This window comes from Heterocephalus glaber, unplaced genomic scaffold (genome assembly GCF_053883595.1).
Source record: "Heterocephalus glaber isolate CG9 unplaced genomic scaffold, H.glaber_assembly_v1.0 deba00001523, whole genome shotgun sequence".
NCBI lineage: Eukaryota > Metazoa > Chordata > Mammalia > Rodentia > Bathyergidae > Heterocephalus > Heterocephalus glaber.
The window spans coordinates 28,996,054-29,068,142 of record NW_028258327.1 but is presented as its reverse complement, the minus strand read 5'-3'; the positions used below and the strand labels follow the sequence as shown (position 1 = coordinate 29,068,142).

At 37.5% G+C, this 72,089-nt stretch overlaps 1 long non-coding RNA gene across 1 annotated transcript; it reads right to left on the bottom strand.

Moving 5' to 3' along the window:
* Positions 1-17,968: 17,968 nt before the first annotated feature.
* On the bottom strand, positions 17,969-44,238 carry LOC147825020 (uncharacterized). Its single transcript, XR_015441462.1, has 5 exons — positions 44,135-44,238; positions 40,822-40,870; positions 37,661-37,693; positions 18,739-18,815; positions 17,969-18,140 (listed from the first exon to the last, which is right to left on the bottom strand). It is a non-coding gene; the product is annotated as an uncharacterized LOC147825020 (long non-coding RNA).
* Between the last annotated feature and the right edge of the window lie 27,851 nt (positions 44,239-72,089).

The window sequence follows — 72,089 nt, the reverse complement described above, 5'->3', positions numbered from 1 at the left end:
CATATTTGACCATGTGTGTGAATTTGTGAATGTAAATTTCTTCTAAATTTTTAAAATTTTGACAAATATAGCATAATTTCGCATTATTTAGTTTCTGTCAAAGAAGAAATTTTCAGCTTTGCTACTTGTTTGTTTTTCCATCCTATCCCAATACAGAGGCAGTTATTATATTACTCAAGTTTTACTGAAGCATTTTTAATACTTTGTTACAACTTGTATCAACCTGTATTTAGGGATATGAGATAATTCCTGGTACTGCTCTGGAAAAATTCACAATATGCAGGAGAACACAACCTTCTACTTTAACACACTTGCGTTTTAATCCATTATTTCCTGATTGTACATGCTAACAAACATTTTCTGTGAATTTACAGCCACATTGCTAGTGATCTTTATATTGTAGCAATATTGATATGCTTTTTATAACTTGGGTAAGTGTATATAATTTACAAATTATTTATTCAATTACTTCAATTGAAACAGAAATCTCCTAGTCCTACACTGAGCTTGCTGATCTCCTGAGCTTTCTGCTTCCTCCCTTTGAGCCCCTGTATATCTCCACTTGTGTCCTAGTAAGCTGAGGCTTTGAATGATCACTCTAACTACTCTACTCTCTTCTACTTATTCCCTTCTGTGCTGCCTCTTTTCCTTAAAGCCACTCTACCAAAATCTCACTTATGAGTCAAACTTATATTAGTTTTCTGTTGCTACTATAGCAAGTTATCTCAAGCACAGCGGCTTGATGTAACACATATTTTATTCTCTTAGAGCTCTGAAGATCTGAAGTCTAAAATCAGTTTCCTTAACTTGATATCACTTGTAAACTCTTTTTCCATATAATATGACACTCTCAGGTTCTAGAGATAAGGACCTGGGTATCTCAGGGAGGCATTACAGTATTCTGCCTACTACCGTAACCCTCTGGACCCCAAAGATTTATGTCTATCTTATGTACAAAGTAAATTCTTCTGTACTTCAACATCCACAAAAATCTCAGCTCACCACAAAGCCAAATACCCACTTTCTTTTCACCTTTATCATGGATGCTAAAGGCATTGCTTGTGTACTGAAGAGGGTCATTAGAGTGGGAGTTACTTGAGTGGGTCTCTGGCTGCCTAGGAAAGCTCCTGCATTTCATTGTCAGCTTCTCCTCTACTTTTTCACAATTATTTTATGCTCTTCCGTTTCCCTCAAACTGCTTACCCCACCATTGCTTCTCTAATCTCCATCTTCAAGCCATTATTCTAGTTTAGACTCATTTTGAGCATAAATACTACAAGTGCTTTTAATTGATCTCCCTGATTCCAATACTAATGGAATGCTTTCAAAGTGGTCGAGATGCTTTCAAAGTGGTCCAGACAATGATGATATGCTAAATTCAAGTACCAGTGATAACAATGAAGAGACAGATTTCAATAAAAGTAAAAAGATTTCAAAGGTATTTAGGGGGAAGAATTTATAATAAATTGCTTATGGCAAGGAGAGCATGAATTGCAAGAATCCAGGAAGGCTCTCCAGTTTCTGGCTTGGGAAACTAGATACGTACCTATGTTCTTTGCTATGTTTTGCTATGTTCTTTGTTGTTTGTTTGTTGGTTGGTCTTGCTATGTAGTTTAGGCTGGCCTTGAACTCACTATGTAGCCCAGGCTGGCCTCTAACTTGTGGCAATCCTCCTGGCTCAGCCTCCTGAGTGCCAGGATTACAGGCATGCACCACCACACCTTGCTCATAGTTATGTTCTTAATGAGGACCAAAAATAAGATACAGAAAGAGGTACATAGGAAAGAAGATGAATGAATACATAAGGAGTTTAGAAATTCCACGGTACTCACAAGTGAAGGTCAACAAGCAGTAGGTTATGTTGTTCTAGAACTCAGAATAGAGATCTGAGATAGAGATACAGAATTTCACTGCATCAGAGTATAGGTAGTTGAAGTCACTGGCCTAGATAAGGTCACTCGAGGACAGAGTATAAAGTGGAAAAAGACAATTGAAAAAAGAATTTACCCCATATTTAAGGATTGATTGGAGGAAAAGAAGACCAAGAGGTTGACTGGAAAGGCTCCAAAAATCAAGAGCAGGAAAAATAAAATGGAAAAGAAATATCATGGAAAAGATAAAAGGATTCAATTATGCAAACACCTTCAGTGAAGTGAGGACTGAGCACAGTGCAGAGTGGTTCAATGTGCACCATCCTTCCTAGTGTGCAGGAAATGGAAGCTGGATTGTAGGTCAGTAGGCTATGGCAAAGTGATTACCTGGCTTGGAGAAACCATTAACAAACCTGTAAGACAAATAAGAGAGATAACAAAGATAAAGGGGATGCATGGCAAAAGTCTGGTTATTTTCTAAAAATCATTATTGGATTCTTTGAAGACAAAAGAAATTAGAGCATGAACATGTGTATAACAAAGAGGAAGGGATTGGTAGAAAGGAAAATATAAAAATAACAGAAGAGAAAAGGAGATAATGATGGATGGCAAGAAGTAGAGAAATTAAGATTATGAATAAAGAGAAGATGATTATCTCTGAATAAAAACACGTACCTGTCTTTTCTAAAAGGAGAGAATAGGAAAAATGGGTAGGTATGGTTTTAATATCCATTTGAGTCTCAGAGACATATAGAATTCCTACCTGAAAACCTTGTTTTTTTCTGACTTTAAGGTAGGATCATCATTTGAGAAATCATTAGATCCTGAGAAAGGTGACAGAAAATGTGGCATAGTGACATTTGTGGCATAGAATGGCACAGTCATGCTTAGAATGACACAGTAGAGAATCACAGAGCACAACAAGGGACCATTTGATTCTGGAAGTGAAAAGTTATAATATTGAGTCATCAAAGCCACAGGTATGGCATTTTTCTAGACTTGTTCTACAGTGCAAAGTTGTTGATTTTTCTGGACAAATGAGATGATAAAAAGAAGAAAAGAACTAGGAGTAATAACGCTCCCCTAGGGACATGAGGGAACAGACTGTTTAAAAAACAAAACAAAACAAAAAAAAGCCCTTAAAGCCCCCCCCAAAAAATAACTCCCCCCTAATTAATCATTTAAATGGACAAACCAAGAAAATCTGGAAGATTGCCTTGAGACACCATATTTCTGAAGAAATTTTCTGTTTCTTCCCTCATTTTGATAATGTCCAATATTTCCTTTACCAGGCATTTCAATTTGTTAGAAATTAAAAGTTTAAGATTAAAGTATTTAGTTGAGAGAATATATTTTCTAGAATGGCTATTGAAAAAGTCACCAAGCAGAAAACACAAATACAGAGTCTCTTCTTGAATGGTAGATTTGTAAACTCATGTCACATAAACATATCTTAACTTCTCTCAGCATAAATGTCATTTATAATATGGGGTTAAAATATACCTTGTTCAGCTTGCATGACCAATACAGGTAAGCTTACAGAGATAGATAGGCAGATGACAGATACTCGACAAATAGCATCCATAGCTATTATTTGTTGTTTTCAGAAGGGAAAACATAAAGAGCAAAAACATACTGCACCAAAAATCTGTGGTTACCACCAAGAAAGGAAAGTGATATAAGTTAAGGATAGACTTCACTGAAGCCACAATCTTAGCCTAGGGCCAAACTTGTTTACTGTGTGCTGTTCAAGATGAAAGGAAAATACTCACTGCAGTATTGATGTGTACTGCAACTGTGAACATGACAACCTAAAAGGGCCATTTTTGCTGAGCCATGTAATGCACAACAACACTGATCACCAGGTGTATGCACGTTTCTCATAATAGCATAGCCAACTTCATTCAAAATGCATTCCTACTGAAACATTTTTTCACTGCAATGGTGACTTTTAAAATGATAAAAAATCAAACAAAAAACACTGAGCTTTCATGTCACTTTGCTGTTGGAACACTGCACTTTAATCACTGCTGCTTTTGAGAAAACAAGTGTGCCTCCCAAATTCACAATTTTTTTTTCCCTAAATGTCCTTGAAAGGCCCTGAAATCCATACCTCAAAATGAGTTTTCCATAGAAGAAAGCTGCTATTTTTTTTTTTTCAGAGAGCCAAAGCATAACCTCAAGACCACCCTCCCAAGTAAGAGATAGAAAATGTTACGGACTGTTGAGCACCCAGTCAATCTCCCCAGTGGATCAGTAAGAAGTCATTTAGCACAGGTGTTTAATTATGATGCGTTAGGGAAATGGGTAATGTTCAATGGTCCTCAAATGACAACCTCCACCTGTGCCGAGGTTGAACATTGGTTCATGGAGTGATCATATTGGGGGAAGTGATTTTGCTTCAGTCTTGCTCAAGGGCCTTTCTTGTCTTGGTTGGTGCAACCAAGTTCACTGCCAGGAAGCTATGGGTGTTCCCCTCATGAGCAGGTCATCATGCACATTTATAATCTGCATCTGGGCTATCTCTCCTGGAATTAGCCATTTTTGAAAGAAAATGAAAAGTCAGAAAGTTCTGTAGCAAAAGTCTCTCCAGGTACCTTCAAAGAACGCTGACTCATAATAAGCAAAGCAAACAAATGAACTGGACAACGAGCAGTATTGCTTCTTCCTCAGACCCACAGACAGTTCCTCAAGCCAGTTTGGGTACCATTCCATATTTAGGGCTGTCATGATGTCCCTTTATTGAGAGTTATCACAAGAACTTTGTTTTGTTTTGTTTTGTTTGGTACCAGGGATCAAACTTGGGTCCTTGCTCTTGCAAAGCAGGAGGCAGAACTACTGAGCTAAATCCCTGGCCCTTAGCACAAGGACCTTGGAAGCATTATCTCCATTAAATCCTAACAGGTATATACTACAGAAATTACTATTTCATATGTGAGAAATCTAGTAATTATTTTTACATTTGGACTTGGAGTTTAAGAATATGACAGAAACTTGCCTATTAAGTGAAAGACCCTGAGCTCTATCCCCAACACCATCGAGAAAGAAAGAAAATACTCTAGAGCTAAGGATGGGTGAACAGTAATACAGGCAAAGATTTCTCTGGGTTCACCAAACCTACCACTAACATACTACCTCAGCATCAGCATTAATTTATCTTTCAGACAATCCCAGTCTTTCCTTGCTTAATCTCCTTTCTCAAAGTATATAGTGCTCTCTGGGTACTCTATTAAGAGCAGGGAAACAAATCTAGTGAGTCTCGAGTAAAGCTTTGTAGATTTAGTGTGAAATTACAGTCATTTGGTTCTTTTTTGAGATAGAACGCAAGGCCTTCACACTGAGTTACATCCCCACCTATTTATTTATTTATTTATCTATTTGTTTATCTATTTATTTATTGACAGAGTGTTGCTAAATCACTGAGTTGCTTGAGCTGAACTTGAACTTTCAATCATCCATCCACAGCCTCCCAGAGTTCTGTGATTTCAGGCATGCACCACCATTCCCAGATTGGTCCTCTTTTTTAAGGACTGGCAGATGAGAGATGAAGTTTGTGAACTGGTAAAGCTGAACAAACAGCATTATGATGGGTCAGAAACAATAATGGTCTTGTTCAGAAACTTGGGTTCTCCCATAGACTGTGAACTGTCAAAGGACCAGTTATGATAATTAGCTGTATCATTTCTCTCAAAGTCACATGCATAACAGAAATTCTATAATATTTGTTGAACTGGCTGTAACTAACCTTAGTTTCCCACCTTCTTTGGTATAACCTGATATGAGCCACTCTGTCAATCTCAGTTTTTATAATATGGGAAATTACAGTAGATCAGTGATTTTCAAATTTCTTTCCCATCAAGCTTTGTTTTCAAAGGAAATATTAACCATGAGCATAAATAAACTAACTGTATAAAAGTAGAAAAATTTGGGCTAATTTCATGGATTGTCACCTTCCATTCTTCTCCAAAGAATAACATTAAAACTATCAGATTAGGCATGTTTCAGGTGTTTTGATTGAGTTGACTTAAATTTGTTTTTATTTTTAAATAATAATGTCAATGAACACTACTTAGAAGGAAGTCAAGTGGTTGGCATAGAAAATTTTTAAAGTTTTCCTGAGTCTCGAATGCTACATATCTACAATGGGGATCGGGGATAGTTCAACCAAGGATACAAGCAGATAAATGATGTAGTCTACTTATCCAATACCATCCACAGAGTAGGTATGTTTGTAATGCCCCTTTCAGGTGAAAAACCTTTGGACCACTCTGCAGGATAGCAGCACTGCACAAGCAGTTAGACCAGCAGAATGGCCCAACAGCAAACCTGAGGACGGCTTCTCAGGGGCCAGGCACTCTCAGATAGTAGCTTCCTTTTAGGGGAGCAGTGCCCTTGTACATGGTAGCTGTGAAAAAGATTTAATATAATTTAGTATTTTTGGAAGATTCATTTTTCCCAGCCATAGTGAAGTTTAATTTTTATTCTGTTATTTATATCAGTCAAGATTCTGAGGTTTCATCAAGATTTTTCAATCCTACAAAATCTGAACATTTACAGCCAAGTAATTTTCTTCTTTCCCAGATTTATTTTCAGATTGAACATTAAGATGGCTCCTTATTGTTTACTATTTCAGGAATGGTCATGAACTATTGGAATTACTACTTACAGGAATGCACATTGTTGATTTCACACCACTGCTAATCATCAGCAAGACACCTGAAAATATTTGAAAGTTTTGACCCGATTTAAGAATATCATAAGTACGTGTGTACAGCACTTAGGCAAAATTTATCCAATTGAATATTTAAGAGCTATGTACTTTGTTTTGTGTTAACTGTATCTTGATTGTTTTAAATATTACAAATATGCAAAATGGCTACAAACCAGAAATTGATATGTGGGATAAAATCTGTATAATTAATATGTGAGATATGATTGCTTTTTAGCAGGTCTTAATGGAAGCACCTAAGTATTTTCTTTATCTTTAGGAATTCAAAGAATGTAAGATTCAGTCCTGGGGTCAGTGACATGCTGAAACATTTGAATTCTACCATTTGATGAAGCATCAGTTCTTTTTCCCCCCTTAAATTCTTTTATGTGACTGACAGTTTCATCCATTTTTTTCTCTGAGGCTATGATTGAAATTCTTTTGTACTTGTAGAAGCAAGTTTAATGGTTCAAGAATTTTGTTTTACCTCTGCCTCTAAGATTAGTGAATGGCAAATTAGGACAAGGAATTCTAATTTATGTTTCAAAGGCCTCAATAGTAGTGAGAAGTATTTTTATTTACACCCCCCCCCGTGTCAAGATGATGAACCATAACACACTACTGTGCAATTATTAGAAAATTCCAGGAGAAGATTCAACATGGCTGAATAGAGGAGGGGCCACGTTGGAGCTACTCAGAGAAAATCAACTGAAAATGGAGCAGCTAAATGGAAACTTTAGCAACAACAAGGTTAGGGACTATCTGTGGCATTGAGGATGGGGAATGGAATAACATGACCTCTCCTGCCTTATGACCAGCAACCAGCGCAAGAGAGGGACCCAGACCATGGACATGGCTGTGACCAGCAGTGCAAGCAGCTGTGGTTGGCAGGAAAAGGAGTCAGAAACTAGGACTCCCTACCCCTGAGACAAGTAGTCCAAGCACAGTTGGGCCAGGAATTCAGCACTCCCTCCTACTTGCAACCAGAAGTGCAAGCAGCCTTGGGGTGAGAGAGGGACAAGGAAGGCAATAAGTGAGAGGAGCCAGCTGTGTGGAACAGAGGAAGCTGTGCAAGGTCAGGGAGGGGCCAACTGTACACGGGACTGGGAGTATCCTCAGGTTGTCTCTGTCTGAGGTGGCACAGCAACTTGCAGAGCACCTGGGAGACAAAAATAGGCCAAGGAGACATGAGTGGGCCACGAAGAAAGCTGCTGGCTAAAGACTGGCCCAGCCCCCACATCCTGAGGCCAAGATCAGCCCTGCACCCAGCATTAATCCTACTGTAGAAATGGCATGGTTACCCAGCAGAGATTTGGGCTCTAAGTTGGACATTATCACAGAACTGTGGGCACCAGAGGACTTTTTTCCCTCCTCTTTGTCTCTTTGTTTGTTAGTTTTTTGTTTTCCTTTTTCTGTCAATATTTTTTGGGGGGTGGAGTTGTATAGGTTTTTACTTTTATTGTTTGTTTTGTTTTACCTATCCTGTTTCTTCCTTCAACTGTCTTTCTTGAGTTTTTTATATTTTCATGTGAATGAACATTGTTGCTAGTCTTTCTGGTTAGCTTTGAAAGTCTTTTGCTTTCCCCTCATTCTTTCTCTCCTGTCCTCTTCTCCAGTTTCCCAAAGTTTGGGTGATCATTCTCTGTCCATCAGCCTTGCTTCTACTATATTTCTCTTCAGTTATAGCTCCATTATGTCTCCATCCCTGCTACCCCTCCCCACAAGCACACACACACACAGAGTAAAATCACTATACTAAGGGGAAACTCACTGCATAGGAGTTCTTGGTTTATGTTGTTGTTATATAACTATATTAAAGGTACCAAATTAGCAGTCACCACGTTTGTCTGTTTCTAGGCTGTGCTTGAGGATATTGTTATTGCTAATTATACTACTTTAGCTAGGATGCCATACCTTTTATAATCAGTTGTTCACTCTTTTATGAGTGAACAACACTGTGATTGTCTGGAGTCACAATCATCACCATAGTCCAATACAAAATGACTGGGAGCTGAGCCAAATACAGTGAAATCTCAAGTTACAGCTAGCCTGATATACACATAACTTGGGTTATAATCAAATTTTAGTTTTAACTTACAACCAAAGTCTTGAGTTATGACCCAAATGCTGGGTGCTCTTGCGTCCAATGATCTCAGATATAAATTTAACACTTAGATAATTCTGGAAGGAACATTACAACATCCTTTCCTATGCTAGGGTTAATTGAGAAATCTTGGGCCAATATCTCTCTAAAGATGTTGAGATCTGCCTGGAAGAAACTGTGGCCTGAAATTATGCAGTAGAGAAACTTTGAAGACAACTGACCAATTTGAGTTACAACCAGCCCTCAGGAGTGAACTGAATTAGTAAATCAAGGGTCTACTGTAGAGAGAAACTTCTCATCCCTAATAAATTGGGAAGATAGGATCTTGGGACAGACACAAAGATCAAGAGCCAGCTATACCTAGGAGACATCTCTGAGGAATAAACATTTCCTAGGAAAGCTTCAATACTAGTTAAAAAGCCACTTAATATAAGAAACTTACAAGCATCTCACAGAAAACAAATTAAAATACAAAACAAATGACAAGATGGAGAAGCAAAAGGCAACCCCAGATCTTCAGCTGACCCAGGACAAATCAAGGGTATAATGAGATAGAGGAAGTCAGAAGTCACACTCTGGAATTTTTAGAAATGATAGCAGCAGAAATAAATAAACAGATGAATGAGACTATATAGGAAAATAAAAGAAGAAATAATCTCTCATGTATAAAGCAGTGATGATCATAATGAAGGACCTGCTCGGCAAATCTAGAGTAGACAGAGCTAAAAACATTATAGCAGCTTAGAAAGTAATAGAAACCATGAATGTGCAACATAGCAAAGAAGTGGAATACATGAAACGCATTCAAACATATATCCAGGAAATTAAAAATTCCTTTAAAAGTTTGCAGAGCTGAATGAACAAAAGTGAAGGCAGAATATCAGACCTAGAAGACAGGATTTTGGTTAGCAATCAGGAAAAAAAGATTTCTTGGGCCGAGGATTTAGCTCAGTGGTTCCAGTGCCTGCCTCACAAGCGCAAGGTCACAAGTTCGATCTCTGGTACCAAAAAAAAAAAAAAAGATTTCTTAAAAATAGCAAGGTACCATGAAGAAACAACCCAAAAGCTACAAGATGATGCAAAGAAGAATAGCATAAGATTGATATAAGATTGATCAGAATCAATGAACAAGTAGGACTCAGCGCAAAGGATATTAAACGTGTTCAAAGAAGTATGGCAGAAAACTTTCCAAGCATGGAAAAAAAAACTGGACATACAGATAAATGAGGCATATAGAACTCCAAACAGCCATGACCAAAATAAATCTACACCAAGGAATATAATAATCAAGATCTCAGAAATTCAGCACAAGAACAAAATAATGAAAGCTGTTAGAGAAAAGAAACAAATCACCTATAAAGAAAAGCCCATCAAAATCAGCAGACTTCTCAACAGAAACCCTTAAGTCAAAGAGATCTTCAAGTGAAGGGTTTTGAGTCCTGAAAGAAAACAACCTCCAACCCAGATTGAAGTACACTACAAAAATATCTTTCAGAATCAACGGAGAAGATACTTCCAGGACAAAGGACAACTGAAGAAATTCATGACCACTAAACCAGCCTTACAAAGTGTTTTGAAAGATATTTTAGAAAGAGATAATGAATAGCACAACTCCAAGAACATCAATAAAAAGAAGCCATCAGGCAAGGCAAGCAATTAAACAGGGGGGAAAGACTGGGAACTAACAACAGAAAAATAATATGAAAAGGCTAAGTCAATTCATATTATTAATAACCATCAATGTAAATGGTCTGAATTCACCAATCAAAAGAAACAGACTGGCAGAATGGATCAAGAAACAAGAGACAACAATTTTCTGTGCACAGGAAACACATTAAACTCAAAAAGAAATTCATGGACTGAAAGACAAAGGATGGAAAATAATATTTTATGTAACAGGAACACAGAAAAAAGCAGGGATAGGTATTCTATTTTCATACAAACTGAAGTGCAAGCCAAGACTGATCAAAAGAGACAAAGAAGGTCACTACATACTAAAGGGAAGTTCCAAGAAGACATAACCACCATAAATAAATATCCATCAAATACTGGTGCACCTAATTTTATAAAACAAATATTAATGGACATAAAAATCAAATAAACACTAACAGAATTGTAATGGGGGACTTCAATAACCCAGTGGCACAAATACATAGATCAACTAGACAAAAAAATCACAAAGAAATATCAGAACTAAAACAAATCTCTGAACAAATGGACTTAGTGGATGTCTACAGAGTGTTTCACCCCACTACATCACAGTACACATTCTTCTCAGCTGTGCGTGGGGTGTTGTTCAAAATAGAGCACATATTAGTTCATAGAACATACTTAAGTAAATGCAAAGGAATTTAAATTATCCCACACATATTATCAATGTAATGAAATTGGAAATCAATGGCAAATGAAACCACAATACTTCATAAACACATGGAAATTAAATAATACCCTACTGAACAACCAATAGGTCACAGAGGAAATGATAAAGGCAATACAACATAGCAGAATTTATGGTACACAATGAAAGAAATCTTATGAGGGAAGTTTATAGCAGTGAATGCCCATATTAGGAAAACAGAAGCAGCTCAAATAAACAACCTAATGCTGAACCTCAAGTTTCTAGAAAAAGAAGATTAAGATAAATCCAAAGTTCATTCATGGGAGGTCATAAAGATCAGACCAGAAATGGAATGGAGACTAAAATGTAGATACAAAAAATTGACAAATAGAAGAGTTGGTTCTTTGACAGAATAAACAAAATTGACAAACCCTTAGCCAACCTTATTAAAAAAAGGAAAGACCTAGATCCATGCAATTAGGAATGAAAAGAGTGAAATCACAATGATCTTGTAGAAATCCAGAGGATCATCAATACCTACCTTGAGAATCTGTATTCTAATAAGATGGAAAACACAGAAGAAATGGACAGATTCCTAGATACATATGAATTACCAAAGTTGAACCGAGAAAGTATAAAAATTCTAAAAAACTCAATATCAATATATGAAATTGAAAATGTAATTAAAAACTTATCAACAAAGAAAATCTCGTGTCCTGATGATTTCACTGCTGAATTCTATAAGAAATTTAAAGAACTATTGCCAATTCTCTTCAAACTCTTCAGTGAAATAGAAAGGGAAGCAACACTCCCAAAATCATTCCTGGGAGCACATATTACCCTGATGCCCAAACCAGAGAAGGACCCAACCGAAAAAGAAAACTACAGGCCAATCTCCCTAATGAACATAGGTGCAAAAATCCTCAATAAGATACAGGTAAACAGAATGCAGAGGATGATCAAGACGATCATACACCCTGACCAAGCAGGATTCATCCCAGGGATGCAGGGATGGTTCAACATACGTAAATCAATAAATGTAATACACTTTATTAACAGAGTCAAGGACAAAAACCATATAGTCATCTCAATACATACAGAAAAAGCATTTGGTAAAGCCCAACATATATTCATAATAAAAACTCTATGGAAAATTGGAATAGATGGTCTTTTTCTCAATCTGATAAAAGCCTTCATTTACAAACCAACAGCCAACATCATACTAAATGAAAAACTGAAAATCTTTCACTCTAAAAACTGAAATCTTTCATGCTAAAATCAGGAACAAGACAAGGATTCCACTATCACCACTCCTGTTCAATATAGTTCTCAAACATTAGCCACAGCAATTAGACAGGAGAAAGAAATAAAAGGAATAAAAATATGAAATGAAGAAGTTAAATGATCATTATTGCAAATGACATGATACTCTACATAGAAGACCTCAAAAACTCCACCAAAAGATTTCTAGATTTAAAAAACAAATTCAGTGTGTAGCTGGATACAAAGTGAACATTCAAAAGTCAATAGCTTTCCTAACAAACTTACTGAGAGAGAAATTAGAGAAACCACTTCTTTCACAATAGCATAAAAAAATACTTAGGAATCAATCAAAAAGAGGAAGTAAAAAATCTTTACATTGAAAACTACATTACTCTGAAAAAAAGATCAAAGAGGATATCAGAAAATGGAAAAATATCCCTTACTCCTGGGTAGGAAGACCAAGATAGTAAAAATACCCATAGTCCCAAAATTGTTATACAGATTTAATGCAATCCAAATCAAAATATCAAAATATCAATAGTATACCTCACATTCCTAAAATTCATTTGGAACCAGAAGAGGCCTAGAATACCAAAACCAATTTTGGGTAACAAAGGTAAGGTAGGGGATATCAAAATCCCTGACCTTAAATTACACTACTACTACTGTGATAAAAACAGCATGTTACTGGCAACAAACAAACAAACAAAACAGATGCAATGATCAATGGAACAGAGTAGAAGACGCAGAAGCTACTCCAAACACACTCAGCCACCTTGGCTTCCACAAAGGGGTCACATACCTTCATTGGAAGAGAGATAGTCTCTTTAATAAATGGTGCTGGAAAAACTGGCTTTCCACATGCTGAAGACTAAAACTAGAGCCATGTCTCTTATCATGAACTAACTAAAATCAAAATGGATCAAATACTTAAATATTAAAACAGAAACAATAGGGCCGGGGATTTAGCTCATTGGTTCCAGCGTGCAAGCGCAAGGTCCGGAGTTTGATCCCTGGTAAAAAATAAAATAAGATAAAAAAATAAAAAAACAGAAACAATAAATCTGCTGGAAAAGAGAATAGGTGGAAGTCTTGAAGACATAGGGATAACCAAAGACTTTATGAACAAAACCCTGATTGCAGGAGAAATATCACAAAGAATCAACAACTGGGATCTCATCTCATTGAAAACCTTTTGCACAGCAAAAGAAATCACCAACAGAGTAAAGAGACAACCAACAGAGTGGGAAAATTTTTTTCCAGCTGTTTCTCTGACCAAGGACTACTGTCTAGAATATATAAAGAATTGAAAAAATTAAACCCTCAAAATTTGAAGACCTAATCCAAAAATGGACATCTGAAATACATACACATTTCTCAGATGAAAGAGTAGAAATGGCAAATAAATATATGAAATAATGTTCAATATTACTGGTTATTTGAGAGATGCAAATGAAAACAGCACTCAGATTCCACCTCACTCCAGAAAGAATGGCTGTTATCAAGAAATCAACCAATAACAACTGCTGGTGGAGTTGTGAGGAAAAAGGAACCCTTCTCCATTGTTGGTGGGAGTGTAGACTGGTGCAACTTGTGGAAATCAGTGTGGAGATACCTCAGAAAGCTAGGATTAGAGGTTACATTTGACCCAGCTATTTCCCTTCTCAGTATCTTCATGAAAGAATAAAAGCATCATACCACAGTCATATATGCATACTCATGTTCATAACAGCATAGTTTGTAACATCTAAATTTTGGAAACAACCCAAATGAAGAGTATGTGGATTTTTTGATACAATGGTGCACTACTCAGTCATAAAGAAGGACAAGCTTGAGACCTTTATAGATAAATGGATGCACCTAGCGACCATATTCTTAAGTTAAATAAATTACACATGTGTAAATATCACATTGTGATATTCTCTGGTGTGAGAAACTGAAAGTGTAAATAAGGAACAAAATGTATAATAGATATTGTGAAATAGGAAGAAAATATTCAAATGGGAAAGGGCACAAGGGAGAAGGGAGGGAGGAGAGGGGGAGAAAGGAAAGAAAAGAAGAAAGCAAGAAAAGAAAGATAAAATGGTAAAAAGTTAAAAGCTCTTGTAAATAAGAAGGAGAGGAGAGGTAGAAGAGAGAGGAGGGAAATGGGAAAAATAAGAATCAAGATATATCATGTACAAGTTCCATATGATTAATGTGATCATTATGTATATCTGAATTGTATCAATAAACTTACTGACAAAAACAGAAAATTCCAGGAGAAATTTTGCAATATGAAAAGCAGGAGAAAATGAGGAAAGGCCAGATATAAGGCTCCTAAAGTGCCCATTATAGCAGCTAGGAATGGTCTGGAGGGAGCAACATGTACCTCCGACCCTTACTTGTTCACATTAGTGTTCTTCAAATGTAATCTGCACACAAACTAAATGTATGTGAAGAACCACAATTTCCCTAATGTTTCTACAACATAATAAAGTCAATCCAAATACTAGTTCAATTATTAGCACAAAACAGTGATTTATTCCTTGTTTCACTGACATGTCATGAAGAATATTTTCAAATAGCAAAGGTAAAAGAAATGCACAGTAGATTCCCATATACTTCGAATCTACAAGTAACATTTGCTATATTTGCTTTGTCATATATCTATCCATTTATTTTGCTATTCATCCATCCATCTTTTCTTAGAAAGGAAGTAGGCTACAGGTTTGCGTACTTCTAAATTTTAGAGAGTTTTTTAAATTTTATCTAATCTTGATGCTACTCTGGCCACTTAACGATAACATATTAAGTAATTATTCTAAGGACGTACTTTTTTCAGTATTGATTCTGTTTACTTGAACAAAGGTATCTTATTAGATCATTTCACTGGCAATAAATAATCTGGAGAGTATCTCGAGCGGAGTTGAAGAGGAATATATTTCTATCTCATGTTCCATTCAGCACAGGGCAGAAAATATAACCTAATTACATTGAGGTGAATTCATTTGCTTCCATGATCATAATTTTTCTTAGTCATTTCCAGTTTAAACTCAGGGCTATTCAAGGTTCACCCATCACCCCTCTCCTCTAGGGCTGACACCAAGGGACTGAGGGAGGCATTGTTGAAAAGGGGTGTATTCATCAACTTCTCAGTCTTGATTGGTATCTCTCCTGTGATGGAGTCACCTGGATATACTGGAGCCTGTTTGGTCCTCACACTTACCCCTTCTGTGGCAGCACTGGTTCAGAGGCAATGGGGAGATAATGTACTCCCCGGGGTGCTGATCCACTCTATAGTCTTCTGTGTGGCACCTCTTGGGAGGACATGAATTTTACTTGTCCCTGGATATCTCTCTTAGCTGGTTTTTCTTACACTTGGCAATGGGCAGAACTTTTGGACATTCTCCCATCTCTCTCTGTGGCTGCAGGAAACTTGAAGTTTTTATTTGATCCTCTCTGCACTGGCATCTCTACTTTCTGGTGCTCAGCCCATTGGGGCCCAGAGGAGTTCTCTACTTTTTTTTTTTTTTTTTTTTTGCATGCATAGAGAGAGGGAAATGCCTTTTAATCTCAGATCCTCAAACTTAAAGTAAGTTCTATCCTGTCCCCTCATACATACAGCACTTTTACACTTCATCTAATACCCCTGCTTTCTTTCCAAAATATTTAGCCTATTTCTTTCAACCCAGGGGGTTTGATATTCACTTCCAGGCAAAACAGGATAGCTAAGTATTCTTCCAATTTTATTGTTTAATCAAGAATCTAGTCCTTGAGAGATCAGAAGCTGAGTGTTACTTTCTGCTTCTCTTTGCATTTCAGCTGTGACCTTTATTTCCCTGGGGTGTGGAGGCTAAAGATAGTTAAAAGAGAAGAAAGGGTGTTTGAATTTTTAGATTTCAAATAACTAAAAAAAAAAACAAAAAAAACTAATACTCCTTAGTTAGTTTCTTTGCATCTTCACTGTGTAGATCAATCTATTGTCAAGAACAGTGACTCTCAACTGGAGGCAATTTTGCCCCTTTCAGTAACATTCTGGAAACAGTTTTATTTCCCACAATTATAAGGAGTGGGTGATATTGGCATCTAGTAGGTAGAGACATAGGATGCTGCTAAATTACTTACCATTCACAAGACAGACCCACAACACAGAGCATTGCCTCCTGAAGTAGCAAGGCTTCTGGGACCCCAGTGATTCTAGGAAAGGATTATCTTGCAGAAGCTAAGGGGAAGATAAGGAGGCTTCCTCCATCCTATTTCAATCAGAGGAATTTTGTTTTGCACATAAGTCTGCATACAAAATTTAATTGGAGGTGGGCAAAATGAGTTATTATTCTGCTACATTTTTCAAAATCATTAGAATAGATGAGCCTTAGTATAATGTTTTCATAATTTTTCATGTCATAAGTATTTAAATGTGGGGAGACTAAGATCATGTTTTGGACACTAATGATATTTTTAAGGACTTCATTCATTCATTTTCATTCATTATATAGCATTGCTTCCTAAAAGAAATAATTCTCTCCCAATTAAAAGGCAGGAAGATTTATAATTTCAGAAAAAAGTATAAAAATTGGAAATGAGATATTTTAGACTTACGTAAAGCTTATAACATCTGTACTTTTCTGATTTTGTCGAAACCAGTAAAATTTGGTTACAGGTCAACCTCTACTGACAAAATGGCAGAGAGTCGTGCTATAGAACTCTTCAGTTTAGGAATTCAATAAAATTACTTCCATTCTTTCTGAATTTTCCTCAAAATATTATATCCTTAGTCCAATAACCCTTGCAAAGATTCCTGCTCAAAGTAACAGCAGGCCTACACTGAATAAGACTTGTCCAACAAACCATAGCAATTAGAGTCCTGAATCTAACACCTTGTCTAATTAAGCCTAGGTTTTACAGATTCTATTAGAGTAGGATGCACATGCAATATGTGAAATCAAAGCAATATTTTCATTCATAATGGATGGTTATTTATGCTTAGTTTTCATTCCCTTCATCCCATTCCACATTCCCTGAAATCAGCACTATTGCCAGCTACTAGTTGGAAGTAGACACAGTAACCTAAGGCATAAGGTTGGTGGTAAAGAGTCAGTGACAGAACAGAAAAAATGAACATAGTTGACCTTGTGTCTTAATTTGTGACCAAACAATTAGAGTGAGACCTTTTCATTTCTATCTTCATTAGCCATGAAGTGATAGACCTAGATATTGTTCAGCATTGTTCATTTATAATAAAGAATACAAAAAATTCCTACCAGGTACAATACCTGACAAGGGATCACAACCACGCAAGCAGAGGGGTGTTTCATGTACACATAAGATGAGAGAGAGGGTGAACATCTTTAGCTTGAATTCTTTTTTTAGTTGTACTGATTGGTAAAATGTGGCTCTCTAGAGAAATCTCATTTGTACCTAGTTTGACTATTTTATTTCTCTATTAATTCTCAGATTCATTCTCATCCCCAACTTCTATATACTCCATAAGAAAATAATTTGATCAATGAATAGCCTTTAAAAGACTCAAATTAAATCATAAAACAAAACAATTTACCCTGCATGGATTTTGATGATGACATCATATTTTACCCTACTTAAATAATATGTCATCATTAACTAGTACCAGTGAATCATCTTCTAGCACATAACAATGTAGACTTCAAAGTTATCACAAAATATATATATTATTTTAATTCATAGTCCTATTCATAGGATTATACAGAATTTTTGTTAAATCCTATATAACAAGCAGATCTTATTGGCCAATGGAATTCACAGGATGAATCACACATTTGGACAGGCAGTCTTCCATTTCCGCTAGGGTTGTTGATGCTATTATTATTGCTTCACTTAATCTTTGTGTGGCTTTGCCTAGAAATAATAATAGAAAAAAGTTAACTAAAATGGAAGTAAAGCAAAAAAAAAAAAAAGGAAAAAACAGAGCTAAATTATACTGAAGTTACATTCTAGGTCAAACATTATAATAGTTTGTTCTCCCATTGCTGGAACAAAATATCCAACAAGCACAACTTAAAGGAGGAGAAGTTTACATAGTTCACCGTTTATAGTAGGTCCAGTCTAGAGTTGGCTGGCTCCAAGAATGAAACAGCATAGTGGAAGATCCTGGGGAGGACAGCTGTTCATCACCGGCCAGCCAGGAAGCAGAGTGAGAGGGGAGGAGCTGAGCACAAGAATATGACCATCCAGGTTATGCCCCCAGTGATCCACCTACAATCAAGCTATATCTCCTAATAGTACATTCAGCTACTAGACTCATCACTGGATAAATCCACTGATGAGTACAGTACCCCCATGGTTCCATCAATTTCCAAACACATGAGACTTTTGGGGGGACATTTTAGATCTAATCCATAACATTTATCCCTTGTCTCCCAAAGGCTCATGCCCATATTGTTGTGTAAAATGCTTTTAGTCCATCTCTAAGAGTCATCAAAGGTTTTTTTCATACCAGCAATGCTGAAAAGCCCAAGTCCAAAGTCTCCTCTGAGATTTAAGGCAAACACCTAGCTTAAGTCCTGTGAGCCCCTGTAAAAATCAAAAAGAAAGTTAAATACTTCCAACATACAGTTTCACAGAGTAAATGTTAATGTTTCAAAGGGAAAGAATAGAGGAATATAAAAGAATCAGACCAAAGCAAAGCCAAAATGTAGCAGGACAAATATTAAATCTTGTAGCTCAATGTCCAGCACTCATGGCATGTGGTGGTGGAATATGAGCTCCAATGGACTTAGACAGTTCTTGCTCTTATGGCCTTGACAATTGCTGCCCACATGGCCTCTCTCTTGGGCTGGCTATGCTTGCTGCCTATGGTTTTCCTTAGCAGATGTTCATATTCCTGGCATTTCCATTGTCCTGTGACCTCTACATCATCTTTGGTTCTACACATTGGAGTTTCACACATTACAACTTCACACATTTTCCTCTCAGGGTTTCCTTGACTAGCATTCTGGGTCTCTCTTTGAAATCTTGGTTAAAAACCTTCATGATGCTATAAATCTGATATTCTGCATGTCTATGAAAGCAGCACCATCAGGACAATACCAAGATCTTCCATTGGCTCAAGCACTTGTTGGGCCCCTTTACACCATGGCTGCAGTGGCCTCTGAGTGTGATGGCTAAGCATGGTTAAATGAATCCTAAAAAATGAATTTCCTAGGTGACCGTTTGTGAGTAGATGTCCTAGGGACTTTATTTTCAAAAGAAAACCTTATAGTTTTGCATCCTTAAACCAGAGAAAGATGGGGTCTTATTGATACTAGAGATGCCTTCAAGGTTTCTTTCCTACCATCTTGATAAAAAATTCTTGGTTTCTTTAAATGTTCATCTTTTCAGCAACTACTCTCTCCATAGCAGCAAACTTTGCAGGTACATCCTTTCTGGTGAGACAGTGCACTTTTTACATGGGCTGTTTGGTCCTAGCTCTCATTGGAGATATAGATAAAAGGAGCCAGAAGTACCCATGTCACAACTGAAACATTAAACTGCCTTGAAATTTTCCCTGCTAGATTAATTAGTCTGTCACCCTCAATATCATTCTCCAGCAAAGTCTCAGGACATGGGCAAAATGAAGACAAATTTTCTGCAAGGGTATAACACACATATACTCTAGTCCAACTACTACTGTAGTCCTTGTTCCCAACTGAAACTTCCTGAGCCTGACCTTTACTGTTCACATTTCTATCAGCATTTTGGTTTCTGAGCTCCAACCAGAATCTCCCATCAATCTCTGCTTACAGCAGTCTAAAGCTTCTTAGCCCACTTCTCCAACCTTTTCCAAACTCTCTCTGCAAACAAATTCCAAAGGCTTCTAAACCACATAGTGAGTTTAAACACAGCAATGACCCCACTTCTCTGGTACCAATTTCTAGATCAGTAAGCTTTCCCTTCTCTGGTACAAAATATGTGACACTGAGAACTGTTTATATGGTTCTGAGTTTCCAGTTGGTTCATTCTAGAGTTGGCTGGCTCCAAAACAGAAAGGGCATGATGGAAGGATCTAATGGAGGACAGATGCTTTCATCCCATAGCAGGCAGGAAAAATAACAAAAATGGAGGAGTTGAGGACAAGAATAAATCCTTCCAGGTTGTACCTCCAGTGGATGATGTCCAAGCAGACTATACTTCCTAACAGCACGTTCAGCTATGGAGCTCATTATTGGATGAGTTCATCAGTGAGTGTAGCACTCCCATGGTCCAATTACTTTCCAAATGTATGAGAATTTTGGTGGGCATTTTAGATCTAACTAATAACAGGTATTATAATGAATCTTTATTTATTCTCAACTAAGTTCTCAGAGGAATTCCTTGAGGTAGAAAATTAATCTATATGAAGAACTCAAGCCTTACAGATTAAAGAACACACTCTTTGACTCTTGGCAAGTCCACTGACCCCAGTAAGTCTTCTCTTAAAGTCTCTTACCAGTTTATTATGCTAAAGAGAAGGTGCATTGGATAGTTTTACATAGTGTTATAAAACAGTTATTACATACCAAGTTCTTCCCTATGGAGCCATGGAATAGGAATTTGGAACATGAAGAAACTTTTTAAAAACTCCTTCACTTCATAAATATTTACTTTAAACCTAATTTGTGTCAGATAGAGGAGAAACAGCTACCTAAAAATATTCACATGAACTAAAAGATAAATATTAGTCAATTCTGATGTACTATTTTTATACAATCTTCTTGGTCAATTTCCCAGAATGTTTCCTGCAACTAGATTTGATAACATCACATTATTGAGATCTTATAATTCTCAAGGATCTATCTGTGTACCCTTAGAATCCTCTTTTCTGATATCTTTGCCTTTTTATAATAGTTTACATATAATCAGCAAATTGTTATTTTTTAAAGTTGAAATATTTGTCTTTCTGTAAAACTGTAGTCTTTTTTGTATCTTTTGTAAGTTTTATACTTTTCATCCTAGTTTGTAGCCACAAAAGTTTTGTTTGGCTTTAGAAAGAAATTTAGAAAACATTAATCCAATCTACTATTTTATTGATAAGAACACTAAACCACAAAGAGAGAGCTTGAATTTCACATGATTAGTTACCAACAGAATTAATGCCAAAACTCAATTCTCCTAACTCCTGGGCCAGTGCTATTTCCAGTTCTGTGCCCTTATTCATTTGGAATTGAGTCAATTTCTCAAATAGGGAAGGCTTCAATTTATAGCTCTAATTATAGGTGTAAGAGTCAACAAAATTTTCTGCTTATTCTTAGACCCACTCTCTAATTAAACAAGTGATAAAAGATGTGGCTGATGTAATAAGCATCAAGAAAGGAGAAATAATGAAATAAACATTATGAGGTTACAAGTTGGCTTGAGATCAATTCACTGGTATTCATTATAGGAATTCATACAAACTTGGAATTTATCCAAATGAGCTCCAGTTCTACATTGTAATTTGATGGAGGGGTATCTTCACAGGTTTTATGCATTAAAAAAATAAACATAAAATTCAATCAAGAATGGTTAAGTTTCTATATGTATAAGACATTATCATAGGCAATACATAAAATAAAAATATTTTAAAAATATAGACCCTGATTTTATTTTATTTACTTATTTATAAGATACTTTCATGATAAAGAGCACCTCAGGAACTTCATGAATACCAAACCAGTACTCCAAAAAATCTTAGACAATATCCTAGAAAAAGACAATAAGGATCACAACCCCAGGAAGCCCAGCAGAATGAATCTATTGGGCGTAACAAATTAAGTGTAAGGGGGGAGAATCCAACAAAAAGAAAAAGTCATCACAAGGCTTTTAAAACTTTTAACTTCATCCCTCTAATGAGTGTATAATTCAATCTTGTTATTGTACTGATTAGTATTTTTCTGATTATAGTGTTGCACACCTTTCCTTGTGCTGTACTGGCTATTTATCATCTTCTTATGCCTACTTTTTAATTGGGTTGTCTATTTTGTTGTTGTTGTTGTTTAATTCTTTTATTGGTACATTTTAGGTATACAACACAATTACATTTCTATTATAAAAATGCAAAAAATCAGAAATATTTTAAAGATAGAGCAATTGAAATAGACTTTTTATTTTTTTAAAAAATTCTTTTATTGGTACATTTTAGGCATACAACACAATTACATTTCTCATTGGCAAATGTACCTTTACATAATGCATCTTGGTTCTTATTTTTTCCCCATTCCTAGCCCTCCCTTCACACCCTCCACCCTTCCCTATTTACAAAGACTTTATTTCCATTTTTTCCATTTCTCATCATTTTTCCTTTCCCTTCTATCCTTTCCCATGCCCCTCCCACTACCCCTACCCCTTTGGACCTTTTCTTCCTATTTTACATTATCAATTATGCACTCTAATCATTGGTACACTTTAGGTATACAATATAATGACATTCATCATTGGAAATTTACAGCTTTACATAATCTCTCTTGGTTCTTATTTTTCACCCTTGCCCAGCCCTCCCTTCAACCCCTCCAGTCCTCCCTATTTACAAAGATTTTGTTCCTATTTTTCCATTTTCTCATATTAATCCCATTCCCTTCTATCCTTTTCCCTAGCCCTCCCACTTCCTTCCCCTTTGCCCCTTTTCTTCCTATTTCGCATTACCTATTATACATTTTAGTCCTTATTTACACTTTCAGTTTCTCACACCAGAGAAACTATTCAGTATTTATACATGTGTGTCCTATTTATTTCACTTAAGAGTATCACCTCGATGTGCATCCAGTTAGCTATAAATGTCTCTAATTTCTCATTTTTATGGCTGAGTAGTACTCTGTTCTATTAAAAAACCACATTTTCTTTATCCAGTCTCCAGTTAATGACCATTTGGGCTGTTTCCAAGTTTTAGCTATCACAAACTGTGCTGCTACAAACATGGGTGCACATATATCACTGTGGTATGATTCTTTTAATTCTTTGGGGAAGATTCCCAGCAGCCACTTACTTATTTATTCATTTGTTCACTATTCCAATTATTTATTGAACATCTATTACAAGTAAGCATTGTATTAGACAGACCATGAGTAAAGAGAAGTAAACAAAAGAAGCATAATCTGGGCCTGGCGGTGACACTTATAATCCTAGCATACTGGGAGGCTGGAGCAGGTGGATTGCAAATTTGAGCTTGGACTGGGCTCAAGTGACTTAGTGAAGCCCTTTCTCAAAATCAAAGAAAATCTAGGGGAGTAACTCAGTGTGAAGACCTTGGGTTAAAACCCCTAGCCATTTTATATATATATATAATAGTTACATACTGTTGCATTATAAATCACCCCAAAACTTAGTGGCTTAAAATACCAAAATTGTATTACTCCACAATTTTTGTCAATTAGGAATCTAGGCATGACTGATTGGGGTGCCTCTCACTCAAAAATGCCTCATAAGTTGAAATTATATCAGCATTTGGAGCTTCCATTTTATCTGAAAGAACATTCCACTGCAGAAAGCATGGGAGTAGGGAGAGGTCTGTTTCTCGCCTACCCACATGCTCCTCAGCATTCCTCAGTCCTTCAACCTGTGCCAGTCTCTACAGGGCTGCCTTATGACATGACAACTGACTATCCCCAGAGAGAGCAGTTTAAAAGAGAGCACCAAAAACATAATGCACTGTCTCTCATAACCTAATCTGAGAAGTGACGCCCTACCATCTTATCACATCTGTGCTGCTCTGTTCTGTAGAAGTGAGTGATCTATACTAGTCCATAATCAAGACGAGGGAATCACAAATGGAGGGAAATCTCTCTCCGGCCATCTTACATACTGCCTATCACAACTTACCCTGCCCACAGAAAGCTTCAAGTATTTTTTTGTTAATTTTTTACTATGCTGTCCCATGGTTTTAAAAATGTAACTGTTCAAATACAGATTCTCAACATGTATTTGCAGAATAAGTGATAGATAAAAAAGGTGGACTAGGATAGACTGAGAAGGCCCTAGAATGCCTGAGTGTGTTATACTTGACTTGGACAAGATAAAACTATTCACAGTTAGAACATTAAACAGTTTAAAATCTGGAAATAACTTTTTAATATTGTCCTTTCGAACCAATTCCTGTGTCCTCACAAGTGCTGTGAGGAAAGCTTCCATCCTTGTTTCTGATTTAGGCTGACCAAGTGTTCCAGTTTTCCTAGGACTAAATGGCTTCTAGGACATGACACTTTCAATGTTAAAAGAAGGAAGGTTCTGAGCAACTGAAAGTGAGTTGGTCATTCTATTCTGATCCCATAACTCAGTTCTCCCTTCAGGAGGAAGAATGCCAGGCTGAGTAGTTTGCATTTCCAGTAGGTGCCGCCAAACCAAATAAGCATTATCTCACTGTCCTGGGCCACCTGTGCATAACCACAGGGGAGAGACTCACATCCACTTCCATGTCCACTCAGCAAACAGGCTGTTAGTCTCCTAGTGTCTGTTTATGTACCCATGACTAGGAGGGTAACTTCAAAGAGGAGTAGTAATTAGGCGTAGTCAAGTTCTTTTATTTGGCAAGATGGTATACACTGCTTCATTGTGTATACTTCTCAAGTGGATAGAAGTCAGAGAAAAATGAAACAGTTAAGGTACCCCATATAGTCAATCATGATTACAGCTAATTTTTCAACAGATTATTTAGTAAGTGTTCTTAAAAAGTGCCAACTATGAGCCACAGAAGTATTAGAAAAACAGAGACAAGTCAGTCTTCATCCTTGGAAAGCTCATAAGGGAATGACTTATCCTTCTTTCTCCCCTATGAGCATTGCAAGGAGAGGAGGAAAGGTATATATACCAATATTTAAACATACTACCATAACTTGTGGCATAATCATTTATTTATAATACTATGAGAATAAGAGAATAAAAAGGTAGACATTTTTCTTAAGATTCTATTGGTGTGGTTCCATGTTTCCACAGAAGGACAATAAAAGAAGATTTTTTTCTTTGTTCTGTGTTTTGGCTTCTATTTTTGCTTTTGGGGAGAGCAATGTTTGAATTGAATCTTTAAAAATGAACACAAGTTTGTGAGACAAACCTGCTAGAAATTGCATCCCAAAGTGAACAGCATGTTCAAAAACATATAATGGGAGAAAGACAACAGAAATAGCAGACAAGAATCTAGAACATCTCCATCAGGAAAATGTGGAAGAATGGCAGAGAACAAAGTTAATCTGGGGCACAGACATGCTGTAATAGCACATCACAGCCAAAACTTGAGAAATTCAAGTCACAGATCAGAACACAGGATGGAGGTGGGAAGGAGAGCTGTCAGCTCTGAACAGGGTGAAGAGGAGTAGAAACACTGAGGTGAAGTAGCTTCTGTGGTGTAAAATGGATAGACTAACTGGACATAATGAGGAATCAGAACCACAAGACTGACTCCCCTGCTAGTTAACCAGTGATGAAGCAATAGCATCAAGGGTAACGCCAAGGTTTCAGTCCTGGGAATCCAGAATAAGAGAAATATCCTCAAAAGTACCAGGAGAGTAAGAAAATTTTTTTTTAAATATTGGTTAAGTTGAAGAAACTTTTAGTGTTAGGGTCTGGTAGGACATGGCACCTCACTAGTGATGTGAAACAAATATGTAGAGCATTAGATCTGGATTATTAAGATGATACCAGAGCAATGGCCACAGGTGTGCCCCAAGATGATGGATGTCAAATGATGCCCAAATAAGTGAAGAAAGAGATCAAAAAATAACAGATGGACTAAATACTAGAAAAGCTAAATTTTTGAAAAAAGAAAGAGTCTTTTGAAAGAATCAGTGAAGGAAGCAGTTCATCAGTGTAACTTACAAGAGGAATGGGAAACTTTACAGGGTTTAAAGATGGTCAGTTGGGTTTCAGTGATCTAAGATGCCAGAGATAATAGTGGCCATGTGAGTGTGGCAATTCTTGGACAACAGCCTTAGCAGAGAAACAAATAAAGGCCAACAGGTGTGATGGGTGAGGCTTGATGTAGTTTTAGGACAGACCAAACTTAAAAACAAACATATAGTTAGATCTAGACTGTGCCATTAAGACACATGTCTTCAGAGCTAGGGCTTTCATGAACCCATAGCTGAATATGCTGTTAGGATGTGGGGTGTGGTCTAAAGAGGCAGTTCCCTGGGGGTCTGACCTGAGAAGATGTATTTCTTTCCCTGGCTCCTTCCTTCTCTGTTTTCACTGACCACCATAATGGGAACATCTTTCTTCTCCCAGACACTTCCACCATGCCCTTTCTTTTGGAGTCAACCAACTATGGAGTGAATCCTTTAAACACTGTGAGAAAAAAAAATCTCTCTTTTAAGTCATAGGTGTTTGGTATTGGGTTCAGTGAGGAGGAAAGTGACTAAGACATCACATGTACTTTTTTTTATTATGTATTTCTTTTTTACTGTTGTTAAATTCTTTTATTGGTACATTTTAGGTATACAACACAATTACATTTCTCACTGGGAGTTGTACCTTTACATAATGCAACTTGGTTCTTATTTTTTCCCCATTCCTAGACCTGCCTTCACCCCCTCCACCCTTCCCTATTTACAAGGACTTCATTTCCATTTTTTTCCATTTCTCATCATTTTTCCTTTCCTTTCCCATACCCCTCCCACTACCCCTACCCCTTTGGAACTTTTCTTCCTCTTTTGCATTATCGATTATTCATTCTAATCATTGGTACATTTTAGGTATACAATATAATGGCATTCATCATTGGAAATTTGCAGCTTTACATAATCTCTCTTGGTTCTTATTTTTCACCCTTGCCCAGCCCTCCCTTCAACCCTTCCATTCCTCCCTATTTACAAAGATTTTGTTCCTGATTTTCCATTTTCTCATATTAATCCCATTCCCTTCTATCCTTTCCCCTAGCCCTCCCACTTCCTTCCCCTTTGCCCTTTTTCTTCCTATTTCACATTACTTATTATACATTTTAGTCCTTATTTACACTTTCAGTTTCTCACACCAGAGAAACTATTCAGTATTTATACATGTGTGTCCTATTTATTTCACTTAAGAGTATCGCTTCAATGTGCATCCAGTTAGCTATAAATGTCTCTAATTTCTCATTTTTTATGGCTGAGTAGTACTCCATTTTATAAAAAAAAGCCCCACATTTTCTTTTTCCATTCTCCAGTTGATGGGCATTTGGGCTGTTTCCAAGTTTTAGCTATCACAAACTGTGCTGCTATGAACATGGGTGCACATATATCACTGTGGTATGATTCTTTTAATTCTTTGGGGAAGATCCCCAGAAGTGGAATAGCAGGGTCAAATGGGACTTCCAGTCCTAGTTCTTTGAGGTATCTCCATACTGATTTCCACAGTGGTTGCACCAGTCTACACTCCCACCAGCAGTGGAGCAGGATTCCTCTTTCCCCACAGCCCCGCCAGCATTTGTTATTGGTGGATTTCATGATAGCAGCCATTCTTTCTGGAGTGAGGTGGAATCTCAGCATTGTTTTCATTTGCATCTCTCAAATGACCAGTGATGTTGAACATTTTTTCATGTATTTATTTGCTATTTCTACTTCTTTGTCTGAGAAATGTCTGTTCATGTCAGTTGCCCATTTTCAGATTGGATCTTTAAATTTGGGAGGTCTGATCTTTTCAAGTTCTTTATAGATTTGAGATCGTCAACCTTTATCTGAGGAAAACCAGGTGAAGATTTTTTCCCACATTGTGGGTTGTCTCTTCACACTGCTGGTGGTTTCTCTTGCTGTACAGAAGCTTTTTAATAAGAAGAGATCCCACTTGTTGATTGTTTGTGCTAGTTCATGGGCAACTGAGGTTTTGTTCATAAAATCTTCTCCTACACCGATGTCTTCAAGAATTCTACCTAACCTCTGTTCCAACTGGTTCAGAGTTTCTATTTTAATATTTAGATCTTTAATCCATTTTGATTTTAGTTTAGTGCATGGTGAGAGATATAGGGCTAGTTTTAATCTTTGGCAAGTTGAAGCCCAATTTATCCAGCACCATTTATTAAAGAGGCTATCTTTCCTCCAGTGAGGATGTTTGGCTCCTTTGTCAAAGATGAGGTGGCAGAGTGTGTCTGGCGTTTTTCTGCATCTTGTAATCTGTTCCACTAGTCCTCAGGTCTGTTTCTTTGCCAGTACCATGCTGTTTTTATCACAGTAGCTTTGTAGTATAGGTGCAGGTTGGGGATTGTGATACCCCTTGCCATGTCTCTGTTACCTAGAATTGCTTTTGCTATTCTGGGTCTCTTCTTGTTCCAAATGAATTTTTGGATTGTTTTCTCAAGGTCCATGAGGTATGCTGCTGGGATCTCAATTGGAATTGCATTGAATCTATATAGCAGTTTTGGAAGTATGGCCATTTTCACTATATTAATCATTTCTACCCAGGAGCAGGGGAATGTCTGTCCATTTTCTGATATCATCTTCAATCTCTCTTTTCAGGGTGCTATAGTTGTCAGAGAAGAGGTCTTTGATTTCTTTTGTTAGGTTGATTCCTAGGTATTTCAGTGTTTTAGATGCTATTGTGAAAGGGATTATTTGCCCTATTTCTCTTTCAGTGAGTCTGTCATTTGTGTAGAGGAAAGCTATTGATTTTTGTGTGTTGACCTTGTAACCAGCTACTTGACTGAATTTAGTTATTAAGTCTAGAAGACTTTTGGTGGAGTTCTTGGGGTCTTCTATATAGAGTATCATGTCATCTGCAAATAATGACAATTTGACTTCTTCATTTCCTATCTTTATTCCTTTTATTTCTTTCTCTTGGCTAATTGCAATGGCTAATGTTTCCAGAACTATATTGAACAAGAGTGGTGATAGTGGACATCCTTGTCTTGTTCCTGATTTTAGTGTGAAGGATTTCAAGTTTTGAACATTTAGTATGATATTGGCTATTGGTTTTTCATAGATGGCTTTTATCAGTTTGAGGTAGAGACCATCTATTCCAACTTTTTGTAGGGTTTTTATCATAAATGCATGTCGGATTTTGTCAAATGCTTTTTCTTCCTCTATGGAGATAATCATATGGTTTTTGTCCTTGGCTCTATTGATATAGTGTATTACTTTGATTGATTTGCATATGTTGAACCATCCCTGCATCCCTGGGATGAATCCCACTTGATCAGGGTGTATAATCTTCTTGATGATCTTCTGCATTCTATTTGCCAGTATCTTATTAAGGATTTTTACATCTATGTTCATTAGTGAGATTGGCCTATAGTTCTCCTTTTCAGTGGGGTCTTTCTCTGTTTTGGGGATCAAGGTGATGCTTGCCTTCAGGACAGAATTTGGGAGTATTGCTTCCCTTTAAATTTCATTGAATAGTTTAACAGTAGTGGCAGTAGTTCCTCTCTAACTGTCTTGTAGAATTCAGCAATGAAGCCATCAGGACCCGGGCTTTTCTTAGTTGTTAAGTTTTTAATTACATTTTCAATTTCATTGGTTGATACTGGGTTGTTCAGAATTTTTAGGTCTTCTTCGTTCAACTTTGGTAATTCACATGTATCTAGGAATCTGTCCATTTCTTCTGTGTTGTCCCTCTTATTGGCATATAGGTTCTGGAAGTAGGTAATGATGACCCTCTGAATTTCTGCTGGATCTGTTGTAATTTCACCCTTTTCATTCCTAATTTCATGGATTTGGGCCTTTTCTTTCCTTTTTCTGATAAGGGTGGCTAAGGGTTTGTCAATTTTGTGATTCTTTCAAAGAACCAACTCTTGGCTTCATTGATATTTTGTTCTTCATTCTCTTAGTCTCTATTGCATTGATTTCTCCTCTGATCTTTATAATTTCCTCCCTTGTATGAGCTTTGGGCTTGTCCTGCTCTTCTTTTTCCAGAAGTTTGAGGTTCAGCATCAGGTTGTTTAATTGGGCTCATTCTGTTTTCCTAATATGTGTATTCACTACTATGAATTTCCCTCGTAAGACTGTTTTCATTGTGTCCCATAGATTCTGATATGTTGTATTCTCATTGTCATTTAATTGAAGGAACTGTCTGATTTCTTCTTTAATTTCTTCTGTGACCCATTGGTTATTCAGAAGTGTGTTGTTCAATTTCCATGTGTTTATGAAATTTTTCCAGTTTCTTTTGCTATGGATCTCCAATTTCATCACACTATGTCTGATAATATACAGGGGATAACTTCAATTCCTTTGCACTTACTTAAACATGTTCTATGTGTGAGTATGTGGTCTATTTTGGAGAATGGCCCATGTGCAGCTGAGAAGAATGTGTATTCTGATTTTGTGGGGTGGAAGACCCTGTAAACATCTGTTAAGTTCATTTGTTCAAGAGTTCCATTGAGTTCTAGTATTTCATTACTTATTTTTAGTCTAGTTGATCTATCTCTTTGTGAGAGTGGGGTGTTGAGGTCCCCCACTACAATTGTATTAGTGCATATATGACTTTTCATGTCTGTTAGTATTTGTTTTATATAGTTGGGTGCACTAGTGTTTGGTGCAGATATATTTATGATTGTCATCTCTTCCTCTTGGATTCTTCCCTTGACAAGGATGTAGTGTCCTATTCCTCTCTCTTAATCAGTGTTGAAGTCTACTTGATCTGCAAAGAGGACAGCTACTCCTGCTTTTTTTCGGGTTCCTGTTGCATCGAGTGTTGTTTTCCACCCTTTAACTTTCAGTCTATGAGTTTTCTTTTGAATTAAGTGTGTTTCTTGTATGCAGCATCTTGTTGGATTTTGCTTCTTGACCCATTCTGCCAGTCTATTTCTTTTGATTGGTGAATTGAGACCATTAACGTTGATGGTTATAACTGAAATGTATTGACTTGTCATTGCCATGATTTTTGTTGTTGGGTTCTCCCCTTTTCCATTTAATTTCTTGTCATGCCAGATGGGTTCATTCTGCTTTGCTTCCTGGGGTTGTGATCCTCAATGTCTGTTCCTAGGCTATTGTGTAAAATTCTTTGGAGTGCTAGTTTGGTATTCACGAAGTTCCTAAGGTGCTCTTTGTCATGAAAGTATCTTATTTCTCCATCCATTTTGAAAGATAGTTTTGCAGAGTACATCAATCTGGGTTGGAGGCTGTTTTCTTTGAGGGCTTGGAATATGTCACGCCAAGCTCTTCTTGCCTTGATGGTTTGTGTTGAGAAGTCTGCTTTGATTCTGATGGGCTTTCCTTTCTATGTGATTTGTTTCTTTTCTCTAACTGCTTGTAGAACTTTGTTCTTCTGTTGAGTTTCTGGAATCTTAACAATTATACGCCTATGTGTAGATTTTTTTTGATCAAGGCTATTTGGAGTCCTATATGCCTCCTTTATCTGTATGTCAAGTTCTTTTCCCCTGCTTGGGAAGTTTTCTGCCATTATTTCTGTGAAGAGATTTTTTATGTCATCTGCACTCTCTCCTGTTTCTTCATTGAGCCCAATCAGTCTTATGTTATTCTTCTTTACATCATCTAGCAGCTGCTGGATTGATTTCTCATGTTCCCTTATAATTTTGAAGCAATTTTTCTTTTCCTGGTCACTAATTGCAATCTTATCTTCTATATCTGAAATTCTGTCCTCACATTGGCTCATTCTGCTGTGTAGACTTTCAATGGAGTTTTTCATCTCCTGGAAATCTATTTTCATCTGTTTTATGGATTCCATTTGTTTCCTATGTTGGGATTCCATCATATTCCTCAGCTCCTCTCTAGATTTATTAATCATGTCTTGCACTAGGAACACAATTTCTCCTGTTATCTGAGAAATTATTTCTGATTTCATTTTTTTCTAGATCCCCTTTTGTTGCCAGTTCAGTGGGTCCAGGTGGTTGAGTATCAGAGTGTTCCATCTCATTTCCCTTTGGTTTTGCTGTAGGTGATCTTTAAGTCTGGTTTTGAGACTTATTTACATGTTTTCTCATTTCAACTGGGGGGTGGGGGGTGCTGTTGGTCCCTGCGCGGCTCATCTCCTCTGAGCTGGGAGAGGTGGTACAGGGCCTGGGAGCTGTGGTAGGGATGGTGGCCCGGAAGCCCCTTACTCTGGGCCAGGAGCAGGTGGACAGAAGGCATCCCAAAAGCCCTTTCCTCTGGGCTGGGAGCAGTGGGAGTGATGGTGGCTAGGAAGGCCCTTTCTCTGGACCAGGAGCAGTGGAATGGTGGCTCAGAAGACCCTACTTCTGGTCCAGGAGTGGCAGGAGGGATCGTAGCCTTGAAGCCCCTTCCTCTGGACCAGGAGCAGTGGGACAGCGGCTCATAAGCCCCTACCTCTGGGCAGGGAGCAGCGGGATGGATGCCAGCCCGGAAGCCCCTTCCTCTGGGCTGGCAGCAGCGGGGCACATGTACATTTTTTAACTTATCAAATTCTACAAAGGAATCTCCTTCAGATTATTAAGCTATTCATCCCAAATATCATGTATGAACAGTCTCAAATATTAGGCCTAAATTTCTTATTCACTCAATCAGTCATCCTTCCCTCAAGTCATTCATCTATCCATCCATTCAAACAAGCACAATAGCAAGTATTACAAATGCAAAACAAGAGTGATTTGTGGTTTATAACTTCAGGAAACTTTATGACTATTGGTGTCAGAAATGTAGAAAAAGATGCCCAAAATAGTGTACTTTCTACAGCAAAATTACAGACAGCAAAGAAAGTTTAAAGGACAAGTGAAATTTCCTCCATGACCTAGGGCTTCTTATCACTGCCAACAAAACCTGAAATTTTTTGATTCTTCCACACTACAGAGAGCATCAGAATAGCTTTCGCCAAGATAAGGTTATTAGCCCACTGTATGTATGCCAAATAGCAATTGACAAACTCAGACAAATAAAGGATAAAGAACTTTAATAAGAAGAAGTTTCTATAGCAACAAATACCTCAACAAACTGAAGAACCAAACAAATAATCTTTTGTTATTTTTATTTTTAAAATTTCTCCTTGCTTTTAACTGCAATCAATGACTATGTGGAAATTTTTGAAGAAGATAGTTTAACAGTTGTGCATTACTGTAGGTAAGACTCATGTGATCTTTCTACTTGGAGGTCCTTCAAAGAAGCCATTGTCAAATAGGCAAAGCCAAATACAGCTCAAGCATGAAAGCCATATGACTTATCAGTATGGCCACAGCACAAGCTGAGGATAGATGCTGTGATAACTCTTTCTACAAAGCAGGAACAAAGCAAGATTGCTACTGTCATCCTGACTCATCAAATGCAGCCAAGGCTGTTCTCCTTTCAGATAAACTGTTGAACTGTGTGGTTGAAGCTGGTTGATTTCTACACAGAAGGGCTTTTCCCCACACACAGCTCTCAAGCAGAAGAATCTGTGAAGCTACAATAATGTGCCATGTTTAAGGCTCACCTCCACATGGGCGAGTCCTGGAGGAGCAAGTGGAAGACAGATCACTCCAATAAGGGCCATTTGTCAGGGAAGAAACTGGCAAATTCCACTGCTTTGATGCAAATCTATGAGGCATAGTGTTCATAAGGCTGTGACACAGAAAAGTATAAAAGTAAATTATCAACTATCATATAGAAAGTGTATATTTTCAGCATTTCCCACTCATTTCCAGTTATCACCTTCATGGCTAGCCCTGACGGAAAGCCAAAACATACAAGTGCTCCTTTGCCCAAGAGAATTTATAAGGACCTAACTCCTGCAAAGCAGTAGCTACTGTTGTTTGGAGATAGTGAGGCTATCTATGTTCCTTTTATTCCTTCTCTTCTCTACCTTTGTAAAGGGTAGGTCTAGGAAAAGTCAGACAAAAATAAATAATTGTATCTTCCTCCCTAAGAAGGGGCCTACTTTCCCTCCCTCAGCTGAAGCAGGTGTGCAGAAGAAGCACGCCAAGGAATCAATTATCCATGCTCCTATACTCATCAAACATGGAGTAGGACTAGGTGCACATATGTAGCCAAACTTCTTGTGGAGGAGCTCCAGGTGAAGAGCTCTAAGTGAATATCTATGTCCAAGAAGAGAAGTGGTATTTCAGACACCCCGAAGAGGCCATGATCCGCACTATGCTCTGGAACCCACAATTGTTATACATAAAAGAGCTTTCCAGAGTTTATGTCCTCAAACTCCGTTATTATAGAGGTCAAGGATCTGAGATCCAGAGATATGACATATTTAATGTGACATAGAAATTATTCAAATATCTGAAAGACAGTATTTATCTTTTCTCATTCTGAAGAACAGAATATTAACATTGATATTACAAACATAAAATCAAGTGGAGGATTTATGGGCAATGACTTACCTCATAATCTTTTTTTTTTAATTCTTTTATTGGTACATTTTAGGTATACAATACATTTACATTTAGTTTTGGGTGCTTGTACCTGTACATGATGTATCTCGGTTCTTATTTTTCTCCATTACCTGTGTGCCCTTCAGCCCTAAACCTTCCCTATTTACATACTTCGTTTCCATTTTTTTCTTTTCTAATAATTTTTCCTTTCCCTTATTTCCTTTCCCCTTCCCCTCCCACCACCCCTACCACTTTGGACCTTTTTCTATTTCAAAGTATCAATTATTAGTTATTAATCCTTTTAGTCCTTATTTACTTTCTCAGTTTCTCACACTAGAGAAACTATTCAGTATTTACACACATGTGTCTTATTTATTTCACTTAAGAGTATGGCCTCAATATGCATCCATTTAGCTATAAATGACTCTAGTTTCTCATTCTTTATGTCTGAGTAGTACTCCATTTTATTAAAAAAAACCACATTTTCTTTATCCAGTTTCCAGTTGATGGGCACTTGGGCTGTTTCCAAGCTTTAGCTATAACAATAAACATGGGTACACACATATCTCTGTGGTATGATTCTTTTAATTCTTTTGGGAAAATATACAGCAGGGAAATAGCTGGGTCAAATGGGACCTCCAGTCCTAGTTCTTTGAGGCATCTCCACACTGATTTCCATAGTGGTTGCACCAGTCTGCACTCCCACCAACAATGGAGCAGGGTTCCTCTTTCCCCACAGCCCTGCCAGCATTTGCTATGGGTTGATTTCTTGAAAGCAGCCATTCTTTGTGGGGTGAGGTGGAATCTCAGTGTTGTTTTCATCTGCATCTCTCAAATGACTAGTGATGTTGAACATTTTTTCATATGTTTATTTGCTGCTTTTACTTCTTTGTCTGAGAAATGTCTGTTCATTTCAGATGCCCATTTTTGAATTGGGTCTTTGAATTTGGGGAGTCTGATTATTTTCAGTTCTTTATATATTCTAGATAGTAGCCCTTTTTCCCACATTGTAGGTTGTCTGTTAGCTCTGTTGGTGGTTTCTCTTGCAGTGCAGAAGCTTTTCAATAAGATGAAATCCCAGTTGTTGATTCTTTCTGCTAGTTCCCATGCTACTGAGGTTTTGTTCATAAAGACTTTTCCTATGCCAATATCTTCAAGAGTTCTATCTAACTTATCTTCTAGCAAGTTTAGTGTTTCTGTCTTAATATTTAGATCTTTAATCCACTTAGGTCTTAGTTTAGTGCATGGTGATAGATATGGATCTAGTTTTAATACCTCATAATCTTAATAAGAACAATATAAACTTTCTGGATTCATTAATGTATGAACCATGAGTTCTAACAATCTTCATGCCTTTACACCAAGGAGAGGTGACACCTAGCTCCAGACTTCCCCGCGACCCTCCTGCTGCCCACAGCTACATTGCATAAAGTGGAGCAAGAAGCTAGATATCCATGGCTTGTTGCAGGGTCTGCCTGCAAAACAGGCTTCAGGGAATGAGTCACCTTGGTAGTTAAGCCTTCAGAATGGCATTCTGGTCTGGGATCAGGTTGATAATCAAAGCTGTCACTGTAGGAACTGATGACTGGGTATGTCAACTCCTAGAAGGCAGGTAGGATGGTACCAGTGGCAGAGTGGGCTACTCCAGTGCCACACAGCCTTTGTAATTCCAGCTCTCTGCTTGCTAACCTGAAGTCTTTTACTCATGTCTTTTCTGCCAATAGGTAGATGATAACAACAATCTCAAAGAGATGTTGTAGAGATTATATGAAATAATACCAAGAACAGTACTTTGAACACAGCTTAGGCCTGTAAACTGTACTATTCATACCATCTTAAAAGGGAAAAATGTGGCCTTATATGTATCTTATGGTAAAATTTGCTGAACCAACCTCACCCAGATAACACTACCTTGGGCAATGCTGAGTAATCATTGCATTCTCAAATAATTAATGCTGCATAAAATATTTTGGCAAGTTGGGAATAAACTACATAGTACTTTGCTTTAACATAGAAGTCTTCAGGTAATCATCTTCCTATAACTTCCTCTCAATTTTATAAAATATCAATTCTAATCCCTTGCCAAGGCATACAAATTGCTCCATTTGCATCCACAGTCACAATCCCAGATATCTCTTTCCTCTCACCCATGAGTATAAGGTAAATGTGGCAAAGACTAGATTGCCATTTTCTGCTTTTCTACAACTTGACAGGAGCAGCCTACATCCTACTTGCATTTTGAGGTCAACTGCCAGTTACCTGTGATGCAAATTAGTAATTTTGATATTGTTAAAAATGGGACTTGCAGATTTTTGGCAGTCGTCATGCTTTAACTTTTTTTAATAAAGGGCAAAGAAAATAGGGGTGAGGGGGAGAGGGAGAGAAGGGAGATGGTGAGAGAGAGAGAGAGAATGGCCCTAAAAGCAGTGACGAGCAGGTGACTATGAAATAAGCTTAACACACCTGTCGTGGCACAAAGAGAGCACTGTATGTGCTCTGTTCTGCACTAAGCTTGAGATAAAAGGGACTGTCAAGTAAGTCGGTATGTTGGGACAGTGCCTATCACCTGTCACAGGTCACATTCAGGTCAGAAAATGCTTGCAAAAAACAATGTCCTGTCTCTAGACACTGATCCCACTCCTTCTGTTTTTACCAAAATATTCTCTTTTATATCCCATAACAAATTAGTTTTTTGAAAGAAAGAAATCAGTAAGAAATATGAATTCTCAAGAGACTGACCTAAATTTGCATTTATTAACTGCTTACACAAAGACATGCTTCAAGCAGTCCACCAACTTGAACACCAATTTCTATCACAGTTCAAATATTTGAAAGATTGTTATTGTAAGACATACATAGTTGTATTATTCACAAAAGAAATAAACAAATACTACAACATTCAACTCTTACATAAAAATTCAAGCTATTCAAAACTAGCTTAGCTTTATTCTCTATAAACCAACATCTATGACTTGTTACTGCTTTTTGTTCCATTCCAATTGTTTCAAAAGCACATGAAGTCATCTTTTACATTTTAATATGCCAAAAATTTTATATATTTAAATATGAAGGAAATTTTTTAAAGTTTGAATATTAACTTATTGTTCCTACATGAATTACAGTAACAATTAAAATATGATTAACCATATCAAAAAGATTCATCCTTGGAGAAATTATACTTTTTCCCTGCTGTTCTCTCTTTTCTGGGTCTATTCTATATTCAGAGGATCCTGCATTCATCCTTCGGCTACAATTGTCTTACCAACTGAGAACTTCTTGGCATCTGCCTCTTCATCTGCAAAAAAAAAAAAAAAAAAAAGTGCTTTACAAGAACTAGTAGAAAACTCAGAGCGATTTCAAAAAACTGTGATTGATTTAGAAGTGTACAGACATTAGAAGCAGCAAATGATTTGTGCCCATTAGGGATATATGGCTCGCCTAGAGATGGCAATCTTATAATTAGTAAAGCCCTGGTCCCTTTGTATTAACCACCACCCTATAAACACATGTTCTCTCTCTCTCTCTCATCAAGAAACTTTCAATTCAATCAACATTGTTTAGGGGTGAATATGATGAGAGAGCCTAGCCCCATTCTTAATGATCAATTACTTTGGTGTTAGAAAAGGAAAAGCAGAAAACAGAACAGAATCTATATTCATAAACTGAGACTCACAAGTAAGTCTGTGTCTCCTTTCTATCATTTTTCATCCCCTTTACTAACTTCAACATTTTTGTTTAAATATATATCTAAAACAAAGATTAACACTTTAAGCATTTAAAATGCGCATTTCAGAGGTTTTTGGGTCTATTTACAGTGCTGAGCAACCATCCATTTCCAGAACGTTTTCATCTTACAAAACTGAAGCTCTGTATGCATTAAGCAATAACTCTATTTGTTAATTTTAATTTTCTTAATGGCCAACATGTGTCAGCCAGTTGACTTTCTTAGCATTTGCTATCTACTTATCTGATAAGGAGGGAAGTTGAAATTATGTGTCCACCCCCAGGGAGTTGACATGCTAAGACAGAAAAGTGTACAAAAACACCACCAGACAAAGCCTCTCACTGAATGCACACCTGACACTTAAGGCAGGTGATACTTTTTAAGTGAGTTTCAAAGTAGACTAGCTGATATTTTAGTTTCGTATTTATTGCTGGCAATACAAATTGCTGTACATAGTTGTAATTCAGGAGATTATGCTATTTTTAAAAAATGATCAATCCTTACAAAGAAAAGGAATGGTGCTGTGATTTTGATTATACCCTCAGGGTTCATTGATCTTTATTTTATGAATTTTCAGGGGGTAATTTTAGGCTGAGTTAGGCATTACCAGTTTCTGAAAATCCCAAGATGTTCTACCTGCTCTCACTTGGATACTGAATGTCCCCAAATGGCCATGTGTTAGGCTCAGTCTATGAGGTGGCATTATGGGGAAGTGTTGAAGACCAGGAAGCAGGATCTAATAGGGTGCACAGGTCATTAGAGATGTGCCCTTAATGAGGATTATGGGACACTGATTTCTTCCTCTTTTTCTTTGTGTCTCACCTCAAAAGATGAGTGGTTTTGTCCCTGATATCTTCCTGCCAGGAAGTGCCACCACCTAAAACAGTAGGCCCAATTTATCAGGGACTGGAACCATCACACTGGAAGCAGTAATTAACCTTTTCTTTTACTAAATTAAATATCTCAGGTATTTCCTTATGGTAATGTGAAGCTGATTAATGCACATTTTCCCTGAACTATTGTTGGTTACTGTGAACAGGGACAGGACTGACAGAGAATCAATCCCTGTATTCTTGGGCCTACCAGTGAGCCACAAGCCTTTCTGGTTTCCAAATCTGTCATGTCAGGATGAGATAAATAGCATTCTGAAACTTCCAACTCGAGCCTAAGAAGGAGTTACAATACAATTTGCCCTTATTAATAAAAATAGCATTTTTTGAAAATTATTTGCATCACTCACAAATGCCTCTTTTTTACATTTCTCTCTCAGGAACTCACCACTGCAAAATTTTAGTCCAATTTCTTTTTTATGAACAAGACCCTAGTATTGTTGTTGTTTTGAAATTGTTCTTGCTTCATGGCACCAAACAGAAAGAGACATGCGGTTGTATTCCAAGTTGACTATTCATTTTCTCTTTCCTAGTGATTATTAATTTCAGTTGGACAGTTATTCATATAAGCAATTTGCCAAAATAATGACCAAGAAAAACATATTGATGTGCTAGGCTGTTAAAATGGTAATATGTGGAAGGAGATACAGTTCTATTGCAAAACATATTCCTCAAATTTTATATTTGGTCTCTAGTGATATGAACATAAAATCATGCCAGGAGTCCAAGTGTTTTTATTGAAACTTGGCTTGGGAAAACAAGGATTGAATCTCTTAAAAGCTCATTTGGAGTACAAATATTTGGGCTCTAGCAATAATACATCTATAAAGCTATCTAGAATTTAGGAAGATAACACCAATGGAAAAGCATATTTCTTCAGTTCAATTTCCTCACAGAAAATGACATACATGCTGCTTTAAATGGCTGCTGCTGCTTTATAAAATCCTTCAAGAAATGATCTCTTTAAAAGACTTTGTTCAGTACACTGTGTTTCTGCTGATGCTTTGCACCTGTTATTGAATTCATTTGGAAACGGAATATGGAGAGAACAATGCAAACCTAGTGCCTTACAAATTTGTCTGCCTGGCCTCACATAAAGCTGTCCAACTGACCTCGTTAGATCCGTCACTTGTTGGTTTATTTCTGGGCTTTTCTCTATAACATAAAGTAATATTAGAACTCTCCAGGTTTGAGTCTCCAGACACCATATTACTAAAACACGTGTCATTAAAACAAGGTTATCTGGACCTTGTGGCATGAAGTAACACAGCAGAGGCGTTACCCTGAGCCCACAGGACCAAAGGCACATCATCTGATTGGGACAGAATTCTTATACAGCATTACTTCTCATTTTATTCTAACTTTTGCCTACTGACATTGATTCGGGCTCTGAACTAAGTCTTTTGCTACTGTGGACAAAACATTTAGTATAGAATCTTAACATATAGAAATAGCATAAAAAAATATGCAGCCCAACTAAGACCTAAAGTACTTTCAGATATGTGCTGATTATCTACCTGTTAAATTTTCCTATAAATAATTTACAGAATTTTGTCATTTATTTGGTACATCTCAGTGAAAGGACAATTCTTTTAAAATATAATAATGATGAGAAAATCTTTTATACATAAAGATATGAACTATATGTCAAAAGTGTTGTTTTTTTATTCTTTTTAAACTATTTCTTACATCTGTGCAACATTAGCTTCTCCTGAACAAGAAAATCTGTAAAAAGAAATTTCTCTGTCTCATTCTGTCAATTTGAGTCACACATTAATTGAAAGCTTAAGAATTATTGTAATCACTTACTGTTTCCCTTTAAAGATTTTCAGATTTTGAGATGGCGCCAGATACCTTTCTGTGTACAAAAATAGAGCAATTTAGAGAAGTGATAGATATTTGACAAGATTTGCAAGTAAAATGGATTTCTAAATGTACATGTTTCAGGAATATCTCTTATGGGATACACTTAGAGACATCACACTTAAACGAAAGCTTGAAGCAATATCATGTTCATAAAAATTAACTGCTCTCTTTCCTCATGTACATGAATTCATGTTTTAAAATGCCTCTTCTATAGTTGATGATACTAGAATTGGCTCAAACTTTACAATAAGTTTTTGTAATGGTATCAAAAGGCTAAATTATTATTTCTTAACATAAATTTCTCCACTCCAAAGGTGACTGTAGTTAAAAGATAGCACTCTCAATAAAACCAAGCTATGAGCTGGTATAATCTTTATGTTACAAAGAATTTTGGAATTTATCATAATATTTTATATTCCTAGCAATAGCCTGAATTTGTAAGGTTTTTCTTAGGTTCCATGCACATTTTCATTGTATTATTTAGAAGTCATTTCTGTTCCTCATTCATAAACTTCTAGATTTATAGCTACAGTAAGTCCACAACTTACAAACAAGTTCCTTCCTGGGAGAACGTTTGTAAGTCAGATTCATTTGTAAGTCCAACAAAGTGAGTCTTATACATTTTTGACACAAATATATAATGTAAAGCACAAAACATACACACACACAAACACACACACACATAAAGAATGAACGAAGTCTACCATCTTTTCTCCTTGGTCTAATCTCCCAATTATTTTCGCTTTTGTTTCCATAGTTATTTCTTTGCACTTCCTAGCAGTCCCCTCCACATCACCACTCCCTTTTCTCTTGCTTCCAGACATCCTGGGCTCTGACTGAGATATACACTATCACACTGTACAGAAAGCACATAGCAGCACAACTGTGGCAATGTCTAGCTGAAACATGAGCTCCTTTCCACAGTTTATTCACATCTACAATGGTTCGTCATGCAAGATCCTAGTGTTCGTAAGTTGGGGACTTCCTGTACACTTCATTTTAGTATTTGCCATATTCCACACATCATACAAAGGACTCAACACTCATCAGCTCTAACCCTAACTAACCTGAAGTCACTTTTCATTCATACTGTGCATTTAAGGAAACTTAGGCTTGAGGTCTATGGATAACATTCCCAAGCCCTTGCTGCTACCTGTGGCAGAACCAGAATTTGAACGTTCTCTCACCCAAAGAATATAGTGTTTACCCCACTCTCCCCCATGGCTTCCCAGCAGAGACCTAACCTAGAAGAACCAACACATAGATACCTTTAATTGCTAACAAGGATCTCTGTACTAAGGAGGCCCATAAACCAGCAGGTGATCCTCAGGGACAACATGACTTATGACATACACACTGCCTCTGGCAATCATTGGCCAGTGGCTGACTTTTTTTTTGAGGACTTTTCGTTTTTAGTGACACCTAAATTTGTCAGCAACATTCTATCAAATGACCACTACATTAAAGGCTTTGTATATAATAAGACTAGATAAAATATGGTATAAATATGTTTCATATCCAAATATTTCATTCGTTATTTATCTGAAATTTAAATCTAACCGGACATCCTAAGATTTTTCTTTTCTATTTTCTTTCTTTTTGCCAAACCCAGAAGCTCTGCCAATAAAAGGAATATACAGTTGTTTCACTTCATTTTGTTCTTAATTGTCCCTCTCCTTCTTGGTGAGCCAAGCAGAAAGCCATTAATTCAATATGTAAGTACAATAATGCTGCAGATATTAGGGCTATCTGTAAAGAGTTCAAAAGTAGTATCAACAAAATACAGTACGGTCTGCCCAGAAATCTTTCCAGGGTAGATGAGCTTCTACAGTTGATGTGTTTTTCTGCTGTGGTGATTCATTTTTTCATTTATTCAGTCATTTTAGTCAGAGACCCAGCAGGAAGGAGATGACACACTCAGAGAGGATAATTAAGGAAAACATAATGAGGGACTACCTACAAAGATCCAGCAAAGTTAAGGGAAACTAGCAAGGAATGGGAGTTCGCCGAGGCTACCAACCTTGGAAAATTGTTATTAACCCTAATCTTCCAGGCTATGATGGGTGGGAACAATTACTGGAAGCTAAGAACAGTTTAGCTGTAGCAAAAATCAAGTTAGAAGCTGGCAAGATACATAACCAAGAGCAGACTATGTCCCAGCAGAACCGGACAAGGGGAATTAACACCTTAACTTGTCTGATCTTGCCCTTAGCCAATGACTCCTATTGATCAAATCTTACCAGAAAAATGTGAGGGGGAAGACCATCCTGACGTGAAGTCACAGAGGTCCCCTTCACTTTCCACATTCACAGAGTCACAGGGAGGATGAGGACTGGATCTGCAGGGCCAGAGCAGAGCATCCAGCACATTTTCTTGCCTGGTGTTACTTCTTATAGATGTGTGCACCGCATTTACTAAATCTTACAATAGTTCATCATTTATGTCTATGAACATCTTTCCCTGACACTAAGAAAGCTTCATGCAATGTTAACCATTTCACATCTCTCCTTAAGGCAAAAGAAGCAGAGCACAGTCTACCAAACCCTAATTGCTAGCATCCAAGGGGAGAAAGAGATGGAATAGGAGCCTTCCTGTGATCAGGGGATAGAGTGCTTGGTGGGCAGTGCAATGCAAGGACAGAAAGGCAAGGGAACAAGATATGAAGCATGGAGAGGCAAGCTCCCCTCCTTATAGCAGAGCATAAACAATAGTTAGGCACCACATGGCCGCTTCTCCAGGAGGTGCATTTGAGAAGGACAGTGGGATCACAAGGAGAGTAGCACAAATCCGTTCTCTTATTTTTCTCAGTTTATGACTACGTTTAACACAGACTGCTCTTCTCTTCACAGACTTGTTCTACAGAACATTTTTCCCACTGAGTTTTCCCCAGTGCTTGTGCTCCATAAAGCAGAAGAAACACAAAAGAAATGAGTATGAACGCTGAAAATACAAAACTTTTTATGCCACCTGAGCCTCCTTAACTGTTAAACACAAGCAAAGATCCATCTATTATATGTAAGAGAAATTACAGATGTGCTTCTCAAATTCCCCTCTAGAAAGCATCATTTATCTTATACTATAGAACTTTGGGGACACAGGGAATTAGTATTTGTTAATTAACACTTGTCTAGACTCTCCTCACTAAATTGTGTCAAATAAGCTTCTCTACATGCAGGCTGACCAAAGCTTTTGCCTGAACATAATCAGATCGCTGAATAGTAAGCAAAGCTTTCTAAAGGAATCAAACAAGGCTCACCCAGCTGGGACCAGCCAGGTGAGACAAGCAGCTTGAAGCTCCGCGGCTGTCCCAGGCCCTGCCCACGCCACCGTGAGGTCTGCTTAGCCGAGGGCGCCTCCAACGCCCAGTCCCCCCCCCCCCCCCCGTCGCTTCTTCCCCCGCGCGCCTCTGGCCTTCGGGCTTTTCTGCTACCTGGTCCCACACTACAGAGGCACAGGGGATTATAAAGACCCTTGTCCTGAGCGCCACAAGATGGAGCAGAAGTTAGTAAGAGAAAGAGGGCTACTCAGGCTCCTCGATGAAAACTGAAGCCCAGCGGAAAAGTAAAGAGAACCTCTACAATAAAGACACATCAGACCACTGTACTTGGTCTGCTGCTGGCTTGCTGAGACTCATTGACTTGTATATGCACAGGGATTCCTACGTTGCCTACTGTGACAGCAGAGACATACCCTGAAGGAGGTCCATAATTTCTATTTTTTACTATTTGCAAAAAAAGAAAAAAAAATTTTTTCTCTTATTTTTAATTCTTAATTTTTACTTTTTTCTACTCTTCAGATTTTTACTTTTCTTTCTTTTATCTTTTCTTTCTCTCTCTCTCTCTCTCATTCTCTCACTGTCCCACATTACCCCTCATCTCCCCATTTGTTCCTTTCTACACTGAATTTGGATTTCTCCCTTACTGTTCTTTTCTTCTCTTCTTCCTTCTCTTGATTATCATTAGGTTTAAAGGAAAGTAAATTTGGTATCTAGCCTCCCTGTTGCTGTTAGGTGATTCTATTCACATCTTTGTTCTTTCATTCTGCCATTTTCTCTTGCCTTTAACAACTTCTTAGAGTTTGTGTGATCTTTCTGTGTCTTCGGGCCTCATCACTAATCTTACCTGTTCTTTCTACCTGTCCCTCCCTCCCCAACTCCTTTTAACTCCCTACCCTGAAGGGGAAAGATGCTATATTGAAGAATTTATTCATTATAAAATTATGTTGGGTTGGTCCTTGGTTTTAATTTAACTCACATAGTTAAAAGTGATAGATTATTTATTTATTTATTTATTTATTGTACCAGGGATAGAACTCAGGTCCTTGCGTTTGCACAGCAGGCGGCGAAACCACTGAGCTAAATCCCTGGCCCAAAAGTGATAGATTAATAACTACCACAAATTGTCATTTTCTAAATTGTGCTTGATGCTATGGTATTGCTGACTATGTCATTTGGGCTAACATGTTGTGATTGATCTAATTAGTTTTCCTTCCTGGTATAAGAAAAATATAATAGCTTCAGAGTCATTAGAGTCTCAAAACCCAAACACAAGCTATATCTAGAAGACACCTCTGAAAAGCAATCATTCCACAAGGGTTTTAAACACAAGCAACAAAGATACCTACATTAAGCAATCTTGAAATATCAACTCAGGAATTAAATCAAGGACAGTACAAAAACAAAAATGAGAAGACACTTAAGCAAGGCACAAATGCAGGCTTCCACACCACAAAAAGGAAATTCTGGGGGAAATGAGGTGGAAAAGTCTGATAAGCAACCACTTGGACACCCTGAACTGAGAGCACAGGAAGTAACAAAGCAGATGCATGAGGCTCTAGAAAATTTCAAAACAGAAATAATCTCCCAGATAAATATGGACATGGTGAGCACAGTGAAAGACATGATTAGAAGCTCTAGAGCAGAAACAGATGAGAAAATAGATGAGATCAGAAACATGCTGGAAGCCATGAATGCCCAGCATAAGAAAGAAATGGAAAACATGATCGCTCAACATAAGAAAGAAATGGAATCCATGAAATAAATTCAAACAGATATTCAGGAGATTAAAAACTCCATTGAAAGCATGCAGAGCAGACTAAGAGAATCTGAAGACAGAATATCAGATATAGAAGACAGGATTGAGGTTAAGGACCATGAAAACAGAGATTTCTTAAAGATAGTAAGGGACCATGAGAAATCAGTCCAACAGCTATCTGCTAGATGATGCAAAGAAGAATAACATAATACTGATAGGAGTCCAAGAAAAAACAGGAGAAAGTACAATTGACATAAAAAACTGTTCACAGAATAGTAGAAAACTTCCCAGACAGAGGTAGAGAATTGGACATACAGAGAAGTGAGGCATATAGAACTCCATCCAGCCATGACCAAAAGAAATCTATACCTAGACATATAATAGTCAAGATCCCAGAAACCCAACAGAAGAACAAAATTCTACAGGCAGATGGAGAAAATAAACAAATCACTTACAAAGGAAAGCCCATCAGAATGACAGCAGATTTCTCAACACAAACCCTCAAATCAAGGAGAGCCTGGAGTGAAGCATTTCAAGCCCTAAAAGAAAATAACTTTCAACCTAGACTGTTGTATCCGGCAAAATTATCTTTCAAAATCGATGGGGAAATTAGATACTTCCATGACAAAGAACACCTGAGAAATTTCATGAACACCAAACCAGCCCTCCAAACAATTTTAAGCAATATCCTAGAAAAAGACAATGAAGGTCACAATTCCATGACGCCCAGCAGGGAGAAGGCACCATGCAAGGTAAAACACTAAAGCAAAAGGGGGGAAAATAAGAAATAAAAGAGCCAACAAGAGTAAAACATCATGACAAGGATGAGTCAATATCTGTCAATTATAACTATCAATGATAATGGCCTCAATTCACCAATCAAAAGAAATAGACTGGCAGAATGGATTAAGAAGCAAAACCCAGCAATATGCTATATACAAGAAACACACCTAACTCAAAAGGAAATCCATAAACTGAAAGTAAAAGGATGGAAAACAGTTCTCCATGTGACAGGAACCCAGAAAAAAAGCAAGTGTAGCAATCTTATTTGCAGACAAAGTAGATTTCAAACCAAAACTAATTAAGAGAGACAAAGATGGTCACTACATCCTTGTGAAAGGAACAATCCAAGAGGAAGTGATGACAATCCTAAATATGTATGCACCAAATACAAATGCCCACAAATATACAAAACAAATATTAATAGACATGAAAAATCAAATAAGCACTAATACAGTTGTAGTGGGGAACCTCAACACCCCTCTATCACAAATAGACAGATCAACTAGAAAAACATTAACAATGAAATTCTAGAACTAAACGAAGCTATTGACCAAATGGACTTCATAGATGTTTACAGAGTGTTCCACCCCACAAAATCAGAATACACATTCTTTCCAGCTGTGCACGGGTCATTCTCCAAAACAGATCACATACTAGCTCATAGAACATATCTAAGTAAATGTAAAAGAATCGAAGTTATCCCCTGTATATTATCAGACCTTAGTGCAATATAATTGGTGATCAATAACATAAGAAACCGCAAAACACCCACAAACACATGAAAATTGAACAACACCCTCCTGAACAACCAATGGGTGACAGAGGAAATTAAAGAAGAAATTAGACAGTTTCTACAAGTAAATGATAATGCCAGTACAACATACAGGAATCTGTGGGACACAATGAAAGCAGTTCTATGTGTGAAATTCATAGCAGTGAATGCCCATATTAGGACAACAGAGAGAACTCAGTTAAATAACTTAATGCAGAACCTCAAGCTCCTAGAAAAAGAAGAGCATAACAAACCCAAAGCTCGTACAAGAAAGGAAATTATAAAGATCCAAGCAGAAATCAATGCAATGGAGACTAAGAGAACAATACAAAAAAAAATCAATGAATCAAAGAGTCGGTTTTTTGAAAGAATAAATAAAATCGATAAACCTTTAGCCAACCTTATCAAAAAAAAGAAAGAAAAGGCTCAAATCCATGCCATTAAGAATGAAAAAGGTGAAGCCACAACAAATCCAGCAGAAATCCAGAGAATCATCAATACCTACTTTGAGAACCTGTACTCTAATAAAATGGAAAACACAGAAGAAATGGACAGATTCCTAGATACATACGAATTGAATGTCTCTGTAATGACTTGATGGGAAAAAAATAACAAGAATATACCTCTTCAAACTCCTCTGAAAATACCTGAGATGCTTAACTCTATGAAAGAAGTCTTTAAAGGGAGCTATTAATATTATTTTTGTATTTCCCTAGCAGGTAGGTTGTCTGGTTTCAAAGCATTCAACATATTTATAACAGCGTACTCTAGTCATCAGAAGTTGAGAACACCTTCAGCCACATATGACTTCTCCCTCTGTACTTCTGTTTCCATTGCAATGAGCCTCCTCCAGATAGTCTCAAAGGCTCCCGCCTTAGAGAGTCTCCACTCTCTTCACTGTGGGCTACAATTGATTATTCACTTGTAACAAAGACGATACATCACAGGCAGTGAGGTTTCATCACTGAGATTAGGTTATCATCTCTAATTTGCAGGTTCTCTGTCACATTTTTCCCCATCAGAACCTTCATCCAGCAGGAGCCAGCCACACATGTTGAGCAGACTGTGAAGAAGATACCGTGGCAAGTAGCTAATAGCTCCACCAGTAGCAAGTTCACAGGGCCTGTGAGTATCCAGAGCAGAGTGCTTGGAAGAGAACCCTCTCCCAAGTTTCTGGAGAGGCTCTGTTCTGGGCAGCACTTAACTTCAGCCTGGGAGAAACCCTGAGCCAGAACTACCAGCTAGGCTTTTCCTGGATTCCTGATCATCATAAGCAAAGAGGTAAATATGGGTCGTTTTTCAAACACTAGTTGTGGAGTGATTTGTTGAAAAGCAACTGATAATCAACACAGATTTTGGTAAAGAGACTGTGGTGCTATTTAAACAGAAATCTAAAATTTAGAAGAGGCTTTGGAACGAGACAGTGAGTGGACTTTGAGTAAAGTGTTGGTTAAGACTTTAAATGTCTTAAAGACATTATTTGTAGAATTGGGCGCTTGGAGGGCACAGCAGATGTGGGCTTGTAGGAAAGTAAACCAAATGTTGGAAACTGGTTACAAGGGTACACATTGTTTTTTTTTTTTTTGTACTGGAGATCCAACTAGCTTTCAAGGGAGGCAGTGGAACCACTGAGCTAAATCCCCGGCCCACAAAGGTACACATTAATAAGGCCATTATCACAGAGGGATTTTGTGAAGATTAAATGAGTGAATGTATAACAACATTTAGCATGGTGTCTGGTACATAGTTATCTACTCAATAAGTAATACAAAAACCAATTCATCGGTAGAAGCTGACAGTAAAATCAGTAATAGAATAATCAATATTTGTGCTAAAATTATAAAACTGGATACAAAAGCAAAAAATCTAGGAAAATTTAGCTAAAAGAAAATATCTTAGCAGCCAGATGAATAATTCTATTTCTACCTTGTACAATATTTTTTATAATTACTCTTGCTATCTAATGTATGTAAAAAGAATTTCATCAAGATTTTCTTAAAATCATCAGTGTCAGGTTTCTCCTTCTATTGACACATCTCCAGTTTTCCTATCTCCTTTCACATCTCCAATTTTACCCTATCCAGAAACTGCAGTCTTCTTTCTTCCTTATTTACAACCTCTAATAACCTCTACCAATGCCTTCCTTTTCTTCCTAAATCTGCCTTACATCCAGACTGTTTTAACAATGGTAGCCCTCACACCCTGTGAATGACTGAAATCCTTACTGCCTCTGACTGCCAGCATTGGTACATGTGCACTCGGACATCAGGGCTGAAAGGTAAGAGCTCTTCTTGACTTTTCATTTTCATGTTTAATACTAAATTAGTAATACAAGAAGTGACCAAAATGTAAAGTAAATATTTAAAATTTTAAAATGTATTATGATAAAAGACAAGTGTCCTTTAATCCCCCTCAAAATACTCCCCTTTTTTTGAACACACATATCCTATCATTCTTGCCACTTTCAGAAGTAGTTCTGGAAGTCTTCTTTCATGTCTTTATGAGGCATGATCAAAAATATAGTGAATGTTGCTTTCCAGTGCCATCCAAAGGAAAAACAGACTCAAAAACACTGCAGTGTGCCCTCATTCACCTTATTTACTAGATCTGACACCATGCAGCTTCTAGTTCTTTCCCAAAGTCAAAATGACCGTGAAAGGCAAATGGATTCAGGACATCAAGGCAGCCATGACAGCTCAACTAAAGGTACCCATAAAAGACTTCTGGAGAAGCTTCAGAAAGAGGCAAGAACAATGGGATAAGTGTGTTCACAGCTAGGTCAAGCATTTTGAGGGGAATTGATGTCAAGGTATCTTTTACTGTAATCATTATTCACCATATTTTTCGATCACATCTCTAATAATCTTGCTCAGGAAGGACATTATGGAGAGAAAAAACCAGAGTAAAACATACACTTAATAAGAGCACCATATTTAGGAAACGGACAACTAATACAGAGAATTGCAGAAGTCTTGAAAGAAATGTGGTGCTCCAGCAGGCAAGAAACCAGAGCCTGAAGAGACTGTCTACACCAAAGGACACCCAGCAGTGGAAAATAAAGACATTATCCCATTCACAGATTTTTACAATCTAAAATTATCTTACTTGACCTTGGTAAATATCCTAATTGGTCTTATGTCCTTACTTTTCAAATGAGGAAACTGAGGCTCCATTAAATTATTTAATTTAGCAAAGATATATAGCTATAAATTTATAAAATAAGTATTAAAGGCCAGGATACACTGACTCTTAATCATTTCTACAAGTGACCCTGCTTTAGTTGAGTGAACTTTAAAAACTGACCATTGGAGGGCTGGGGATTTAGCTCAGTAGTTTCGCCGCCTGCTGTGCAAGCACGAGGACCCGAGTTCAATCCCCAGTACCAAAAAAACCCCAAAAAAACTGACCATTGGAATTAGCACCTATGTACAAATAAGTTCAATTTCTATGGGAGTAGCAGAAGTAGAATATCTATTCCTCTATAAGCCCTAATATATTAGACATTCTAAAATATCTCAAACACATGGGTCAAAGTTTTCTTTCTAGTATGAAAAAAAAGATAGTACTATATTCTGCTGTAATCCAGTTTGTTGTAATAAAGACTCCAGAGTCAGACACATCTGATTTTAATTCCAGCTCTGCCACTGAGTAACTGCATCCCTCTGCAAGCTACTTAACCTTCTCAGGTCTCAATTTCTTTGTCAGTAAAATGGAGACAATAATAGCACATTTTCATGGAGTTACAAATACTGCTATATATGGCATATAAAATGTTAGTCCTATCATATGGGATGTATCCCTTGTTAGTTTATTGGAAATTTCAAAGGATAAAATAATAATCAAGACATTGCTACTAAGAGCTTTCCTTCTAATAGGAGAGCTAGGTGTACCAAATCTGAACTTTACCTATAATGCAGTAGCGTGAAGTAATAAAAGTGTGTGCAAAGTGTTTCTGGGGAGTAGAGCAAGGGATAATAAATACTGTCAGAGGGAAACATGTCAGTGATTATATGATTTGGGGAGGATACTTCAATTTAAGTTGCTTCATTAAGACAATGGGTAGTCTAGGAAAACTTATTTTAGAAGCAGTGCTAGCTAGCAGTGGAACTACTTTTATTTTTAAAAATTCAGCAAGATCCTGATATAATTTTCAAAATGCAGGTCCCTGAACAAATTAATTGAAGGGTCTTTGGAAGAAGGCAGCAGGTACCCAGGTAAACAAGGTTTAGGTGGTCTACTCCTAAAATCCCCAGTCTTGCTTGCCCTGCCTTTAAAGAGGCTCCCCCACCTACAAGCTGTTACCTGGTCCTTGGAAATGAGCACTTGCAAGAGGGAGGATGAAATGTCCTTATATGACCTCTAAGCAGTTTTCTGTATTTCTGTTGTTTTCCTAGAGTATAGAGATGAAAATAAATGATACTAAATGGTTTTCTACAGTATTCATGTGTTCTATCTGCTCATATAAAATATGTCATCGTTGCTGGGTTTATGGGCATATGCTTGTAATCCCAGAACTCTGGAAGGTTGAGGCAGGAGAATCATGGATTCAAGCCTAGGCTGGGAAATTTAGCAACTTAAGGAGAACCTGTCTCGGAATAAAAAATAAAAAATAAAGGGGGAGACTGGGAATGTAGCTCAGTGCAAAGGCCTCAGTGTGGCTCAATTCCTGGTGCCACAAAACAAATGAAATAAAATAAGACTCACTTTGTCTTGATGCTATGGAACTGAAAAGAAATAGCTACTTGGCATTGAAAGAAAGAAACATTCCTTCACAAGTATTCCTACACAAAAGGAAAATAATACATTTTCTTAATTAGATAATAACTGAATCAAAATAATACATTTTCTTAATTAGGTAATAACTGAATCAATACACAAATACTCAAATCTTTAAAAGTTCTGTTTAATTAAATATATTTTCTCTCTTTACTTTAGAATATCTCCATTGAAAATGTTTATCTTCATTAGTAATTAAGAATTACAAGTTAAAGAAGGTTTACAATTTTTAAAAACAATTTAATAGTTGAAAAAAAAAAGTGTAATGCCCAATGCTCAGTACTGTCTAGGTGAAGCTTAAATTAGAATTATTTTTTCTTTTTTTTTTTTGGTACCTGGGATCGAACTCGGGTCCCTGCTAAATCTCTGGCTCCTGGAATTCTTATTTTCTTTTTCTGGCATGGCACCACCCTTTTGGAAAAGTAAATAGACAAATAAAGCAAATGACATGATGATCATTAACTCTTGTGTCTCTGTAACCCTCCCTTGGGAATTTATGCTCCAGAAAAGTTTCAACATGAACAAAATATTTTAAGAGAGATCATAACAGAACATTTATACTAGCCAAAAAAGTGGAAACAATGTAGAAGTTCATGATAGAAAAATGATTTGACAAATTTGGAACTACTGTGATATTTTGCAATCATTGAGAAAATATTTAAACTATGTGAACACATGACAAATGTTTATTAAAAGCAGACAATGAAATGATATGCATTAATTAATTACAATTTCATAAATACACATAGATGGAGTCAAAGGCTAAGGACTTAACAAGTAAATATGAAAATAAATTTTAGTATTATGATAGCATACATATTTTTCAATTTTTATTTTACAAAGTGTGTAAACCAAGAAAATAAATCTTAAACTTGGTCCTTATGTATCTTCTAACATATCCTTGTGTGAACTTCATTCTAATCCATTTATCAATTTTTTAACATAAACCTACATTTGTTAAATTTCCCACATTTTCTATATTTGGGGAAATGAATACTGGTACTTACACCTTTGTTAGTCTCGGATCTCATTCATGCATCTTTGCTGGTATAGCAGGTGCCTAGAGAGTTTAAAGGGTAAGGGTCCTATTAAGGTAGCCACCCATGAAAGGACATGTTGAGGCAGTGGGAAAAGGGTGTGTGCTCCATCAGATGATGAAGGAAAGAGCACAGGTTGAGCAGTGGACGTGACCTGCAGTGACCCACAGTCTTGCAAAGGTTGGACGAGATCCTGGAAAAGTCTTACAGGCAAAGTCCAATGACAAGGAAGTCCTAGGACATTTCTCATACTTTAGGGCCCTGTGTGCTCAGCCTTTGGCAGGGAACATGTGGGGATGATGTGTCCTTGGATGGCAAAGACAGCACTGAATGGTAAGAGGCGGCTCCCCAGCCATGTGGCAGTGACCTGCTGCTAGTAGGTCTGCAAGGCAGTTTTCCCCAGCTGCCCTATTATGATGCAGAGAACGCCCTCTGTACACTTGTTTATTAGTCTGCACATCCTGACTCTCTCCTGGTAACTAAAGTGTAATAATGAAGCCCTAACCCAAAAGTTTCAAATGTATTTCAGGACATGGGAAGCAAACCCTTTTGAAGCCATTAAAGGAGCCTTGTTTTTTTCCTGCCTTGTCACTCTAATCAACCATAGCTACCTTAAAACTGTCAAGTAGGTGCTAGGTGGCCCAGGCTAGGTTGTATGCTAAGTCAGATATCTGCTTGGTTAGTGAACAACATTTCAATTAGTGGACAACATTTCAACAAAGAAGCACACATTTTCTCCATAAGGTGTCCTTGAAGCCTTTGGACACTGGTGCCAAATAGTCTGAGATTCCACCTCCGGTTGTATAGTGTGCTTGCTGAATGGCTTTAGAAAAGAAACTTTTTTTTTTTTTCCGTTCATAGAAAAACTGGAATAATTATACCCACTTCAAATAATTATACTCACTTCCTCTTCCTCATTATGAGATTAATAAAACATTTCATGCACTTAGAAGCATATTTAGGACACATTGATAATCAGCAATTAGTAATTCCCCCCACACGCACACAAGTGCGCGCACACACACACCCACACACATTTTCATCAGAGCAAGAGGCTTTTTGACTCATCATGGTTTTTGGGCTACTTCCAGCCTCCCCTGTTCTCCTAGTTATAATGTGGATCCTGACGGTCTCCCGGAGGCCCGTGTGCTAAGGACTTGGTTCCCATGATGATGCTGTTGGGAGCCATGAGGTAGGGCCTTGTTGGAGGCCCTTAGGTAACTGGGGCCTGCCTTGAAAGGTGCTTGTAGGACCCATGTCTTTTTATTTTTCTCCTTTGTTTCTTTGCTGATAAGATAAGAGCTTTTGCTCTATCAGATTCCATCATCCATCATCATCCTCACCACAAGCTCAAAGCAATGGGGCCAGATGACCACAGACTGCAACTCCAAACTGTCAGACAAAAAAACAAAAACAGAAACAAAAAAACACCTTTTCTCTTTATAATTGATTATCTCAGTTATTTTGTTATAGTGATGCAAAAATGACTAACCCAATCCTCTACAGTCATACATCTTCAAACTCCATTTGAACAACTGTATCTCTCATACATTTCCTGGCCTAAGGTTCCTGTCCAATCATGCCAGCTTCTTCAGAGACTTGCAAATATAAGTGTTTGGTCTCAAAAGGAAATACTGAATCTGCAGCTGCTTCCTCCTTCCTTTCTGCCTTTCCAAATTACACTCACATCTCACCTTCTTATGGACTCATTAATCTCTCACTTCCCTGAGATAATATAGTACTTCTAAACACATACAATTTGGTGGTAAATAATATTTATCTTACCACCATCTACCATGTATTATCCTCCTTGGTGCCTAGTAAGATGTATATTAAACTCATAGAAGATTCTGGATTTTTAAAAATAATATTCTGTACACATCAGCTGACCCTATTTGCATCCCATAGTGCTTTGTGCTCTGATGTACTTATAAACCTATGCAGATACCAATGATTTAAATGCATGAAAAAAATAATTTGTACTTGAAATAATTAGCTTACCTGGTTCAGATGCATGTTTCTGAACAGGGGAATCAGAAGTTGTCACAATATCAATTTACAAATTGCAATGCTATTGTAAGTTTAGAAGAAATTAATAGTGCACTTATATATGTGCAAATTAAGAAGTGTGCTCTCACATGAGTTCAGTAGAACATAACAAATACAGGTCTAGGAACTATGAATCTAGTACAACTATCTTATTCTGGTGTTTTATTTGGGTTCCCAACAAAAATTTATTCTACCTTTAGGCATAAATTAATATCTGAAGGTCATCAAACACCATTATAGCACACATTCAAAACCACTTAGGCCCCATCAACATCCCACATAGCACAAATTGCCTACACCTAGCACTAGTTTAAATGCTACTAAGTCCAAATGAGCCCTAAAAGTCTTACCCATTTAGAACAACATGCTACCCCAAAGAAGCCATATAAATGTTCAGAGAATAAATAACACAGCAGGAGAAAAATCCACTGGCAAAGTGTGTAGCACTCAGTAAACATTTGTTGAAATGAAGCTATTATGAGATATGATGTGGCTTAACATGACAGTCCATTTTGCTTCAGGTGGCCATGAAAAGGGTCCTCAAGTTGAGAGCGTATGTGGAATAAAAGACATACGTCCTAGAGGGAAGAGATGTTACCTTTATAATTGGAGATTTACTCTTTGCGCCTTATGTGACTTGGTATGTTTTTTTTTTTAAAAAGCTTGTTTATATCAATCAGCAGAGGCAGTGCAGATGAGAGACGGTGACTAATTGGCAAAGGAGGGTGTGGGAAGCTCTGAAGTCAGGAATGGAAGTGTGTATGTTTGAGAGAAATACCTGGGAGAAGGAGATTGATGTGTCTGAGGAAAGGAGCTGAGGGGCTGGAAAAGGGAGGCTGGAGCTACATTTTGTTAAACCTCAAAACCACTGATAAAAAGCACATTACACTTGCTGATGAGGTTTTTATAAAGATGAAAAGGAATATTTGTATAATGCTTTAATTTCCTTGGGGAAAGGTATTGTATAGACACAAATTGACCAACTATGAAATACAAATCCAACATATCCTGGGGAGTTGTCTTTGTCTAAGCACCAATACTTTCCCTTCCTTAGTAGCTTTACTTCAGAATCAGTTTCTCTTGCTCTAAAATTGCCAAAAGAGAACAGCACACAGCACTGAATAGCCCTGCAGGTCAGCTGTGTCTTCTCCAGTGGATACAGCTGGTAAAGTGAAGGGGAAGGCACAAATGCAGAAGTTGTTTTATAAGGGCAGGGACTTAGGAATATGAATAAAGAAAAGTCTTTCCTTTGGCCATTCTGTTTCACTTTGCACAGGGGGACTACTGGCTTCATCGCTTATCCCAACTGACAAGTACAAGCACTTTGGGCCCTAACTGAATGTGAACATTGTCAAAAGGAATTGGGCTAACAGGAGGCATCTGCAGCTCTGTTTCCATTGTGTTCAGGGGGGAGCCACGTCCACCCATGTGACATGGAGGCTGGTGGCAGACGTCCTAGAAGATTGATCCTGACATACTGTAAGCCTCATTACAAACCATAAAAACAGTCACAATGAATCAGCTGTGCTGCAGAGAGGCTCCTTGGAACCTTCACATTCAATCTCCATCTGACTGACATCCATAGGTTGTAGTCAGTGGCTGGATTAAGCAGAGGTTTAAAACTAACCCACAAGTCCCCAACCGGTACTGATTCACTCAACAGCTGAGCCACTGGTTTGAAGGGCTTTGCTGGTTTTCAAGAACTCATGGGAGATTAGACTTTATTTGTAAATGGGTAAGAGCTTCAGTTTTGAAGAACAGATGTGTATCAGAGAATGCTTCATGAACTTTTGAAGAAACTTTTCCTAGAATGGGTCTGCAAGCTTCGAAGGGAGAAAATACCATTCAATCAGAAATTCCAATACAAACACCAATTTAGAAAATGGGCTAATCCACTTTGACAACAGGTTGTCCCTGCAGAGTTGCAAAAAGGAATTACACAAGAATATGACTTTAAAAATTAGAGGCGCCCCAAATCAGCAGCTTAAGTTTGTTTCAAAGGACAGGGGGAAGTAGGGTTCCTTTCAGGTGGCAGCTTGGAATTGCTGGTTCCCCACTCTGCTCAGGTTTGGGGCTGGTGGTAACATGAGCTGTCCAACTTGTTTCAAACTGAAGTATTATGAAAAAGTAAATTATGTTTTGTATTCATGACTGAAAGCATTTTACTTTAAAGCCAGTGTGGCTGATGCTGTCAAGGTAGAGATTCAAGTTTTATGTACAATGCCTCCAGCCCAGCCGATGTGAGTGAGGCAACATGACAGCTTGTAATAAGTAATTTTTATACAGTTACATTTATCATTCAAGCAGGCTTGGCAATATTAAACATAGACCTTAAAATACTTCTGAGGAGGAGGACGAGCTGGAGGCCACAAGGCGTTTCTTCCTCTCTGCAAATGCAGGTACAGATTTAAATTTTTTTTCCTGGCGTATTTTCCTGTTAATAGGGGACTTTTTAAGATATGCATCCAAATGCTTTCCTACTGTTAATATATCACTAAGAGGTTAAGAATGGAATGACCCCATTTGGCCCAAAGGATGTTATTTCAGGCTCTAATGAATTAGATATTGCTACCATTTTCAGGTGAAAATCAATTGCCTCAATTAACAAATTTCCACCAATCCAAATATTTATAAAATGGAAGGCCCTGAGTCTACAATTTCTGCTGCGTTATACCTTTGTTTCCCCTAAAGCTGTTCCCACTGCATTCTTCATTAGCATCTCATTTTTGCTAAAGCCACCAGGCCAGCTATGTCTTTGTAATGGCAGGAGGCTTTCCTGCTTTCAGAAGCTAACAGTTTGGGATTTCTTTCTCTAAGACTTTTTGTCAAATGGAGTTTTGCTTTTCATCAGTTATTGAAATATGTTTAAGGTTGAGAAAGTATAAGAATTAAACTAATTTTTTCACCTAGGAAATATATTTACTTGATTTCATATATCCTGATCTGAAAGAAACAACACTAACATTTTATACTCTTTAACAGTTTCAAACACCTCACTTTTACTCATTTCATCTTCCTCATATCTTTATGCAATGGGTTCCACTTTTAAATTCATGTGTCCACTAGATAAGAAAATCAAGACACAACAAGGTTTAGCAATTATTAAAAGGTTGCATATCTAATAAATAGTGCCAGGATGTGAATTCAGTTCATCTGACTATAGAATTTGACCTTTAGCTCTGTGTTAACCTGCCTTGAAAGCAAACTGTAGGGAGCTGCAAGCAGTTTTTGTCCAGTTAAAGTAGAAGAGAACTATGGAATAGAAAGACAAGTCCAGAGACCAGGCTGAGGGCCAGCACCCAAGCCAGGCTAACAAAGCAGGGCTTTTCTTTAAAAACCACAGGAGTCACTGAAGTGTTTTAACAGGGCCCAGTATGGTCAGACCTGTAAGTTAGTCTTAAGGAAGTGATAGAGTCATAACATATTTAATACAAGAAGAAGCAGTTGGCGCTCACAGAGTGTAGTCTACCCATCACAATCACCCAGTTGGTTGTTAGACACAAAGTTTCCTGGGCCCCATTCTTTGCCCAATTAATGAATGTCATGGAGACAAGGCTTAGGAATCTACTTTAGTTTAAGAACGATGATTTTAGTTTTGTTTGAGAACACTCAATTTTAAGGCCTACCTTTCCCACAAAGGGAAACAGAGACAGCTGAATTTCTAAAAGGCTATACGACTACTAAGCAGCAAAACCAAAACTACCTGATTCTGAAGGCCACTCCAAGGTTCCTCTGTCCCCAGATCGATGGAGGATATAAAACACTCACATTAGCCAGGCACTGTGCCCTGCAGACCTCTCAGACATGACTACCCTACCCATAGCACCCCCAGAAGAAAATGTTTTCTACTTTCTGCACATCATTCTCCATGAGCTGCCCTCCACCCTCCCCTCCAACCCCAGCCATTCCACCCAGACAACCTAGGGCAGTGGAACCAGCCTACTGGGGGTCTGTAATTAAGTAGCACATGATTTTTTCCCAGCATATCTGGGGCCCAAGTGATGGCTGTTGCATAGGCAGATTAAAAATGAAGAAAGGAATCAGACTAATACCATCTCATGTAACAGAACACAGAACCTTGTTAAGGGTCAGATTTGGCAAAACATATAGTCTTCCTTGGTCTCCTGTATCCTCCAGCCTCAGGCTGGTGAATTTATTCTCACAACTAGACTGAGGGTGAGGGAGGCATGCAACAATTTCTCTTGGGGCAATTTCTCTTTAAGCAAAATGAGATCCCAAAATACAAAATCAGTAGTTTAAAACAATGTGGAACCCTTAGAACAATAAAGTGACTATTGGTAACAGTAGCATACAACTGGAAGAGAGAATTGTGAATGTTCTCACCACAAAGAAATGATAAATATTGGGGTGATTGATATGCTAATTACCCCAATTTGATCAGTACATATTATATACATGTATTGAATATGTACAATTATTATGTGTCAATTTAAAACAAAACAATATATAAAAGAGCAAAATGTAGGGGAAAGGAGATTTTAATAAAATTAAAGATTCATTGCTTCAACTGAATTAGATGGAGGAAGTCAGTTCATCAGGAGAAAGCCATGGTAACATCAATTTGCACTTATGCATTAGAACATGGAAGGTGCTTCTGTGAGCATTTAATTGTGCTCCCCAAGTCTTTCTTTTGGGTTGCCTAGAATAAAGCCAGTGAACAAGCCGATAATATACTTTTCCACCAAACTGTAGCTGAAACAAATTAAATGTAGTTAGTTTGGATTCATTTGAACCATGGAGTCAAAATTCATTTAACTCATGCACCAAGAATTTAATCACAGTTTTCTAGTGTGGCTCCCAAACATTTGCTCCCCTAGCCTGTATCAAATGCTTGTTATGTGCCAGGCGGACCTTCGAAATCAGTGGCGAACAGAATGAAAGCTAGCTCTTTTCCCATGAAATACACAGTCTAACGATATCGGCCCAGGGTGCTTCAACCACTGTACTAGATAATGAGGGCACACACACACAATAGGCAAGGTTCCAATCATCAAGAAACCAACCTAGGGCGGGGGATTTAGCTCAGTGGCGCCATGCCTCGCAAGTGCAAGGTCCTGAGTTTGAGCCCCGGTACAAGAGAGAGAGAGAGAGAGAGAGAGAGAGAGAGAGAGAGAGGAAAGAAAGAAAGACAGAAAGAAAGAAAGAAATTGACTTCTATGAATGAGAGGCAGATTAAATAAAAACTGCTTTGTCAGGTACCTATATTGGACCAAATAATGAAAGAGACTTACAGATGAAATTTTGGGACAAATTGTCACTTATCTTTTAACTCAAAAAAAAAAATTATTGAAGAAACCAAACACATGTTTCAGAGATATAAATAGTCATTATTTAACTCATTCAAACAGAAAAATGGTAACTATTAGGGTCTAAATGCTTGTGTCCACCCAAAAATTCACATTAAAACCCAAAACCTCCAAGATGATATTAGGAGGTGAAGCCTTCAAAAGCCAATTAGGTCAGAAAGATGAAGCCCTGACGAACAAGATTGGCGGCCCCAGAGTTGTTGCTTGCCCTCTACAATGTGTGAAGACACAGCAAGAGGTGTGAAAGGAGGAACTGGGCTCTGACCGGACCCCAGATCTACTGATGCCTTGGCCTCGGGCTTCCCAGCCCCCAAAACGATGAGAAACAAACTTCTGTTGTTTAGAAGCCATCCAGTCTATAGTATTTTCTTACAGCAACTCAAACAGACTAAGAATACATTAATTATAATTCTTAGCAACAGTAAATGTGAACCTTATTACCATCTCTAGAAAGTACTTTTATTGTCTTTAGGCCACCAACAACATATTGTGGAAAGAAACCAGGACTAGACTCTGGACACAGAAGCTTCTGAATAAAAGCTAGAATTACCACAATTATACATGCAGGGAAGCTGAATCAGAGAAGTCAAAGCTCTGCTCTGATTTCACTTGACCCAGAAAGAAATTTTGAAAAAGAAGCTAAAATCTGAACCAGTTTTTTTTTTTTTCCTGGCATTTATATAAAGACAGGGAAGAAATTCATCCAAAAGATTGTATTTTAACATTGCCAGTGAGCTTTTCCATTTGCATACAGCAGTGATTCTCGTGCAAGGGTAATTTTGGCCCACAGGGGATCTTCAGCAATGTCTGGAGACAGGCTTGGTTTTTAAAACTTCAGGAGTCACTACTGGCATCTAGTAGGTATAGGCTGGAGCAACTGCTAGACATCCTACACTGCACAAGACAGTCCCCACAGAAAAAGAAATTTCTGGCTAAAAACATCCATAGTGCCAAAGACAGGCAGTACAGACCTGGAAATAATTTGAATTCTCGCTATCTCCAAACAGTACATAGACAAGTCCTACTGAACCAGCATAGGCTTCAGCTCAAATGCCATCACATGGCACCTCATGGACCTCCAGGGAGTGTTGCTAGAAAGTGGTCAGAGAGCAGGAAATGGCTTCTAATTAGTAGTGTCCTCACAGGATGCAAGTGAAGAAGACAATTTCCTGTCCCTTTATTGAAGGGAAGATTAATCTGTTACTGAATTCCAGATGAGGAAGATTTTCAAAAGTTTCAAATAGCAGGAGTGTAGCCACAGAGAAGGCAATTATGTGCAATTTGTACAGCGTTTGACAATCAAAATGTAAATATGATGAGTTTATTGCAGTAAATGCATACAGCATGTTTACCTTAAAAAGCATCAGGCTACAGAAATTCTAATGGGTTCTGACAGTTGAGAGGAATTATCCTTTTATATTCCATATTTTCCTTGTTAAATGCATAAGATATTTACTTCTAGGGAACTATTATCTATGAGTTTTCCCCTCCTGATAAGGAGCAATAAAGGCACAGAGCTTTGAAGAGATGGAGATTTGATAATTTCAGTGTTGTAGGAAGATTTATCTCCACAGAAACAATTAATTTTGTTGCATCCACAGTGTTCTATACAACATCTAAAACGCGATCATCTCCTCAATGAACGTTCTCTCCCTGTCATATATTAATGTATAGGGCTGGTATAGCATTTAATTTTGGTCTTGATTTCCTGTCTGAAAGGCTACCCAGAACTTTGATAGCAAAAAAATTGCTAATTTCCACTGGGAAACAAAAGCTGAACGGCTGTCTTTGTTCACACCTAAAGTAGCCATCACAGTTTGGTAGAAGGTAGGCATTCAATAAGTATAATTTCTTTCCACCATTTTCCTTTTCCTCACAGTTTTTTTTCTCTATATATTGCTAAAACTCCAGAGCTAGAATAAAAAGACTGAGATAATTATGTAATGGGGCAACCCACAATAAATATATTTTTATTCAAATATCCACCTCTGGAGAGAATGTTAGGTGGTTGTGGCTTTGCAAGATGATAGAAAATTTAGAATCCCAAGAAATACTGATGTTGGTGCTGCCTTCACTTGAAAACCACAATGCATACTCACCTAGATTTCAAACCAGAACACACAGCAAGAATAAGGCTACTTCTCATATGATCAACCCTCTGCCTGCATGTGTCAACTAGATGCCTTTTAGCATCTTTACTAGTGAGTCTGCCACAGAGCACATGAGGCAGACAGGTTGTTCATGGCTGGCTGACCATGCCTGCCCTTTGAGACAGTGTGCTGGGAGCACCTGACACGAATAGCGTCACTGTGGCGAAGCTATTCACCTGACAAAGATTAGTCCAGCTGCTGCCCACGCCATAAGCTTTCAGGTCACAGCACAGCTGCAGTGAAACCTGATGCTAGTGAGCTCTTCAAACACCTGATAGCTGAACTCTCCTCTAGATAGCACCTAAGGTTTACTTCATGCCAGTAAAGTAACTAATCATGGTTACTCTTAGAAAACAGTACTATCATTATTAGCTGAAACAGATGTTGAAATGTTTTGCTTTGCTTTTGGATATTGAAAAAGATCATAGAATTAGGGTAATGGTAATCATGGGGTATCCAGTGCTGATAATTATATAAAATATAAAATATTATTTTTAAAAAGCTTTTCAAGGGGAAATCCTTGGAAACTATCATTTTCTTTTCCCTCTCATTATATATTAGGGAATTAAGACACAATGTGGTGCAGTTACCTGGAATAATTCCTAAACCACAATGTACCAAATGTCAAATCCTTTGTCCTTTCTAGTATATTATGTCCTTTCACAAAATTTAGTCAGCACTTGTGAACAAAAAGTCAGAGAGTACCCACAGAGTTTACTATATTGATAGAACTGCTGTGAGGGACAATTCGGTAATACTTATCCAAATTACAACTACAAATCTCCCCTCCTCACAGCAACCTCATTGTTAATTTATATCTTACAGCAATATTTGGTCATGACCAAAGTGACATTTGTGCAAGGTTATTTGTTCACAAAACTGGAAATAATCCAGGTGCCCATCAATAGGGAACTAATGAAATAAACTACAGTATACAGACAATGTAATGGACCACTATGTGGCAGGATAGAAGAAGAAAGCTCTCTAGGTTAATAGGGAAAGATCTCCAGATATCCAGAGTACATGATTAGGTTAAGAAAACAACAAAAAACAATGAATTGATGAAGTACTCTTGTATTCTACCTTCTATTAAAGGAGGGTTGATAAAAACATGTACTTGTTTATATATATATATTAGAAATATGTACAGAAATCTAACATGAGCAATCATCTAGAGGAAGCAGTGGAAGAGAAGAAACATTCAGGGACCTTGATTTCTCCATGCAAACCTGATTATAACACTTTTAATTTTAAACCACATGAGTGTACTATTTGGATAAAAATAAGTACAGTATAGTGAAGAATAAAAATGCAAAGATTAAATTTCATGAAGAAAACAGGTACTATTTATTTTTTAAAATTCTTTGGTGCTTCTATGGAAATTGTTTACCCTAATGTTCAGAGTTTGCTGTATTCTATTTTTAGATTGTACTTACAACTCAAAAGAGAATTTCTACCTTAATCACTTTTTGCTTCTCAATTCCTGCATCTGTTCACACACATGCCCCCCCCCACACACAAACACACACTGTCAACCTTAATAGATACAGTTTTGACCATGGTAGTAAGCTGGTTCTGGATTTGTTCGATGGAATCTACAAGGCATAAACTAGGACTAGATTGAAAAGCCATTGTGTGACTTTGACATTGGATTTTAATCTGCTTCTCTCTGTGGTTTGACAACAGTTTTCTTATGTGTAAAATGAGTATAATAACAGGATTTACTTCATAGGACAGTAATAAAGACTAAATAAGTTAATGCAGGTAAAGTTTAATACAGTGCTCATACATCGCAGGTCTAGATGAATGTTATCTTGACCTGCTCTATTTTTCTACTTCTTCTAAGCAGTAATAAAATACTCTGAATTAGGATGTTTTAGTGTGTGTAATTGTTGCTCTATATTTCTAAGCAGTCATTGTATATGAAGTCCCACATAGCCAATGCTCTAATTGTTGCCTTTCATATCAAGTTATATTTGTTTTCAATCCTCTTGCTGTCCACTACTGCTAGGTGTATCTGTGCATCTCACCTCCCTCATAGCTCTAGGCTTCTAGGATAGCTCTAGAAATTCATGTGGGCTCAAATTCAAAAGGAAGCTTAGGGTTACCTATGGAAGTTCAGTTAAAATTCAGGAAAATTGCAGAGGTGCCTCTGTCAAAGGCTTCCAGCAAACTAGGGCTGATGTTGTGGCTTGTGTCTAGGTGCCCCCCCCCAAAGTCTCATACAGTCTTTTTCGAAGATAGCTAAATGTGTGTGATGCTAGGATTAAGAGCATGTGATACTAAACCACTACATGTAAGTGATTGGTTTGGCACTTCCAATCTTGGTAGTCTGAATAAGATAAAAAGAGCAGAAAGACACTGTTGAGGTCTCTTGTTGCTTTTGCTACTTTGTGTGCTCCATGTTGTTTCTCTTCTGCAATGCCTCTCTGCCATGTGCCACTCTGCCTTGGAGCCAGCCAATTATGGACTGAAACCTATACAAACTGTGAGCTAAATAAACCCTTTTCCTTTTAACTTTGGGTATTGGGTATTTTGTCTCAGCAAGGAGAGAAAAGTAACTAACACAGACGATGTCCAAGGTGGTTATGGAAGAGGCCAGAGATGCTACAACTCTATAATTGTAGCTCTCAAATCATCTATTTGAAAGAAAGGTGAACTGCACTATGAGTACTGGTGGGGGGAGGTGCAGAATTATGCAGTCTTTTATGTTTTCTATACTACTGAAAGCTAGCTTTAGCCTCTCAACCCAGTGATTGTCAGAACTTCCTTACTTCTCCCACCTTCCTATCATTTTTCCAGTCCTTCTAAACATCCTGAAATTGATTCCTCTGGCTCTGAAGAAGCAAAGAGTATATAATAAGAGTATATAATAACAAAATTGCCATTCAGTGTTCAAACTTCCAGAAAGACCAATCTGGGGACATTTTCTGTTGTCAAACAATACAGTTTTTCTTACTGTTGGCAAACCAAGCAGTCACTAAGTCAGTCAGTTTTTCCTAAGCTCAAACAACAGTCAGAAACATAGTCAAGGGCCAGAGATTTAGATCAGTGGTTTTGCTGCCTGCCTTGCAAGTGCGAGGTCCCAAAAATGATCCTCGGTACCAAAGAAACAAAAAAAGAAAGAAAAGAAACATAGTCAAAGAACTACATCTACCAATCTTAATCCAGTTACTTCAGTGAAATAGCCAAATTACCTAAATTGTGAAATCTAATTGATATTATGCAACTAATCCTTAATTAACCTTCTCAATCAATCATAGAAACTGTAACTTGGTACCTTAGTGGTTAAAACCTAATTGTTCACTCTAAACCATGCCAGAATGAGGGTATGATGATAAATTGTGTCTTATTGCTGGTTCAGCACCAACTACATGCTTAACTAGTTAAATTATTTGCCACCAGTCTTTTTACTTAAAATAATAATAACACGTTGTTAAAACACTCAATACAGAGTAATTATGATAAGGAAGATAATAGCAATGATCCTGATTTCCTTACCCCTACCCCACTTTGAGGAATAGCTGTATAGCAATCCCTTCCTTCCACCACCATAGGCCATGGTACCTTGTACACTTGATGACATCACTTTTAGTCATCAGATCTCAATTTCTGCCTTAAGAATAGACAAAAATCAGCTCCATTAATAAGTACAAGTGTTATGGGAGAAATCAATGTTTGCTAATGCTTTCAGATCTTGATTGAAAACTGCCTAGGGGAAAACAGTTTTTAATAATTATGTTTGCGTTTTGTTCACACAAATTTACTCAGTTTTTCAATGTGGTTGAGGTGCAGCTTGCCCTCAAGTTTTAAAGTCATTTTTTTTCTATTAAGTTCTACCTTGAGAAAAATTTTTGTGGCAACTTGTGTAAGGTGTTGTTTTATTACTATTATTTTTTTTTAAGTAGTCTTTTAGAAGTTTCTTTTTCCTGGAAGATAAAAATTTGCACCAAACAGTAGTTGACACCATTCAATTTAAACCTTGTGCTTTGTCTACAGACATGGTAGATTTAGACAACTGTAATTGGCAACCCTGAAAACATAGCAAGACCAGAGATAGTTGTGGGCAGGGACTGTTATAATAAAGTAAGCCAATTGTCTAATTAATAATGCTTTTTAAAAAAACAAGTCTTCCGAAATGCCATTTAAGTTTTCATTTCAAATTGTTTGATTTCATGTGAGAATTATGGGAACACACCAATTTCCAAACTATTGAAACAGATTTCAGAGCCATGTTGTTTGAAGTGACTGTAGTTTATAAACATCTCTTTTCAATTAGCTCTGAAGCCTCTTTCAACAGCCTTTCATAAATAGGCTAACATCAATGGTACACTCAGATTCACTGCAGGTCTCTAATGGAAATGTACAATGGGCCTTACGCCATGCCTGCAGGGACAAACATCTTCCATTTCAGACAGAGCCCATGAGAAGTTTTGCCAGCTATTCTAGGCTTCTCTCTTTTTGGTTTCAGGTTTAGTCCATTGCTAATCAATGCCTGTTTTTTAATTATGTGGTACAGTCACTCATGATTTGTCACTCACTAAACCTGGGCAGTCTTATGAGCCATCATTGATGTAAACAATTGCAAAATCAAGGTAACCTTAACTGCCAGGACTCAGACTGAAAAAGGAATATTTCTCTGATAAAAAAGGAAATGTGGAATTTGGAAGAAAGGAAAGAAAGATAATATTCTTATATTCAAGTTGCTCCAAATACTACAAGTCTACCCTTTCACTGTTCAGAACACTAGACTAGAAACTTCTGCTTACCAAAACGTTTCTGTAATGCTTACATAAGGCCTATAGCACTTCTCCACAATCTGGGTGCTACTGAGCAGTTGGCGAATACTGATTAATGTATTGACTAAGAACAAGTCTTAGTCTTTAATATATGTATTCACAACTCCCTCTGGTAGAAAAGAAATTCTGAAATTGATTTCATGTTCCAGTAACTAGGAATATGATGCCTGGTGATGTAATAGCTAGAAATGTGATGTGGCACTTGAGAATGAAAATCTTGTTCTTCAATAAATGAATAACTGTCTGACAATATATCTGTCAAAATATTTATGATGATATAAATATATTTATCACTGGTACAGTATATGCATCAATGAAAACAAATATTTAGCCAGTCAAAATAGACACTGATGAGGGACATGAACTGAGTCTTGATTTCTACATTTATCGCTAGAAAGTCATTGCTATTCCTGTTTTTCACCAAAAAATAGGGCAATGAAAAGAATACCTCCTCTGCCTAAACAAAGAATTGCACGGATCACTAAATATATTAACATAAATTTGAAGGTTCTGCTGGTGATATTTTTTTCTTCTCTAAAATAATTATCTTCTTTTAAAAAATAGACACAGACTAGAATTTCATTGTATTAAAAAAAACACATCTTCTTTATAAAGAAGGTTAAACTTGAGATGTCTCTAGGTAAATGGATGCACCTTGAGACCATCCTCTTAAGCAAAATAAATTGGACACGTGTAAATATCGCACTGCTTTTCTGGTATGAGAAATCGAAAGTGTAAATAAGGACCAAAATGTATAATGGATACTGTGTTCAAATGAGAAGGGGAACTAGGGAGGGGGAGGGGAAACGGAAAGAAGGGAAAAGAATAAAAATAAGGAAAGAAGGAAAAAATGGAAACAAAGCTTTTGTAAATAAGACCAGGAAGTGGAGCTGAAAGTAGAGGAGTAAAATGGGGAAAAAGTAGGAATTAAGATACATTATGTAGAATTGTAAGAAAGGGAGGGACAGACATCCTGACACCAAAACCTATCTGAAATAAGAGCCCAGTAGATCAAATAAAACATAGACACAGGACTTCATAAAACTGCATCAGCCCACAGGGCCACCACTGGCAGGCAGCACCCAGCAAGAATGGACAAACTGGGAAGTCCTCAGAAACTGATAGACTGACAGTGGGGGCTAACTCGCGCCACTCAGGATAGATCTGGGAAAGAAGGCCTCTTGTCTCTTCAGCCCCCCTCCACACAGAGGACACTGCAGCCTGGCAGCAGATTTTACTGTTGCTGGCAAAAACAGAGCTGACCAGAACTCTGCTCCCTCCCCGCCGGAAGGGCCAAGAGACCTCCCATCTGCTCCCCCCCTTCTTTTTCTTTTCATTCTCTGTCCTGCGCTCCGAAGTTGGGGCTGCACCGCAGCTGAAAACAGTGAGTTGCGATCAGGAGCTTGAGAGAAAGACATGAACATGTGCTGGATTTTAGCAACAGCGATTAGCACCTTGGAGAGGAGATTGAAGATTTGAGTAGAACGGAGCAGCACCCCCCCCCCCCCGCAGCACTCCGGAGCAGCACCCCCAACCCACGTCAGGACAGAATAGAGAAGTGCCAGAGTGCCAGTGAGAGTGAAACAGAGGAGGCAGTGCAAAGACTGAGTGACCAGGTGGAAACAACTGTACAGGGGACTTGAGAGCAGCCCTGGGCTGCTTCTCCCTGAGGCCTCCACAGCAACCCATGGTAAAGAGGCGTGGCTGGGCCAGAGACATCCAAAAGCTGCTGGCTAAAGACTGGCCCCAGCTCCCCACAAGATCAAACTGAACCCAGACTTGGCAGGGTTACACAGCACAGTTCTGGGATGCTATCTCCTTTAGACACTACCATAGAACTGTGGATTCCAGAGGACTTTTTTTTTTTTTTCTTTTCTTTCTTTGCTGATTTTGTTTTTTCTTTCTGTTGGTTTTTTAGAATTTTACCTTTATTTTTATCTTGTTCTACTCATCCTCCTTCTCTCTTTCCTCAACTATCTTGAGGTTATGATATTTTCATGAGAGTGAAAATCGTCTTGTCTTTCTGATTCACTTCATTATTTTTATGCTTTATCCTTCATGCTTCCTCTCCTGCCCTCTTCTCCCATTACCCAAACCTTGAAGGATCACCTGTTGTCCTTCAGCCTAGCCTCTACTACATTTCCCTTCATCTATCTCTCTGTTTTGCCCCTATCTCTCTTAAATTCCCCCCAGGAAAAAAACAACCCCAGCTCCTGGCTTATGTTGGATTGTGTTATATAACTGGAGATCTTGCCCCTATGGTTAAAGTTACCAAATTAATAGTTATAATTAATAGGCTGTGTTTGAGGCTACTGATATTGCTAATTGTACTACTTTAGCCAGGATATCCTACTTGTTGTAATTAGTTGTTCTCTACTGTATGACAACACTGAGACTATCTGGGGCCATAATCACCACCACAGTCCAGTATCAAAGGACTAGGTGCTGAGCCAAATAAATAGCAACTTCTGATCCTTAATGAATTGAGAAGGTAGGATCTTGGGACTGACACAAAGACCAAGAATCACATATGCCCAGAAGATATCTCTGAAAAATAGACATTTCCAAAAGAAGCCTGGATACTAGTGATAAAGCTATCTGCCATAAGCAATTTATAAGCATCAGCACAGAAAATAAAGTAAAATTTTAAAAAATAGAAAATGACAAGACACAGAAGCAAAATGCAATCCAAGATCTCCAGCTTATCTAGGACAAGTTCAGTAGACAATGAGATAGAGGAAATAAGAAGTCACCCACCTGATTTTTCTGAGAGGATAGAAGCCAAAGTCAGAAAACAAATACAGAAGATTATAAAGAAAATAATCTCTCAGGTAAAAGAAGAAATGATGATCAAAATGAAAGATATGCTCAATGAATCTAGAGTAGATATAGATAAAAAATAAAAGAGATTAAGAAAATGATGGAAAACATGAATGCCCAACATAAGAAAGAAATGAAATTCATGAAACAGATCCAAACAGACATGGAGAAGATTAAAAATTCCATTGAAAGTATACACAATAGATTAAATGAAAGTGAGGAGAGACTCTATCAACTAGAAGACAGAAATGTAGTTAATGACCATGCAAAGAAAGCTATCTTAAAAATGGCAAGGGACCATGAAAAATCAATCCAACAATTGCAAGATGATGCAAAGAAGAACAATATTAGATTGATTGGGGTCAGTGAGAGAGTTGGAGATAGTACAAAGGCCATACAAAGCCTGTTCAAAGAAGTATTTGTAGAAAACTTCTCAAACATGGAAAAATAATTTGATATGCAAATAAGCGAGGCATATAGAACTCCAATGAGGGATGACCAAAATAAATCTACACCAAGGCATATAATTATCAAGATCACAGAAATTCAGCATAAGACCAGAATACTAAAAGCTGTTAGAGAAAAGAAACAAATCACCTAAAAAGGAAAGCCCATCAGAATCACAGCAGACTTATAACATAAACCCTTAAGTCAAGGAAAGATTGAAGTGAAGTATTCCAGGTTCTGAAAGAAAACAACTTCCAACCCAGATTGATGTACCCTCCAAAACTATCTTTCATATTCAATGGAGAAATAAGATACTTCCATGACAAAGAATAAATGAAGAAATTCATGACCATTAAACCAGCTCTACAAAATGCCCTGAAGGATATTTTAGAAAGAGATAATGAAGACCACAACTCCAAGAACATCAATAGAAGAAGGATATTTTAAAATGAGATAATGAAGACCACAACTCCAACAACCTCAATAGAAGAAGCCATCAGTCAGGGCAAGCAATTAAACAGAGGGGAAAGACAAGAAACCAACAGCAGGACAATAACGTGATGAGGATAAGCCAATATATGTCAGTTATAACCTTCAATGTAAATGTGCTCAACTCACCAATCAAAAGAAAAGTACTGGCAGAATGAATCCAGAAACAAAACCCAACAATTTGCTGCATACAGGAAACACAGTTAACCCAAAAAGAAGTATAAAGATTAAAATTCAAAGAATGGAACACAATACTCCACATGACAGGAAGCCAGAAGAAAAGTAGGGGTAGCTATTCTATTTGCAGACAGGGTGGATTTCAAGCCAAGACTGATTAAGAGAGACGAAGAAGGTCACACTTCCTTATAAAGGGAACAGTCCAAGAAGAAGAGATAACAATCATAAATATATATATATATATATATATATATATGCACCAAATACCATTGTTTTCAACTATGTATAACACATATTAACAGACATAAAAAATCAACTAAGAACTAGTACAATTGTAAGGGGGAACTCAATACTCCATTGTCACAAATAGATCAACTAGACAAAACATTCAACAAACATCAGAACTGAGCCAAATTGTGAACAAAGGGACTTAGTGGATGTCTACAGAGTGTTCCACCCCACATCAGAATACACATTCTTCCCAGCTGTACATGAGACATTCTCTAAAATAGACCACATACTATCCCATAAACCATACTTAAGTAAATGCAG